At 48.6% G+C, this 61951-nt stretch overlaps 3 protein-coding genes across 8 annotated transcripts; 1 reads left to right on the forward strand and 2 right to left on the reverse strand.

Moving 5' to 3' along the window:
* Window positions 1-13348: 13348 nt before the first annotated feature.
* Window positions 13349-28149, forward strand: PICK1 (protein interacting with PRKCA 1). Of its 3 annotated transcripts, none has more exons than XM_067559470.1 (13): window positions 13349-13486; window positions 14521-14614; window positions 15832-15943; window positions 17146-17274; window positions 17400-17466; window positions 18815-18904; window positions 20547-20600; window positions 20710-20772; window positions 21206-21339; window positions 21908-22000; window positions 23390-23440; window positions 25800-25944; window positions 26316-28149. In XM_067559470.1, the coding sequence occupies exons 2-13, from the start codon at window positions 14574-14576 to the stop codon at window positions 26558-26560; spliced, it is 1224 nt and encodes a 407-aa protein (XP_067415571.1). In that variant the 5' UTR covers window positions 13349-13486; window positions 14521-14573; the 3' UTR covers window positions 26561-28149. The 3 variants fall into 3 exon arrangements, with proteins under 3 accessions (XP_067415571.1, XP_067415574.1, XP_067415572.1); XM_067559473.1 differs by having other exon boundaries at window positions 26321-26622; XM_067559471.1 differs by lacking the exon at window positions 13349-13486 and adding an exon at window positions 14016-14032.
* A 3136-nt stretch (window positions 28150-31285) lies between these two features.
* On the reverse strand, window positions 31286-41315 carry SLC16A8 (solute carrier family 16 member 8). 2 transcript variants are annotated; one of them, XM_067559023.1, is made up of 5 exons: window positions 41107-41315; window positions 39526-39838; window positions 38727-38870; window positions 36434-37303; window positions 31286-31783 (listed from the first exon to the last, which is right to left on the reverse strand). In XM_067559023.1, the coding sequence occupies exons 2-5, from the start codon at window positions 39752-39754 to the stop codon at window positions 31392-31394; spliced, it is 1635 nt and encodes a 544-aa protein (XP_067415124.1). In that variant the 5' UTR covers window positions 39755-39838; window positions 41107-41315; the 3' UTR covers window positions 31286-31391. The 2 variants fall into 2 exon arrangements, with proteins under 2 accessions (XP_067415124.1, XP_067415123.1); XM_067559022.1 differs by lacking the exon at window positions 41107-41315 and having other exon boundaries at window positions 39526-39957.
* Window positions 41316-47132: 5817 nt separating this feature from the next.
* Window positions 47133-60382, reverse strand: BAIAP2L2 (BAR/IMD domain containing adaptor protein 2 like 2). 3 transcript variants are annotated; one of them, XM_067559024.1, is made up of 14 exons: window positions 60279-60382; window positions 58428-58503; window positions 58097-58183; window positions 56570-56631; window positions 55918-55989; window positions 55302-55418; window positions 54703-54849; window positions 54183-54335; window positions 53647-53788; window positions 53044-53257; window positions 52128-52199; window positions 51492-51675; window positions 49542-49582; window positions 47133-48167 (listed from the first exon to the last, which is right to left on the reverse strand). In XM_067559024.1, exons 1-14 carry the CDS (start codon window positions 60315-60317, stop codon window positions 48092-48094), a joined length of 1482 nt encoding a protein of 493 aa, XP_067415125.1. In that variant the 5' UTR covers window positions 60318-60382; the 3' UTR covers window positions 47133-48091. The 3 variants fall into 3 exon arrangements, with proteins under 3 accessions (XP_067415125.1, XP_067415126.1, XP_067415128.1); XM_067559025.1 differs by lacking the exons at window positions 58428-58503; window positions 60279-60382 and adding an exon at window positions 57510-57618 and having other exon boundaries at window positions 58097-58116; XM_067559027.1 differs by lacking the exons at window positions 56570-56631; window positions 58097-58183; window positions 58428-58503; window positions 60279-60382 and adding an exon at window positions 56632-56680.
* Between the last annotated feature and the right edge of the window lie 1569 nt (window positions 60383-61951).

Here is a 61951-nt window from a genome sequence, read left to right on the forward strand (position 1 = left end):
TAGAGGCAAGGCAAATGGGCAGAAGGACTGGTGGGACAGGGTTAGAAATGAGGGCAGGGTCCAAACTAATGAGGAATTGAGTGGTTAGGAATGGAGAGAAGAAGGGATGGGGAGGCTGGAGGCACAGAAATAAAGGGCAGGAGGAGATAGGATATAGGGATGAAGCACTGGCGGGGTAAGGTGAAGCAGATGTGGAACTGTAGGAACAGGAACAGGCTGTTTGTTATTCCTTTCTCTCCATTAGCACTGCAGCATGTAATTGAAATCTGCAAGAGAATAATTTTGCCTCCCCCCTTCAGGGCTGCTGAAGCCTGGTATAATTATGGAGACCAGGACTTATTATTACCCTAGGGGGGGTTAACATTGTCCTGACGGGTGGTGGGCATGCAGGTTCCATTCCCACTTACATAATCCCTCTCTGGCTGGCAGGAACTGTCTGAGGCTGCATGAGGCACAAACAACTGTGGTGTATCACTAGTGAACACCTTCCCCCACCACTAGTCCTCTCTTCCCTCCCCCCCCCCCCCCCATGACTGTCTCCTTCCTTGCTCTTGCACTGCGAGAATGGGAAATGGAGCTGGGTAGAGTGAGCAAGAGGTGCTCTGGCTCCACTGCTTCCTGCCATCTTTGCCAGTTCCCATCTGGGAATCTGCCCTGCAGCAGAATTCATCCCGCACAGTGAACAATCACAGCACAGCCTGTGCATTTCATCCCGCAGAGCTGCATCAGTGCTCAAGGACGCCTCATCATGAGGCTCCTTGGGGACTGTTTCTTTGTCCCCAGAGCTGAGGTTGGCTGTGCACAGGAATCGACCCAAAAAAACCTGAGAACGTCCTACGGATTGTGGGGCAGGAGTGAGCCTAGCTCAGCAGGTAACGATGGCTGAAAGGAAATGAGGTAGGGCCCAGCATGCCCAAGAGGAGCGTCCCCACCTCAGCCCAAACTGGCATGGGGCACATACACAGGTACCCCATCCTTCGAAGTCGCCGTTGGCCAGGTCTTGGACATAGAATCATAGAATATTAGAGTTGGAAGGGACCTCAGGAGGTCATCTAGTCCAACCCCCTGCTCAAAGCAGGACTAACCTCAGCTATATCATCCCAGCCAGGGCTTTGTCAAGCCTCAGCTTAAAAACCTCTAAAGATGGAGATTCCACCACCTCTCTAGGTAACCCATTCCAGTGCTTCACCACCCCCCTGGTGAAAAACTTTTTCCTAATGTCCAACCTAGACCTCCCCCCCTGCAACTTGAGACCGTCATTTCTGTTGCGGACAGAGGTGTAGGGGGGAGGAATTACTTCTCAAAAATGAAACTCCCATCAGGGATGAAATCCCTGAGCCTCTGCAGTCGTGACCTATTAAGGGAATTCATTACACTGCAGCTCCCTCCCCTGCTGCATGGCAGCTAATAGGTGACCCACTGACAGGCTCTGTCCATCACTCAACTCTGCGCACAATGGGGTAATTAAACCCTGACCCTTTGCTCTTTTTATCCGCTTCCTCTGTGCAGTTACTCCCCTATAACGGAGAAGGAGAGGGGCCGGGGGCTCACTCTAAACCCACCACCTATAACGAGGATGTAAAGCTCAGGAAGGAATTGCTTTAAAATGAGAAAAAAGGAAAGCAAGGAAGAGACTGGCGGCATTGACTGGAATGAGGCAGAGCACAGGTTTCCCACACACGCATCCAGGGGTTTACAGTTTGGTTCAATGACTCTCAGCACCCCCTACTATACAAATTGTTCCCCCACTCCTCCACCCTCACCCGCGCCGCAGCTCTGCTGATGCACCCCCAGTTCCAGCCCTTAACAGTCCCTGCTATTGCAGCCCTGGGCTCCCCACCCACACCTTTGCCAATGCTCCTCAATCCTGGTCTATAAGCGCCCCTGGCTATTGTAATCTTAGGCCCCCCCCCATGCAGTTCTGCCAATGTAGATCATTCTTGGCCTGTCACCTTTCACAGCTTTGCCAATGCACCTCAGTCCTGACCTCAGTATCCCTTGTTCTTCCTCACGAAACTTGGAAAAAGGGAGGGATGACTGTTCCCTTCCATGATGCTGGGGTGTGTGTGGACATTTTGACTTGTCTCCACTGAGAAGTCTTGGGAAGTTGGGGTGGGGGGAGGATGCTTGAGATGACAGGAAGTGAGGTCCTGGGCACCCTCTGAAATTTACTAGAAATGTACTAGAAACCGCCATAGCTTGACAAATGTGCTGAAACGACATCGAAAAAAAGAGACTGGTTTCCTTCTTACCCTCAGTGGAGAAGCCACCTCCTTCCCACGCATGAGCCTGAATGGTCGGGGCCACCAGGAGAAGGGCATGATGGGTAGAGCAGTGCCCCTGAACAATTGTGCACTGTCCCCAAGCGCTGCACACCCGAGCCCTCTGAACAAAAGGCTCACACACAAGAGACCTGACTGTGAAGCTTCCATCCGCTTTCATCACTGACCCCCGGGGCAGCCAGGTCATGGGGTCAACCCACTTAAACTCCAAACTCAGCCAGAAATAGAGTCGGGAAGTGGGCAGGGGTGGCCAAGTGCAGGGGACTCAAGCATTTGAGGGGTTCTTTGACTAAGCCATTTAATTTGCTTTTTGTCAAAGACCCATTTCCTCTGTAATGAAAATGGAGGGGGTCGCCATGAATTACGACCCGCACTCAACAAGAGTCTTTTACATTCTGGAGGTGAAAAAGGGCTGGAGTAATTGGACAAGTTAGAACTGTACACAAGAAGGGCAAATGCTCTTCCTGCTTCCCACCCCCCAGCTTCACCAGAGCACAAGTCCTGACCTGGAGCATCCCTCACTATTCCAATTCTGGGAGCCACACACAACTCTGCCAATGCAACTCAACCCCAACCTGCAGATCTCCCTGCTCTCCCAGTCCTGGACTTCCACACAGCCCTGCCGATGCACCTCAGTCTTGATCAGCAGCTGCCTTCTCCTGAGCCTTCTCCTGAACTGTGGCTGCCAGCCATGCCATACAGTGTGGTAGTTTTGTGATATACAAACATGGTGACTATGTTGAGACTCACCAAATTATTTCTGGGACTCGAGCAATGGCCCAGATTTTCCACCTGCAGGATTTGAGTAACTCCAATTCCATTTGGGCCCCTGGTTTCTCAAGGCGATGGGTCAATGTACTAACTTGCTTCATCACTCCTGTTCTTCCTACACCACCTTTTCCTTCTCCCCTCTGCCAACACCTCCCCCCCCAAAAAAATAGCTTTAGAATAATTTATAATACAAAAATCCTTGCCATTCATGAAAAAGACAAGTGAAGGAAAACTCCAGTGGCTTGGCATGATCAATTAGGTAGCTTCCTTACTGGTAGATGAGTGTGTAGATATCTGTATCTATTGACACTACTTATGTGGATGTGCTTTCCAGGCGATAAACTGAGATGTAGATAATATACATCTATCATGCACCTTGTTCACATCACCTGCACTCTGCCCATTAATCCATCTCCTCTGGAAAAGCTTCTGACATTTGAAACCCCATATACTGCTACCAAAACACTCACTTTTTCTCCGCAAATGTGAAATTTGCCCCTCCCCTCCAAATTACAGTGGGGTCTGAAGCCCAGGACAGCAATATTAAGTTTTGACTGATCTTGTGACTACGCAGGGATAGAAATCGGAGCATCATATTGTTGGAAAGAGGGAATTCCTAGCTTGCCACTGGGACACACTGAACTTGCTTCTAACCTTGGGAGGCCTTGAAAGAGCAGTCTTTGAAGTCACAAGATGTATATGTTTAGGAAAGATTGTTTAGATCATTTTTAGACATGGTTTAAATGTATTTGTTTTTCTTCTTTCTGAGTCCCATAGAGGTGAACTCATAAGCCTACATTGTACACCTGTGAGTGATCCCCTCTATGTGTATGGATGTGCCATATTCTACACTGAACAGCTGAGGGCCACCTTCTCACTGGCCCATTCTTCTCTACACCCTGTAGAGGCTTCTCCGTGCAACTGGGGCCTACTGGAGGGGAGATGGGCCAGCCAGCTGGAGAAGTGGGTGCGTTAGGGCAAAAGATGATGTTCATCATCCCCCCTCCAGCACCAGAGAAAATCCCCCAAGAGGATAATAGAGCATCAGAGTTGAATTCAGGCACATACATTAGCTCAGTTTTGGCCTTACTGACTTTGAGCTGACAGCCATCCATCCAAGACTGCTGTATCAGAAAGAATGTGAGACCCTACGGTGGGGGATGGATCCAGTACAGAGATTGAGATTTGGGGGGCATCAGGATAACTAGTCTAAGGACATGATTTGTTTGCAGAACCTTTATTACTGGTGATTAAGTGCAAGCAGAAAAGAAGCAAGTTTGTCTCTCAGAACCCGGCGTGAGTTTGCTGACAGATTAGGGGTGTATGGAAATTGCTCTACTTGTAACCTAACCTGAGCCCACTTGATCTGGAAGCTATTGAAAGATGATAAAAATGGAGCAGAACTGCATGTCAAGTCTAGGTCCTTACAGTTAATAATCAGGCCCTGCCTTAAGCACAAGCAAAACAAATGGCCATTTGGGACTCATTATCACATGCAAGTTCTACAACTTGTCTTTTCTCTTAGTAGCAGGACAGAGTAAGAGGAGGGAACACCTCAAGGCTGCTCTTCCGATGCCCTACTCCAGCAGTGGAACCAGGGTGGAAGGAAATTTGTTCTTCCTTTCTGTCAGCCTGGTGCCTCACCAGTCATAAGGCCTGCTGTGTTAATCACCCAGCAATGCCTCACAAAATGATTCTCACCAATGTGTTGTGCAAGAGATATTATTCCTCCTCTTGCAATAAAATAGTCATAAACCCACACTCAACAAACCATTTTTCTTTGATATTACTCGTTTGACTTCATGGCAACAGGAGTTCTCAGCAACGTCCACAAGGTGGAACTGTTCCCCCAGAAATGAAACACCAATATACACAGGGGAGCTGGCCTAACAGTCGCACTTTTCTTTCTGTTGTTTGGCACCATTTCATAGAGCAAGAACTGCTAGGGATATTGTGTATGTAATAACTTCCCAGTTCACTTCTCTGTAAACCGGGAAGTGTCAGGAAAAGTTCCGAACCATCTTTTTTGAATGCCATACTTTTTTTATTTTTGCAAAGGTTGCAATTCAGATCCCTTCCAGCCTTCCTCATAGCCCTAAATTTACCTCTAGCCTTCAGATGCCAAAAAAGTTCCCTGAAGTGGGCCTACTGACTAAGTAAAATGGTCTTTAAAAAACAGTTTTGTTTTACTAGAAACTAATCCCACACCCTTGCAAGCTGCCTGCTCTATTATTTTATTACTAAGAAAAATTAAACTGTCATTTCTGTAGCTCGGTATCCTTGTATCTCAAAGTACTTCAAAAACATGGTTCAGTTAACCCTCCCACTGCCTCTGTCAGGTAAGGAAGTTCTATTTGCCCTGTTGTACAGGAGTGAAAATAAACAGACAAAGAGAGGGTGAAGTGATTTGCTTAACCCAGGTCATTGATTTAAGATTGAATAGCAATTTGGTGATAGAGCTGGTAATAGTACCCAAATCTCCTGACTGTGTTGTAATAGTTGTGATCTTACTACTGTGCTAGGCAGCCACTTCCCTGGGAAAGGTACGATTCAGTGTGCTCAAGGGGGACTGGGGAACTACATGGTTCTAATGGTCTCATGAAAGACAGAATGGTCCAATGGATCAGGCACTGGATTGGGATTCAGGAGATCTGGATTCTATTCCTTCTCTGCCAATGAATTGCTGTGTGACCTTGCACAAGTCATTTCACCTTTCTGTTTCCCTTCCATTTTCCTGTCTATTTAACTGTAACTCTTAGGGTTAGGTGATGTCCCTTCTTATGTATTTCTGCAGTGCCCAGCCAGTGAAATCCCAGTCTCAGATGGGGTCTCTCCTTGTTACTGTAATATAAATAATGACAATAATACAATTAACACCACTTGTCTTTACTGGGATTACTCTCAAGTTAAAAAAAATCAAGTATATTGTTAAACTTCATTAAATGTGATCAGTTATTTTAACCCAAGAACTGAAAGGAATTTGAGAGGTGAGTTTAAAAAAGAAAACACTTTTCCAAGTAGAATTCGTCTCATAGGGGCTGTATTTTCAGCTGGACAGCATTGAAATCTGTGGAGATATGCAGCTTCACATCAATTGAGGATTTGGCCTTTAGACTCCGGGGTGAAAGCTTGGGCTCATTTAGGTCAATGGTAAAACTCCCATTGATTTCAGTAGTATCAGGATTTCACCTTGGTTATTTCTGAGAGGAGAGGAAGTTCTGATTACAAGTGTTGAGCATTTGCTCATTCTGGTTAACTTGGAAACCAAATCACTTCTCTTACATCTGGGACTGCAAACTCATTCTTAACCTCCACATATTGTCACACACTTACTGTAGCAATGTGGATGGCTTCACCGTCAAATGTTTTGATCAGTATGGCTACCAGGCTCAAGTAACTGCAAGAAAAACATTATATACTCAGGGAAAGAGAGGTAATTGTTATCAAGTCCTTGTTCCTGGTCAGAGAGGAGTTTCCAGATCAAAGACTGTGTTTCTTCTTTGCTTTGCATCACAAAGTCAGGTTTGGTGGCAGAGCCTTCTAGTTCTTCAGAAGTTGGTCAATGGCTGGAAGAAACGACATATGATGCCACAAGCTACTGTATTCTACAAAATCAAAGCATTCTTTCAGTTACTGAACCCCCTCTGCAGAGGTAGACAAATCACTGAAACAGTTGACTGTTAAATTCTTCTCCAATCCTAGACAAGAACTTTGCATGAAAGCTTGACAATTGCCATTCTATGCATGACAGTTCCAGGAATTTTGCATGCAGCTGTGCTCCCTGGCTTTCAAAACATTTCTCTCCATAGGTCACTGTTGCACTGTCAGCAGCAGACACAGTTGTATTAACCAGTTTCAAAGACATCTCTCCCAGTTTTGACTGATTGTAGAGAGACAGACTGCACTTTCATCTGCATCATCAATCCAGATCTTTTTGCACAATCTCTATCATCTTTTGAAAAGTACCTCAGTCCCTTTTAAAGGGAACCATTTTAAATTTCCTTTATTTAACAAGCCTTACAACTGAAAATGACTTGTTCTCCAGGTATTAAAGACCACATCAGAAGTCTGAGAAATCATTTGCCACAATGTTCTCACAGTTTGTGTATCCCCAATTAATTTCGGATTCCTCAGACACTTTGGCTGAAAGCATTATGCTGAGGTCCATTGATAAATAACTGTGGTGGCAAAACACAAAGTGGTGGTAGTATGCAACATTGGCTGCTGCTATTTTTCCCTCTTTTGTGGAATCTTTAATAGAGTTAGGAATATTTGTTTTGATTTTTATTTAATGGCAGTTCACTGCTTATGTTTATCTGATTCCACTGGATTTTTTTAATTAAAAAAGCTCCCCACACACCTCTGAAAACACTACTAGACATGCCAATACCATCACATCGAGTGATTCATGATTTGAATTCTGATTCCAACATCCATTCCTCTCTGAACATACTAATAATCCTTGTCACTGCCTTCTTTTGAGACAGCAAAATAAAACTTTTAGGGTCACTTTTCCATTTACTTGAGCTTCCAGCAATCCCTTATGCAAATGCCTTCTACAGCTTAATAAAGACTGAACACCAATCAATGGAATTCTATAGCAGCTTTTCTAAGTAATTTCCATAGAAATCCATTGAATTTCTAAATAATTTTATTTCAGTAGAATGTCCTGTCACAGTAGCCAAAAAAATTGGAGTCACTTTCTTCTAACACTGAACAAGAAAGTGCATTAGAAATAAGGAAAGCAGTATTATGCCTACAGCTACTGTAGACTTCACTGTAGACCTTTTGCCTAGATTAGAACCTTTTTAGCACCTTCTTGCCTGCTACAGAAAAGAAACAGAACACATACCCACATGTAAAACCCTTTATTGAATTTAATCCTATTAAATTCTATAGCAGCGGTTTTCAACCTTTTTTTCCCAAGTACCACTCGGGTCAGGTACAGTCAGGTCAAGTACCACTTAACCTGACTGTACCTGACCCGAGTACTATGACCCGAGTAGCATGTTGTCAGAAGGGAGTGCAGTTGGGACACCAGTAAACATGGTCACTAAATGCTTGTGTTGAGTAGGAAGAGGCCAGTCCCCAAATCTGCCCTCCACATTCTCATAATGGAAGGAGAAGGGCAAGGGTAGAACCAGGTTAAGGATGGGCTCAAGCACTACCTCCTCCCCTTCTTTGAGTGAGGAGCAGCAAGACTGAGAACTAGCTTCCTTGAGCTCTCAGCAGCCATGCTTGCAGGCTCTCCTGCTGCACTGAGATTAAACCCTTAAGTACTACCTGTGCTATGTGCGAGAAGGGGGCAGAATAGGGCCAACTGATCAAATTCACCCAGATCAATCTGTCATTGACATACTTGGAAGTATATTTTACTGCATGTAGAGACATAGTGCAATTGATATTAATTCTGTTATCTTTTAAAGGAGTGGGAGAGCGGGGGTGGAAGTAAATTCTCATGCACAAGGGACATTTTGGCATCCCACCAAGATCAGTTAGGGACAATGGACATTGTCCTAGAATTTGAGACAATGACAATTCTGCAAAATTTGCGATGGTTGGCAACTCTAGTTTGTATAAAATACAGTGACAATGTTCCTTCAACTAACTGGAATTGCTAAGACAGACATAGGGAGGAACTAGTTTCACTTATTAGATGGTAGAGCAATGTTTTCCAAACTTCTGAAAGCTGCCCCTCCCTTCAGGAAAGAGAAAACCCTCCTCCACTCTGCAGTCCCACCATCTATTGTTAAAAGTCTACATATCTTCATTTATACATTTTCTATTCCACTGCAGCTAGTCTTTTGTTCTCCCACTCCACACACATGCTCTAAGAAATGCTAATGTAGATATTTATGATACTACTACTTCTTTCTTACATGCTTTGCTGAGCAGTGGAACAGGGTGGATTGTTTTAAATCATTATTTAAATCACTATGTGGAAAGCCTCGATTAAAATCATCAATTTGAATCAACTTTTCCATTTGTATTTCAATTATTTTCTAAAGAAAGGTGCATTCTCACTAGTTGATATAGCCATTAAAATGTTGATTTACATCAACACATAAATAGAGCCTTTACACTAGACTTGGTACATCTTTTTGCTATCTATGAGGGTACACTATATACATTTATTTAAACAATTGTATAGCTTAATATTTTTGGATTCTTACTAGCTGCACTTTCTTAGTACGTTAGAAAATGATGAATGATATATTGCTTATTTACTAGATAATTAAATTTTTGCTCATGATTTGCATCTAGATGCATTACAATGGTAACTGTAATGTAATTAAACACAAAAAAGTATATACAATTTATTTGTATTAAACAAAACAATCTTAGATGTTTTGACTACATAAACTATTATCAAAACAGTTTCACGTTTACAACTAAATGATTTATTAAAGCAACAGAGGGATTAACTGTAGTCTGTGAATTAAACTGATTATTTCAGGTCAGCCTGAGAAATTTTTCAAATATCCCTAAATGAAAGTGACTGGACCTTAAGTTCCTACTCACCTAAGTCTTGAAAATGAGACGACAGTCTCCTAAGTTATTTAGGCTGTCCTTCAAACTTTTAAAACTAGTAGATCCCATGCCATCCCTTCTCATTTTTATCCATAGACTGGAAGAGAAAGACAGGTTTTCCTGCTTTTTCAACTCTCAATTGATTTCTCAACTTTGAATGAATTAGTCCAAATGAAGAAAATATTCTTTCTGTGCCTGCAGAAGAGGCTACTGCTGTCAAAAGTTGGTTTAGCACTTCAACAAACTCTGGTTCCAGGTGCTTAGCTAGTGACTTTCACCAGTTCAGTGGTGTGACTTTCTTTAAAACGTCATTAGCAAATAAGTTTGAATGGTTCGCTGCCAGCCCTCAAATTTATTATGGTTGGCTTGACTGATATGTGATTTTTAGTACCCGTGTCATAGCATCTTCTTTTTCAGCAGTTAGACATCTACCTCGGTACTTTGGGTTGCGAACACAGACAAGAAAATGAGGTAGAGTAAATGTTTGATCCATCTGATTCTTTACTGCTTGCAGTTTAACTTTGTTGCTGGATATTTCTTTCTTCAATGTCTCTTGAAGTTCTTTCCAAATTTCAACAGTATCACCAATACAGCAGCGATCTTTCTGCAGTTTGTCGAAGGCTATGGAAATAGGTTTATGTATATTCAGCATATCTTCTACATTTTTCTTTAGTCCAGTGCTGACTATTTTATCATTTACTAGCACAGTAAGACATGGCAGGCAGTCCGTAAGAATCAGCACCAGAGGACGCACTCTGAAGAATACTGTCTTCTTCACACAGTGTCCTGCTTTGACACTAGTCTTGCTCCTTTCTGGTTGCACACTCTGCTCCTTCTCCCTTGTTCCATAACTCCCCACCCTGACTCTTAGAAAAAAATGAACAACCATCCAAGACTTCTGCTCATGTAACTCACATGCCTTTTGCACTGCAGTATTTTATTTTAGAGAGAGACAGACAGAGGAAGTTGAGAAATTAATGAATTTGTGTTTGTTTTGTATCTATCTGTGTACACATGCAAGGAGACAGAGCAAAGCCATTTATCTGAAGTGCTCAGAACCATCCAGAAGCAAGGGCTGGCCTGGTAGATACTGGACAGATCAGTGTTTTTCCATGAGCTGGAGAGTAAATTTCCATGATGATGAAATCATAAATATTCATAATTTGATAACTGAGCCAGAGCTCAGGCAGGAAAAAGTTACAAAACAGGAGGGAGGTTCAGTGGATTACCTTGATGAGATCTATCCGTTTTTCCCAAACTTTTTTCCACCAAGGACCACATTGGCACCTGATTAAATGTCCCAGGTCCCTTTTGTTTTTTATACATAGATGTCATGTTATTATTTTAGGGCTTATACACTTCACTTTATCTATAGTTCTGTTTCCCTTAAATGAAGGTATTACTTTCCTACCTTGTAGAAGTGTTGCAAGTCTTGACATATGTGGCAGAAAAAGTTCTTCTAAGCCCTCAAAGAGAGGGTGTAGTTCTGAATTGGCAAGTAATGGTACTAACAGAACACCCCACCAATGTGGGAACACCCTCATCAGCATGACCTCGCATGCTGTGCAGAGAATGTCATTTTGAGAACAAAATAGGCGTCCTTTCATGTGGCAAAAGTGCTGTAAAGCTATTCCAGCATTTTCCAGCCCTAGCTCAAGGGACAGACCCTTCCATAATGTACAGTGGAACCCCAGAAGTCTGGGGACCCCACTTTGGGAACAGCTGAGAAACACAGTGGTGTCTCCTAGAGACAGAGGCCAGGACCCAATGCTTCTGATGCCTTTGCCAGTTTTGTGCACCCCATAGCACAACCCCTGGACCTCCCACAGATTCAAGCCCTTAATACAGGACATGACCTATTTGTGCCATATTTATAAAGCTTGGCCCCAAAAGTTAGAATCAGGGGGAAAACATCTTTCTTTACATAGAAAAGCAGCCTTTAACTCAAAATTTGTTAATATAGGTTCATGGATTCAGCATTTTTTTATTTAAAAGTTTTAAGAGAGAAGTTTGGTATAAATTCAGATTTCATTTTAAACAGGTTTATTTTTCAAAAGAAAAATTATTATAATTTAAATAACAATAAAATACAATTAAAAACAGCTTCTTTTTTTTAAAATAATCAATTTTTATCCATCCTACAGTGGAAGAGTTGAAATAGTCAGTGTTGAAATTAACAATATCATCACAGGCATCTGAGTTAGCATCATTGTAATGGATAGGCCAGTTCCCATTTCAAAGCTATTGTTTCAGGACCTCTGAAAACTCAGGTAGACATCTCTGCACTTGTTACCCTTGCATCACATTTTGAAGTTTTTCTTTGCATATGTAACAGCTAGAATCTTTCTCTTTTTCTAAAATGAAAGCTAAGATTCTAGAGACCTATCTGTGCCCCCCTGTCATGTCAGATAGTCCTTTGCACACTGCACATTTTGGGAAAATACTGCAATAGACTAAGCGCACTGTATGTTTCTAGAACAGGACAGCAAGGCCCAGAGTTTGTCAATGGCATTTTGGTGACTAACTTCAGTTGATTTCAATGGGAGTTAGGTGCCTAAATACCTTTGAGGAGCTAGGCCTAAATGTCCATGAAACTTTCAACACTGCCTCAAGGAAATATTTTGGGTCTCATTAACCTGAGCAGGTAACTTTGGTAACTGACCAAAACTCATTTAAGCACCATAAAATGTATCCAGTAGGGGAATGCTATATTTCACCCTCAGTGTTGAACTGGGTTCACCGAAGTATAGAACAGGGGGGTTGTATTCTGCCAGAGAGGAGAGTTTTGGAAATATATCTTCTTTTCTTGAGTTTTGTTGAATATCAGTTTATGTCATCAACTTGAGTAAAGCATTCCACCTGAAAGTTTACCAAGGACCAGCAAAGCCACATGGTCAGGAAGTCTCCGGAGATCCAATAGAAACTTGAAGTCTACAAGAAGCTACCAATGACTTCAGCAAAAGCAGCAGATTGCGAGGAAAACCAATCCAAACCACCACAACTCAGCTAACCTGTCTACTGTGTACAGCTTCACATAGTCCAAGACTGAGATTCAGGCCACAGATTCTTTATTTTGCATGAATCAAGCTACTGTATGAAGGAGATTGTTTATCTTAGACATTTCTGATGAGGCTAAGTGTGGATCCTGCTTAAGGCAGGGGCTGATGTTTCTGCTGTTACCAATACCAAGCTTTAATCTCATCTAGAGATGCTGGTACATGGCTTGGCCACCCTCCATCTTTGTTATTTAATCTGAGGCATTTCTACGGTTCTCATCAATGCGGGAGCTGGGAGCTTTGCAGCTTCGCTTTGCAGCAGGCACGAGGAGGTGGGGAAGGGTCGCCCCATGTCACAGCTGGAGATCTGAGGAACGTGGCTGACCGAGTGACTTGCCCATGGTCGCACCCGTCCGTGGCAGGGCCGGCAAATGAGCTCAGATCTCCTCAGGGCAAGTCCGGAGCCTGCGCCACCATGCCCCCAGCAGAACACAACATGACTCATGCGCCGCACAGGGCCAACTCCAATAGACCGTCCCCTGCCTCCCCCAACATGGCGACGGCAGGAGAGGGGGGCGGGCGGGCGGGCGAACCCAGATCGAGGCCCCGCCCCCTTCCTCCAGGGGTTGTTCCGAAAGCAGCCCGGGCCCTCTCTGTCTCCATGGCAACCCGCTCTCCCTTCCCTGTCTCCCCGGAAACCCGGCCACTGTTCTCGCGAGAGGAGCGCGCGGGGCAGCTCCCGACACCCGCTCGCCTCCGTCCCATGCTGGAAGCGGGTTGGGGATGGGAGTTCACGTCAGGGAGGTGGCGTCATTCACGCCCGGAAGTGACGTGGAGGAGGGGGATGTTCTGACAGGTAGCGACGGCAGGTGGATGCAGGTGCCTGGCCCGAGCCAGCCGCTTCCGGTGAGCGACCAACACCCCCCTCCCCATTCCAGTCTTGCCCGCCTCAAGGGGGGGCCATATTCCTCCGGGGGGTAGCGGCTGAGGGGCTCCCATTAGCCCCCTGCTGCCCTGCCCCCCCCCCACCCCGTGCGCGAGCGAAGCCTGAGCCCGCTGTCCCCGGGGCTGCTCCCTACGCCCTCCCCCCCCCCCGTGCTAGCCTGGGCCCTGCCCCTCGTCTGCTGCTGCTGTCACCTCCCCTCGAGCAGCAGCGAGGGGATCCCCAGCCCCCCACCCCCAGGCCTCCCCCATTTGGCCCCCGGCAGCATCGAAGGTGGTGGGCACCTTCTCACAGACCCACGGGCGCAGGCAGGCTCCCTGCGCGAATTGCCAGCTGCCCCCACGGAGCGAGGGGACCTGGGAGGCTCCGAGCATGCCAGCGAGGAACCACGGGGCAGCTGCTGTGACAGAGAAGAGGGGGAAGAGGTTTGCTCCCCTCCATTCTGAAATAAGGAGAAAGATACTTCCTCCAATGGTCCAAAATGAGAAGACTGTCCATGAAAAAGCACGGTGAGGGGCAACTGTGTGAGGCCCCAGGAGGAAGGAGGCAGAGGATAGTGAGATGCCTGTCAACTTGCCACAGAATCAAGGAAAAACTGAAATACTAAATGGATGCAGGGTTTAAGACCCCCAGATACCAATGAAAAGTATTGTACTAAGCAGATACACCACACACAGAATCAGCTTCCAAAATGGATTGTGTTCTTTTGTCCCAAGCATTGCCAGTACTTATGTAGCTTGGGAAACAATCAAAATGTCTGAATTTGAAAAGAGACAAAAACAGCATCATTCTCCCCATCCCCTGCCCAAAGTGGGGAATCTTCCTTCCCCAAGGCAGGAGAGAGACTGACAGCTCCATCCCCAGTTGGAAGAGAGAGAGAGAAAGGGTCTGACAGAGGGCACAGGTTGATTCTTCAGTTTTAGCTGCCAAGTATAGATGAATCCACTAATTGAGATAATTAGATTTACTGAGTTTTGTTCTTTTTTTCTCTTCCCAGGCACTTTGGTGTAAACGGAGTCTCACGCCAAAAGACTCCAGACAGCCAGAGCGATGTTTGGAGACTTGGACTATGACATTGAGGAGGATAAACTGTAAGTGCTTCACTTCCCTTTCCCAACAACTGAATATCACTAAGAATATGTCCACACAACAATGGGAGAGCTGCAGTGCTGTCATGTAGACACATATTACAGTGATGGAAGGGTTTTTTCGTCACTGTAGTAAATCCACCCCTTCGAGAGGCGGTAGCTAAGGTTGATGGAAGAATTCTTTTGTCAACCTCACTGTGTCTACAGTGGGGATTAGGTTGACCTAACTGTATTGCCTGGGATTTGAAATTTTTCACAGTCCTGAGCAATGTAGCTAGGTCAACCTAAGTTTTAGGTATAGACCAGGCCTAAGGAGCTGTAACCAGGATGTGCTCAAAGCAAGCAGCTGGAAGGGTAGGGAGGGAAGTATTTTGAAGTGGGAAGAAATGGTGGGGGAGTGTATAATCGTTATGTCTATGACAGGCACGTGGAGATTCCCCAGCATTACAGCATTAGAATTTTATTTTCAAATTAAAGGGTTGGGGGTGGGGAGTGTAAATTGAGGGATTCCATTGACTGGCGTATTTATATTTTGTATTTATTACCCTAACTCTTGCACAGAGATTTGAAAAAAAAGCCTCCAAAATATTTGAGGGTCTTAAGTATGCTTCTCAGTGAATTATGGGGTGTCTTTTCTATCTTTACTCCTCACAAACTCTGAAAAAGATACTGTGGGAATACTCTCTGCCCATTCCCAATGACAGAAGACAGAGGGGCTAAGTTTTGACAGCAGCACTGAATTTGCTCAGTAGGCTACTTCCGTTATCATATACATAATCATTAGCCTCTCATTCAACTTAGCGAGAGTCCTGTGGCACCTTAGAGACTATCAAGTTTATTTGGGCATACGCTTTCGTGGGCAGGAACTCACTTCATTGGATGCATCCGACAAAGTGGGTTCCTGCCCACAAAAGCTTATGCCCAAATAAATGTATTAGTCTTTAAAGTGCCACAGGACTCTCACTGTTATGCTAAGATCAGACTAATACGGCTACCCCTGTGGAACTTATTTAACTTAGTGATTTCAAATAAACATATCTAAATCATGTTTTGGCAAGGTCCTGCCAATCTGGGCTGTAAGGCTAAACAGCAGCTGTAATATGATTAATTCAGATGAGAAGTATCTGGCATATTTTCAGATTATACATTTTAGCTGTTGCATGCAGATACAGTTATACCAACCTGTGTCATTTATCATTTCTCTCTATGTATTGTTTTAGTGGGATCCCCACTGTTCCTGGGACAGTAACCTTGAAGAAGGACTCTCAGAATCTGATTGGGATCAGTATTGGGGGAGGAGCACAGTACTGTCCCTGTCTCTATATTGTTCAGGTGGGCACTCATGGAAGAGGAGGGTATTGTCCTTGTGATGCAATGTTAAGCTTGACAGACGGAAGCTGATGGGGGCATGGAGAATCTTCCCTTTTCTGCTTTTGTCAGAGTGCGAAGCATCTTCTCTCTTTTCCAGCAAGCATAAGTTTATCATGCTAGCTGGAAATAGTTCTGAAAGGACAAAGATTAAGGTTCCTGAATTCACACATGCACCTGAGAATCAGCAGTGTTGGGAACATATTAAAATTCAAAGGGGTAGGAGAGTGGAGTGCCATATGTGATGTATTAGACTTCAAGAAATCCTGCCCTAGATCAGCAGTTCTCAACCAGGGGTCCGCAGCCCCCTGGGGAGCCACAAGCCAGTTTCAGGGGGCTGCAGGGCCCTGCAGCTAAAGCCCAGTATCCTGAGCCCCCGTGATGCTGAAACCGGGAGTGGAGCTGCGGTGAGTCCTGAGCCCCGGCACTCCCCTGGAGACTAAAGTCCCGAGCCCTCGCACCCCCCATAGGGCTGAAGCTGGAGCCATGGGACTGATGCCTTTGTGCTCCATGCGGGGCTAAAGCCCCAAGCCTCAGCACTCCCCATGGGGCTAAAACCCTGAGTTCTGGTGCCCTTATGGGCCTCAAGCCAGGAGCAGTGCCGTGAGGCTGAAGCCTGGCACCTTCTGCGCAACTGAAACTGGGAGCAGAGCCACAGGGAACCCCAAGCCTCAGTGCTCCCTGCAGGACTAAAGTCCTGAGCTCTGGCATCCCAGCAGGGAGCGGAGCCTTGGGGCTGAAGCCCGAGCTCCAGTGACCCCGCAGGTCTAAAGCCTCCCACTCCCCACAGAGCCCTGGTGCCCTGCAGGGCAGAAGCCCTGAGCTCCGGCTTCCCATGGCTGGAGCCCCGCAGGGCTAAAGTCTCAAGGCTCTCCTCCCACCCGTTGGCTGAAGCCAGGAGTCCCAAGGGCCCCCCTCCCTTCTGGGTGCTGGAGTTTTTATAGTATGTTGGGAAGGGCCTCAGAAAGAAAAAGGGTGAGAACCCCTGCCCTAGATGAAGCACAGAGTAAAGTTAGAAAGAACTGGTCCTCAGCTCTCCTCAGATTCTTGTGGAGTGTCTGTGGATTATGGGTTGGGAAGGGAAGAGAAATAGAGGATGCCCCATAAATAAGGCTAATTGCGCTACTTTCTAGCTCCCCATTTCCTTTAATCTTCTTCTCTCTTAGGTGTTTGATAACACTCCGGCAGCCGTAGATGGAACTGTGGCAGCTGGTGATGAAATCACAGGAGTGAATGGAAAGTCAGTCAAAGGGAAAACCAAAGTGGAGGTGGCCAAAATGATACAGGTCGTAAAGGTAAGAAGTAGGAGGGGTCCAGTGGAACAGGTTGGGTCACAGATTATAAACTGTTGTCCTTCAGTAGAGGAGGCCCTTACTGCTCAGTTCCAGAACAACAGTTCTGGTTTCGCTATTCCACCCAGGGAGAAGTGACGATTCACTACAACAAACTCCAAGCTGACCCGAAGCAGGGCAAGTCCTTGGATATCGGTAAGACATGCTGGTTTCTTACTCTCCCTTGATATGCAGGGTAGGGGGAGGATGGTGAAGAGTTCCCATCCAAAATCAAAATCAAACTTGTTTCAGTATGTGCTGTTATGTTGTCTCTTTTAAATGAACACAAGATAGAACTTGGGTTGTTTGTTTTTTTAAAGTTCTTCCCTGTGTTACTAATAATACTTGACTATTCAAAATTCATTTAGGTTTATCACTTTTGCTGTTTGCTTGCTTTCTTCATCGTGTTCAGTTTGGACAGTAAAACTCAACTAGTCAGTTTCACATACTGTCTTTCATCCACTCTCCTGTTTGCTGGTGTATTTGGATTTCTGACCGTGCATGGAAAGATTTCAATCCAAAACCCCTGTCTTTAGTTAATCTTATTTTAGAGAATCATTATGACATTTCTCTCCATGTTGGGTTTTGTAAAATGTGTTTTTTTAAACCAAACCTTTATTTTGAGTTTAACCTACCTGAGTTTCCCCTTTAAACATGACCACATTCCCACCACTCTGGAAAAGCTGAGCAAGGCATAGAGTAAAGGGCAGCCTCTCTTATTTGTATTTCCTTTTGTTTTCATTCTCCTTTGTCAGTGAAGATGCTGACAAACTGAAGGGAACTCAGACAAGAGCAACCAAAAATGCACAGAGGCTGGGCGATGGATTTCTGGGGAAAAATAAGAGCAAATAATGAAGTGCCGAGTATCCGCAACTTCAGCTGACATCACTGGGAACCGCAGATACTCTGCATCTCTGAAAATCAGGTCCTAAATATAAGCAGCGTAGACATAGGATTACAAAAAGAGCATAATTATCTTCAAGAATTTTAGGGGGGTGATCACCAAATAGGGAGAGGAATTGTTAAGGACAGTACAAGGACTTTTAACTAAGTGTCATGAGAGAAAATGAAGCAAAAGCAAATTTTGGCTGAGCACTAAATCCTACTTGCCTTACTTACACATTGTTCTGTTAACTTCATTGGAAGGAATCACGTGAGTAAAGTAAGCAAGAAGTGGTCTTGAATGTCAGGATGTATTTCCTATGATGAGCTCTAGTAGGCAGTGTCTTCCAAAGGCAGTTGTAGAAGCCCCATTTCCCGGGGTATATAGGACTTGAATAAAGAACATATTGTAGGGAACACGCCTCATTAGCCCAAGTTCAGATCTTTTCTGCATGTAATTTCTGTGACATTCTCTTTCTGTTCTCAGTCTCCTCTAAGCACTGCTGAATTAGGCTCAATCTGCCAGTTCGGTAGCTGATGCTTGAGAGTTTTGTTAAGTGTGTTCTTTGTGACTGGAAATTATCCTGATCCTGGGTTTTGACTCTTTTTGGGGGGGGGTTAGTGTTGAAGAAAGTGAAGCATCGATTGGTGGAGAACATGAGCTCGGGTACAGCAGATGCCCTGGGACTGAGCCGAGCTATCCTCTGCAACGGTAAGCAGCTATACAGAAAGGCACCTTCCTGTTGGCTATTGGCAATGTCAGTTAAGCTGTATTCAATAATGTTACGGGGGCGCAGGCGCAGTGTTTGTTAAGGTGGTGCCCAGTAGTGCCATGGTGGCAAGGGTCTGACTAGGGCAGGAACTCCTCCTGATACTTGCACGAGACAGTCTCATGTCCTTAGATCACAGGACAGTGAGAGATTCCTAAATGTTTTTTGTAGTGCAGCATTGCAGTGTTATGACTGCATGGCGATGCTGTGTTGTTGAATCAAAAAGCTGTGAGGTTGCAATCATTCTGCAAGATCAGAATAATTATACCAATAAGCAACAGTTCTCATGTCTGCTAGTATCATTCCTATCGTTTTTTAAAGTGTATTCAGACTACAGGCATTTGTTTCAGTTTTGTTGTGTCATGTCACACCTTATAGTCACCTTGTCTGAAACACACTACAGAACTGCCTGCAAATGTCTCATGGGCATAATAAGCCTGAATGCAAAAAAGTCTCCCTGACTGAATGGATATGTCCCTCATAATGGTGTCAGTCACACCCTGAAAATGCAAACCTAAAGTTCCCTCTGCAGTCACAAATGGATATGACAGTTCTGTACTTCCTGTGCTAAACTGCAGCGTAATGTACAGTTATACAGCTGCCACTCTCCAGTCCAGATGTAGCGGCATTTCAGTGGTAAATGAAGTGATTCTCTTTTAATAGAGCCACCCTTTCATGTGTTTTAAAAATTCCTAAATTATTGTGAGATTGGGGCTGCAGGTCAAATTTTAAATTTTAAAGTATAGGGAAAACAACTTTTCCAGTTACATATGGCCTAGATTTCAACTTCTAATAGTGTAGGACAGGGGAGGGTATTGCATGACCCCTGTGAAGTGCAGTTTATGCAAATATGGCCCGTCACCATCAGCGAGTTTGACACCCCTGGTCTAGGAGTTCATTACTGTCCTATATGTTTAATCCCAAACCCCAAATAATAAATGAATGTGTCAGGCACTGTGAGATGTCTAGATAAAAGATGCTGTGTTAATGTCTGTCAGGCATTTTTTCATGTACAACCTTTTCTGTCTTAGTTTAGTGGTAGGGTATGGCTGAACTTGGGCATTTCTGGTGAAATTCATTCAGCTTTCTCATCTGAGGGGTGTAGTAATTATCCAGCAGTTACCCTCTCCCTCCTTCTTATTTGTCATAGTTACTTAAACACAAGCTTTACTTTATTCACTCAAGATTCTGCCTTCTTGTCATTTATTACTGTTGTAAATAGGGATGCCCCTCTGTAGGAAATATGCTGTGCCACTATATATCACGATTGTATCCACAGCCCATGCCATAATGTTGATGGGGCTCTTTAACTGCTAGCTAAGTTCATAGGACACAACTGAACAGTGAAAATCAGTGAATTTCAAATAGGTGGTGAGCTGAATTATAAAACTCTGAATCCAGTCTGAATTTATTTTTTAAAGGTTTACCTGTTGGGTAAGGAGCCAGGCTTTTGAGAAGGGGTTGGGGTGTTTTCAACCATTCATATAAAATAAATGCCCTCTCCTTTCAGCCAGTCATATCCCTATGTTCCCCTGGACTTTTAACATCATAACCACTATTCTCTGGTTTTTTATTCCCCTCTAGATGGATTGGTGAAGAGGCTGGAGGAGCTGGAGAGGACCGCAGAACTGTACAAAGGTAAATTATCCTCCTCTGTCAGACATCTGGATTGGGATTGAGGGGAGGGAGTACATTCTTTGTGTTAATGGGATGATTAGTATATTCTCTCTCTCTTCCCCCATCACAGGCATGACAGAGCACACCAAGAGTCTCCTTAGAGCTTTCTTTGAACTCTCCCAGACACACAGAGGTAAACAGACTGGAAAGAATTCAATCTTCAGACTTGCAGCAGGTTGACCACCCTAGAATCGGGGAGTGGATGTCTATGATATCATCAGATCTCACAAACATCAGGCCTAATCAGTAGTTGAACTACAACACCCAACGAAAACTAGATACTGTAGGAATAAGTGAGGAAGTGGTGCACTTCCTTCTGAGTCAGTGCAGAAACAATTCCCCAGCATGGTGTTAATGGACATAGGTACCATCTTTCACATGAGACATAAAAGCGAGGCCCTGACTACTCGTGGTCTTTAAAGAACCTATGACATCCTGCAAGAATAGGATTGTTACCCTGCTCCGGCCAAATTCTAGCTTTGGGAATGGTTTTTCATATCAGGCATGGAGGCTTTTCTCTGGATAAACCCCTTCTCCATCTGTATGTATTTTTTTTCTTTGTTCAGCATTTGGAGATGTTTTCTCAGTCATTGGTGTACGGGAACCACAGCCAGCTGCAAGTGAAGCCTTTGTGAAATTTGCAGATGCCCATCGCAGCATCGAGAAATTTGGAATCTGCCTACTGAAAACTATCAAACCGGTAAAGTGATCAGTGTTAGTATACAGGAGAAAGGGAGGAAGGGTAGGAGAGGAGACCAGGAAATGGAGGAGTCTGTCTTTGAGGGTATGGTCTTAAAAATTGTGATGGGAAGAATTAGAAATAACATTGAAACTTTCTTTAAAGGAACTGTCTAGACAGTTGAGACAGAGTAGAAGTTGTAAATGTATCTATAATTTGCAACGTTATTTGAACATGGTTGTTCAAACTTCTCCCTCTGGCCACCCCACACCTTGACTGTCACACTTGCACGCACTCTCTCCAGTATGCCTATTCTCCTCTTGGAGGGTCCACTTCTGTTGATAATGTCTGTACGGCCCATTCAGTCCTTGAGCTCTCTGCTGAGACTGTCAACAAAAGGGAACAAATAGTACCAATCATGCTGGTGACTTCTGGGACATGGACATCTGTCCTGCTGTGAACAAGACTGAGTGTGCCCTTGCTTATTGCATGTAGACCATCAAGTCCTTTTAGATCCCTTCTAATGCTCCTCTTCCCTCTGAGCCCTGTCACTTTACTATCTTCTTTCACTAACATGTTTTCCCTGCAGATGCTCACGGACCTGAACACATACCTGAACAAAGCCATTCCGGACACAAGACTGACCATCAAAAAATACCTGGATGTCAAGTTTGAGTACTTGGTGAGCTGTTCTCTCTCTCTTTTTTTTTTTTAAACATCTGGGGGAGATTATGTTTCAGAGAATCATAGCCAGTGGCGTACCGAGGGTGGTGGCGGGGGGGAGAGAGACGTGCCCCTGGTGCTGGCCTGGGGAGGGGCGCTGGCCAGGCCCTCCTCAGAGGAGCTGCCCCACCCCCTGTTGCAGGCAGCCAGGGCATCCTTTCAGCTCCTCCGCCCCTGCACTGGGTGCAAAGAGGGAGCCTCGGGGACCAGAGCCCATCACGGCTCCTCCTTACTGCCCCCACAGTGGGGGAGAGCGGGAAACGGACCCCGAGAAACACATACCCACCGTTTGGGGCGCTGCTGCCGCCAATAGGGGTGGGAAGTGGGGGAGAGTGGGACATGGGCTCACAGACACACACCCTCCCCCGCGGGGCACTGCTGCTGACGGGTGAGGAGTAGGGGAGAGTGGGACACAGGCCCGCAGGCCCCACCACCGTGGGGTGCTGCCGATGGGGGTGGCACCAATGATAAGTATGGCCCCCGGGTGCCGGAGACTCACGGTGCGCCACTGATCATAGCACATGGACACAGGAAACATCTATTCATTCATATGTACTCCATTTCCTGGTCAAGTGTATTCCATACATTAACTTTGCTAGTACTTTCTCCGGTCTCAAGGACTCAAGAAACATGCTTCAACTACTTCCCTTGAGAAACTATTCTGCAGCCTAATAGACCTCACCATTAAGATACATTTCCTGATATTCACATGACACATTGCTTAGTTAAATTTAATGTTCTTATTTGTGAGGGTGCTCCTAAACAATTTACCCTTTGGAATCTCCTAAACACTTTCTCTCTCTCCCCAGCATTGTTACCCTTCAGATACTTGTAGTTGACCATTAGCCAAGCTAGACAATTGACCATCTTTCCTCTTAAATCAATCCTTCCAGCCCTTTAATCATTTCATTGCTTTCTTATTTATTCCCTCCTGATGTCTTTCTGCTACTGTGGTGTCCCAAACTTTACGTAACACAGGACTTTTTATAGATTGTAAGTTCTTTAGGGAGGGACAGAGTCTTCCTATATAATTATCCAGGGCCCAGCATGTTTTGGGTGCTACTGTAGTATAAATAACAACTCCTTCCTCCCTGCCTGCTTTCCAGGAGGGGCACACTTGCCCTTCTTCACCTTTCTCCAAATGGGTTCATTCTTCAACTGAGATATTGCATCTGGTCCAGCTGTGCTTCTCCCAGTGTCCATGGCCATTCCATTTGAGAAGAGCTTGAGAAGCTGGGGCTTCCCCTGGCACTTCTGATTGCTTAGTAACTGGATAACACGCTACTCTGTGTGGTGATGACATTTTTTTAACCCTTGGTATTTCCTGTTCTTAACCCTTCCTTTGTAGTCTTACTGCCTGAAAGTGAAGGAGATGGATGACGAGGAATACAGCTGCATTGTGAGTATCGAGGCTGCAACAATAAGGATTGCAGGTGGTATTTCTGTAGCATTTTGTCCTCTCACATGCAACCACAGAAAAACACATATGCCTGCATAAAGCAATACATGTTCCTAGGCCCTGGTAATAATACATTCTAATTGTTAGTGTTCAAATCTGAAGGTCTTTGAGTGCTACACAGAAAATATAAATGATAACTTTTATGAAACACACCTCATCACAAACCTTTGGGACCAATCATCATCTCTGTTGCATTCTCACTGAACTGTTGTATGTCCTACTCTTCTAGTAACACTAGTATGTGTTAGGATAATACTGTACAGTAATCCTCAACGGTTTCTGCTTGAGTATAACATGCAGTTTATCCTAGGTCCTATATTAGATACTCTGCATCCTCCACTTATGGGAATTTGTTTGTAAGTTGCGTATGTAATTGTTTTTAAGGAAAATTGATTTCAGGAGAATCTCTCCTAGTGACAATGTACTTCAAAAATATATATAATTATAATTGCAAGACTTCCAAAAATCCAGTAAAATCCTCAAACTGGCATAGAAAATAATTCCTTGCATTTAAAATAGCCTTGTGAATCTTCAAAGTGCTGTACAAATCTTAATCCTTACCAGTACCTTATAAAATAAATAAAGCTGCCCTGTGTGTGTCTGAGTTTCCCTAACTTTAAAAGGGGCATGTGACTTGACCAAGGTCAGAGATGGAGTCAGTATCAGAGTTGAGATTAGCACTCTGGAGTCCTTGGTTCGCAGTGCTGTGCTCATCGGACCAGACAATGCTGACTCTATAGTAACCGTAAAACTTGAGTAATCCAACATCCAATGATGATCTACATCAGTGGTTCCCAACCTTTTTGGCTTGAGGGCCACAAATATGATTTTTACAACCCTGAAGGGCCACCAGCATGCTGGCAGTGCCCCCTCCCCCCACAGACAGAAGAAGTTCAGCGAGGAGGATCTCCCATCCCCCTGGCTGCAGCAGGGAACCCTGCGCTCCACCTGGGTCCCTAGACAGTGGCTCCCTTCTGCAGTCAGGGGGACAGAGGATCATTGCTCCCCTCCCTCTGACTCTAGCAGGGACCCAGCGCCTAGGGACCCTGGCGGAGCGCTTTGCCGTGTTCTCTGCTACAGCCAGGGGGAGGAGAGCGCTGACCTCCATCCCACTGCCTGCAGCAAGGAGCCTGCACTGGTTTTATAGCCCTGTGGCAACGTGCTCCGCCTGGGTCCTAAGGCAGCAGCAGCTCCGTACTGCAGCCAGACCCTATTGCTTTCCTCTCAAAAATATGCTGTGGGACTATCAATATTTCCATCCTTATTGACTTTCAGTGCCATGACTGGAGGTAGGTGACACACGGGCCCCTGGGTAGGCTTGCCCTATATTATTCTTGGGTTTTGTATATTTGAAAAGAATCCCTGAAGCTCAGGTGTGAGGCAACATGAAGGTGATGGAGCTTTCAGGATGGCAGCTGTCACAAACTGGCATGAGTTTACCTATCTCACCTGCATTTTCTCAAGCACCTGCTTGCACGTACAATCATTAGGCCCCTGACACTAGCCTTGTTGGGTACTGGTGCCTATCAATAACTCAGCTAAGAAATCCAGTTCCAGCTAGCTACCTGTTCTCACTTTCTCGGGCTGAAGGGACTAAAGTCCCATTCCCTTGTTTTATGGTAACACTCGTTCTCTCTTCAAGTGATTGCTCATATCCATTCCAATATAGGTGTGTGCGCGCCCCGTGCACAGATTCCTGGAACTTTTTTTCCTTAGCACTCCCTGTAGGGTCGGCTCACGTGCCCCCTGGAGTGCCGCGCTCATGTTCCCACGGGCCCTCAGTTCCTTCTTTCCACCTGTGACGGTTGCTGGAACGTTTGTCTCTTGCATGCCGCAAGTAGCCTCCCTTAGCATTTAGTGTGTTCTTTGTTACAGTTGATTGTGATAGATTAGTGTTAAGTTAGACAAGTTAAGTAATTAGTTAGCAGTCCTCAGGGGCTATAGCTGAGCCATGCCTGGCTCCACTGGCTTTAAAGCCTGCACCGTGTGTGCAAAACGCTTTGCTGTAAGTGATCCTCACGATCGCTGCCTCCGATGCCTCATCCCCACTATCGGGTTTGGCCTTTGAAGTAGCCATTTTAACAATATGTTTGGATGCCCAGAGCTCTGGGCTCCAGCTCGTTGCTTGCCTAGGACTAGCTCAGTGTTCCTCATTATCAGTGGTTCCTGTACTGAGTTTCATCAGGATCACACGGTGACCCAAGGTTCATGGGATCATATCAGTAAAGAAGCTGTGTATGAGCCCTCTGGCACTGTGCACTTTTTGGAAGTCTCTAAAATGATGTGGTGTTCTCGGCAGGCACTGGGCGAGCCCCTCTACAGAGTCAGCACTGGGAACTATGAGTACCGCCTGATCCTACGCTGCCGCCAGGAGGCACGCACACGCTTTGCCAGGATGAGGAAGGATGTGCTGGAGAAGATTGAACTGCTGGACCAGAAACATGGTGAGTGTCACTGCCTTCTTGCATGGCCCCTATGGGCTTGATCCAAGCAGAGGTTCTTTGTCCTTGTGGTCCCTCCTCATCTTAGCCCAGAAATATTTGCTGCCAGCATCTCGCTGACCTCATCCAGTCTGGTTCCCTCAACCTCCTGGACCCTTCTGTTACTGTGCATGAATGTGACTGCTGCATAGGAATATTTGGCTAAATTTGGGGAGGGAGGCTTGGTCACAGTCTGTGGAGGGGGTGTGGGGGGAGGGGCGGGCGGGCGGGCGGGCATGGTGGCAGGTCACTGAACAAGCAAGTGTGTGTGTGAGAGGGAGAACACCATCTGCTATATTCTACATTGATACATTCCCAACCCATCCCCTCTGCAGTGCAGGACATTGTGTTCCAGCTCCAGCGGTTTGTCTCCGGCATGTCCAAGTACTATGATGACTGCTATGCTGTGCTCCGGGACGCAGATGTGTTTCCCATCGAGGTGGATCTAGCACGCACCACCCTGAGCTATGGTCAGAAGGATGTCTTCTCAGATGGGACAGAGGAGGAGGAGGAAGTAGGAGAGCAGGAGGCCAGCAGGAAGGAGGAAGCAAATGGTGAAAAGCTCATTGACGATGCCTGAATATGCTGACACGGTGGGAGGGAAAGACATTAGAGATTGATAAAATGTGTTTCACATGGTGATTCGTCCTCAGTGATTTTCTGTATAAGCTCAGCCAAGGATTCCTCCTCTGCTTCGGATGTAGGCAGCTGTGATGACTTGGGCCCAAAGTGCGCTTTCTTTCCAGCCTCCCCTTTTTCCTTTCCTCCCACTTTGCCCGAACAGCTTTCCCCAGCATTCCATTGCCCAACTCAGAGGTTGAGGTGGGAGGATTACTGTGGGGAGCCCCTTGAGGAATTCCCTTCCCCCCGATTCCACCTGCGGAGGGGATCCTGCTAAGTCTGAAGGGCACATCCCTCCTTTCCTGCTACCTGCATCAGCTAACAAAAGCACCTGGAAAGGGATGACTATGGACAGCGAGAACAGCACCTCCTGATCTGCACTCGCTTGATGGAAAAATGCTGAAGTCCGCATGACCACTCGCTCCACTGCTGATTACCCTCGGGTCAGAAAGTTTTGCCTCTCTACTGTCCCGCTTCAAATGTTGTCTTCAGTTCTACTGCCCCTGCTGACTCTAGGTAGAAGTGAGGATGCTAGAAGAATCTGCCTCTTCTCCACCTCCTCTGGTTACTCTTTCCTATGGAACAGAAAGAAGCAAAGCAAGCGGGTGTGTAGAACTAGTGGTAGATGTAAACAGGTCATCAGTCAACAAGGGTTGGCTGAAATCCTTTAAGGAAAGGGCTGCGCAGAGCCCCTACCATGTGTCCTGTAGCATCATCTTCCCCAATGAAAGAGAAGGGAATTGGCCTTTATCAGAGAGGAACCATCTTCATCAGTACAGGGGCAAAAGGTGAATCTGCTCATGGGAGAAGGTTTGTGAAATTTACCCCTGCTCAGGGGACACATTTTTCTCCTGGTTGGCCTTAACCAGATTTGCTCCTTGAAGATGCAGTCTGCCATGTGCACCCCTCCTGTGCATAAGTGCCAAGAGGTGCGATCGGTATAAAACTGGGGAAGAGATGTTGTAGCTGTTTATCAGAGAAGGGGCTGGACACAGAAAGTCTTACAGGGAGGGGAAAACAGTGTCTGCAGATGGAGTTTTTTTAGACACATGATGTAAGGAGTGTGGAGAATTAAATTACCAACGCCACAGCTCTCCCTGTTGCTACATGGCCATTCAGTTTCCCATTTTGTGCTGCCTTTGGGCCAGAATGCCCAGTTGGAATCGTAGCCAAGGCCCTCCCAACACAAGGCAAGGGGAAAAGGAAAAATCAGGGGAAGTAAGGATTCCTCCTGACTCATCCCTCCCCTTTCTCTCTCCTCTTGTGGAGTCCTAGTTCCATATAGTGGCTTTCTGTTTGTGGCAGTGATCTGTTGGTGGTAAAGGCTTTGACTTTTCATGAGTCCATAAGGATGGCATGTACCAGTTGGCAGTGAGAGACGCTATTAAGGGCATTAATTTATTATTTGTTTTCTACTTGTTTTGTTTCTGGACTCTGTTGTCATCTCTGTGGGTGCCGCAAGAAGGCCAGCTGGAGCTAAGCTCCTCTGGAAGACTCGAGAGGGCTTTAATGTGCTGATGGATGCCTCTAATAAAGAAAAACACAACATTTCTATTTTTCTTCCCTTTGTCACTGGGCTTTTTCATGATCTGTTCAGTTCTTCTCATCCCTCTATTTTGGACCCAAGATGGGACATGAAGGTTATGCATAGGCTAAGTTCCTTTTGTCCTAAGGCAGACATTAGCTCCTTGAACAGAATCATGGTGGCCATCACTGCAGCCTGAAGAGTGTGGTGTCCATGCTACATAAGGATATATACACAGGGGTGTCTTAGCTGTGCTGTGACTTAGCTTGGAGGGCGAACGCATCTCTGTGGAACACAGTACTGCATCTCAGTCCTGTCCTGCAGCATCCCTTGCTGTTCCTGTGCCAGCTTCTAGCCACATGCTTACGTGCCACATCTCAAGCCTGAGCTGATGTTAAGTTCTGGTCTTCTTGTGAGCAGAGGCTGCCAGCTGTGTCAGGTGCTTATAGCAATAAAAAATAATGTCAGTAGTGGAGCTTGATGGAGATCCAGCAACACATTTCACTAGCTGGGGCTACACCCTTTTCCCCTAAGCTCTGTTTGGAGCCTGACTGGCAGAGATCCCAGGGTAAACTGCTTAGCGTCACATTTGGAATGTTATAGTGCAATGCAATGGCACCAACTTTTCTTTTAAAAAGCACTCCTCATGCTTTGTCCTTGCTGAGTCCAGCGTGTCACTCGTGGAATGGGAGTTGGACAACAGCAACCACAGTAATTAAGGAACTGGTGGGACCAAATGTATGTAGCAAAACTCTCCGGGAGAAGGAGTATTGAGTGGAGTCTGGGTCCTGAGCTATGGAAAGCTGTGTTCAGTGCAACTTGGAAGGGGAGTGGTGAAGGTGGCTCTGTACCATCTCCGTAGTAACCCCTGGATTCTAGGAGCTGGGGGAAACCAGTCTGCTCCTGGGAGTTAGAGCAGCCTGAGGCTGGGGCTGTTACAGCGAGCTGCCCATATCCCCAGAGATGCTCTAGCTGCAGCCTCTTTCCCTGGCCAGGCCCCTATGCAAAGACCAGTGTAGAATAGTTCTTTCTCCTACTGAGTTTCCTTTACAAAAGAAGAATTCCCAGCTACTGCTTTATGCCGCCTATGTAGGCGGACACAATCTGGCCATGGGGTTGTATAACTAGAATCAATGGGCTGAAACTGAATAAAGGAAAATGTTGGCTGGATAGCGGGAATCATTTGCTGCCAGCGAGGTCTATTTAAACTGGATTCATCTCCCAAGAGATGTGGTGGAGGCTCCTTCTCATGAGTCATTTTAAAGTGTGAGATTGGACAAAGCCACAGAGAATATATTCTAAAGAACTAACTGTCTTATATAGGCAGGAAAATGGAAATTGAGGAGACCTTCTATTAACTAGTCTGATTCCTTTTCTATTGCAAGTCTAATAGCATTTTAAATCTGGATGCTCCAAAAATGGTCAGATTTCTCTGAGGGTTTTTAGATAAATTTTAATGTGAATATAGTGCTGATTGAAAGTTACTGACTTGATAGGCCTGCAGACTGAGCCTACTAAACAGAAAGAAGAGGTAGCTACAGTGCATTCTGCCCCCCCAGTTTGTCTCCGTTGAGTCCTAAATGGAGGGGGCCGGGACCACATCTTGGTTGCAGGCCTTCTGGCTCATTCAAGTCTTGTCTCTCTTTTAAAACTGTCCTTACTGCAGCAAATTAATACCACTTGTGATTTGGTGGCTTCTGCAGTAGCAGCTAGAGTGAGACCTTCTCCCTCTCCCCACCAAATTTGATTTAGATGGGCTATCAGTTTGTAATGTCTCTAATCACTACCCCCTAGTTCATATTTGAGCCAGGGACTTGAAGTGAAATGCCCTGTTCTGCAGCCCTTGAGATCCCTGCCGTACAGCCCTCTGTTTGGCTTCTGATCCCTTGGTGTTGTAATAGGTCCCTTGAGGTGCTGCCATGGGGTGTTTGAGGTGAAGTAATTCAGGAAACTGGAAGGAAGGGCTTTGGCTAGGAGTGGCATAGTAGACCGAGTTCTAAAGCGGATTAAGTGTGGTTTAAGCATGCGAGGGAAGGTTGTTCTCTTGGAATCCAGAAATCCATCTCTTAATCCTGGGGGGGCCCCCAAGCCTGATTTACTACTTGCTCAAACACCCTCATTCATTGCATCCTCTGGCTGCTGCTTGTTCTTCTGCCTGAACATTGATTCCTTTATGTAAGGGGTTTTCTTTTAGTTAAAAAAACACCCCTCCAACCCGCTTGTACCATTGCTGCCACATGGATAATCCCTCGAGACATGGTGTGTTTTTTACCTGGGCCCTGAAGAGAGAAACTCCCTGCTCAAAGTTGTTCCCCTCACATGTCAACTACTCTCGCCTTAGCCCAACTCACTTGCAGATGCAGCCTATGGGGAAAGGAATTACTCACAAGGCTCCATCTGTAAGACTCAGCGGCAGGGTGGCCATCAGCTAATGGCATTTAGTTTGTCTCTCCTTGCTTTGTGCCTTTAACTAGATAGAGCCTTTTCTCCCTTTCTCCCTCCTTACCCAGGAAACATGACAGCCCACTTGCTTTGGGCCTGCCATCCCATCAGATAATCTTGAGCTGGGGTCAGAATGAAGTTCCTCCTCATCGCTTTTAGTAGTGTCGAAGAAGGAGAAGGCTATGCTTATCTCTGAGGCGTGAGTTATGGCTGGAGGCAAAGTCAGAGAGATTATTGACCTGAATTATGGCAATTCCTATAGCTGCTCTCTAGCTGTTTTTTCCTACCCCATCAGCTGCTTCCACCCCAGTCTAAACCAAACTCCCTTCTTGTGGTAGAGGCAAATTCAGGAATACTGCATATTGGCCTCTTCTGCAGTCTATGAAGCTGGGTCTGTCCTGACAGCAGAGGGAGATTAGAAGAAGCATAGAAGACAGTAAATAGTAGCTGCTATGTTCGTAAAGAACCCTAATTCTGTCTTAGTGTGATATTACAGGGGGAAATTGAAAGTTTGCTGGCTGCCTCGGCAGCCGTTTAAAAATATTTTTCAGGGTCAATTTGTAAGTGAATCTGGTTTTCAATTTATCTGTGCTTGTGTTGAATACATCCAGTGTGTTTGCAGTACACACACATACACACACACACACAAATATTTTGTTGTTCTTGGAGTCTGTCTCTTGTTCCTCACAACTCCCCCCACCCAGCTTCTTCCCCAAGACAATCTCCCCTCTAGCTCATATTCCCTTCCCCCATACACTTTTGTCTCCAAGCCAGACTAGTCACACATTTTAGCATTGTCTCTTCCTCCTGGCCTTTAACTTGTTTAAAAACTCTCACTCTCCACTCTCTGGCCAGAGTTGCATTCACCTGGTGCTGGCACTGCCCCCTCACCCTCAGGCTGCCCAACCCCATCTGCACTGTGGTCTTCTGCTACGTGGTTCCCTGCATCGCTGTCCATGATGACAGCAGTGTTAGTGCTGTGGGATAGGTGGTTGTTGTCACCACCATGATCCTCTACTTCCTGCGTGTCTGACTCTGCCTCTTCGGTGTCACTGCCGCCCCCTGCCGAAGAAGTCTTCTCTGGCTGGGATGTTTTCTTCCCCTGATTCATGCAGCAGTAGGTGGCTATGCCCAGGAAGAGGGAAGAGAGTACAACCTCTGAGCCAGCCAGGTAGAAGATGACTGCGTAGTTCTTGAATGCATCCACCAAGCGTCCTGGTAGTCGAATGAGAAATAATCAGTGTTAGACTGTCAGCAAGTCTTTTTTCCAATGACAAGGAAGTAGTTGAGAGCATCACCTCAATGAGCTCTCATTGGCTGGGGAATAATTTCCTAAGGAAAGAGACTGAAGCTTTATTCAGTGAGATATTCAAAATTACACTTGACAAAGCCCTAGACAATATACAACAAAAAGCCATTCTGTGCTGGCTGAGAAGAACAGATGGGTTGTGATACAAGAGGTGACACTGCTTGTAGCTACTAATTTGCCTTTGTTCTGTAGGGGTTAAGTAATCATGACACCATGCTGATGTGGTCTGGCACTGTTTCAATCCATCTTCTAGCATCACAGTAGGATGACTCAGAAGAGGCAGTGCAGTCACATGCAGTGCTGCAGCATATTGCTTAAAGCCAATATTGGGGTTCTTTGAATTGTCCCACAAGGTAGGGCTCATGGGATAACTGAAAGTCAGGATTGTCCTCTGTGTGTGTGGTGGAACCCTATATGTGACTCCGGGCTGGCTAAAGAGTAGGGAAGAGCAGGAAGCAATCGTAACACACAGCAAATCCTGTCAGGCCTTCAACCCTGCAGATGAGGGATCCTAGTTTTCTGTGAGAAAACTCTGATAAATTCTCTGATAAAAAACCCACAAAAATCCATGTTTTCCTGTGATTAAAATGAAACACTGAACTTTAGTTTCCCTAGCCCCAATATGCAGTGGAACCCCATTTATCTGACCTAAGGGGAACCGCTGCCAGATAGCAAATCTGAAATTCAGATCACCTAGAGAATGGGCAAAGAGCTTCAGCTGTGGGGCTGTCAGCCCTGGTTTGTTTAATATGGAGAGCTGGAGAATGGAAGCGCGGGTAAATGGGGCTTTATTGTATATGGCTTTATTTTTTCACAAAATGCAAAAACTAAAGATTCTCTGTAAAAATGAAAATTCTGCATTTTTCTGTGGCAAATGGATTTAGAATCATAGAATATTAGAGTTGGAAGGAACCTCAGGAGGTCATCTAGTCCAACCCCCTGCTCAAAGCAGGACTAACCTCAGCTATATCATCCCAACCAGGGCTTTGTCAAGCCTCAGCTTAAAAACCTCTAAAGATGGAGATTCTACCATCTCCCTAGGTAACCCATTCCAGTGCTTCACCACCCTCCTAGTAAAAAACTTTTTCCTAATGTCCAACCTAGACCTCCCGCCCTGCAACTTGAGACCGTTGCTCCTTGTTCTATCATCTGCCACCACCGAGAACAGCCTAGCCCCATCCTCCCTGGAACCCCCTTTCAGGTAGTTAAAGGCTGCTATCAAATCCCCCCTCACTCTTCTCTTTTGCAGACTAAACAAGCCCAGTTCCCTCAGCCTCTCCTCATAAGTCCTGTGCTCCAGCCCCCTAATCATTTTGGTTGCCCTCCGCTGGACTCTCTCCAACTTCTCCACATCCTTTTTGTAGTGGGGAGCCCAAAACTGGACACAATATTCTAAATGCAGCCTCACCAATGCCGAATAGAGGGGAATAATCACTTCCCGTGACCTGCTGGCAATGCCCCTCCTAATGCAGCCCAATATGCTATTAGCCTTCTTCACAACCAGGGCACACTGCTGACTCATATCCAGCTTTTTATCCACTGTTACCCCCAGGTCCTTTTCTGCAGAGCTGCTGCCCAGCTCGTCGGTCCCCAGTCTATAGCTGTGCATGGGATTCTTCCTTCCTAAGTGGAGGACTCTGCACTTATCTTTGTTGAACCTCATTAGATTTCTTTTGGCCCAATCCTCCAGTTTGTTTAGGTCACTCTGTATCCTATCCCTACCTTGCAGGGTATCTACCACTCCCCCAGTTTAGTGTCGTCCGCAGACTTGCTGAGGGTGCAATCTACTCCATCCTCCAGATCATTAATAATCCTCCAGATCATTAATAAATTTGTAGGATCCTGCTGCAGCCTAGCAGCTGCCAGGTAAGGTTATGCCAAGCAAAGTGACCCTGTTAAAAACCGTTCTTCCTTCCCACTCAATTTCTGCTTCCTTGAGTCAGATCGACTGTGTTTACCAACTGATGCAAGCTTCCCCCACCATCGGGCTCCTACAGTTGCCAGACATAGTGGGCTAGATTCTGTTCAGCTTGGCATAGGCTGAACACACAAGCTTAGCCACAGCTCCATTTTGCCAAGGTTACTGTGACGGCTACTCTCTGGTTATCTTAGTTCACAAACTGCTCTCAGCATATAAAGATGGTCCTGCTTTCATGGCTGTAGCAACCTAGTCCCCTCTCCCACCAGCCCACTATCCTTGTCCCTCACCACCATTAGGAATCGACTTAATAACCAGACCCCCTCTCCAAATCACAACTGGATGCCTTCCTGGAAGATGTGTTTGACTAACGCATATGTTCTTGGGCTCAATGCAGGGGTACCTGAGTGAGGCTCAACGGCCTGTGTTATACAGGTCAGACTAGACCTGTCCTTTCTGGCCTTAAACTCTGTGTATCAGTGGAGAAGAGATCAAGCATTTCTCCAGGCTGCTCAGATCCCCTCATGGTCTCTGCCCTCCCTTTTCTCCCATATTCTGTTGCCATTTCTCCCATATTCCTTCCTGCTGAGTAGCTGCTCCAGAGCTGCATACAGGATGCAACATTTAATAAAGGCCTGTTTCCCCAACCTTTGCATTTTTGGCTGTCAGGTCACCACGTGCTGAATACTGACAGGCCCACCAGCAATGCTGAGCTAATGTCCCCTTCTCCTGGTTCCATGGCTGTTATATTAAGACCTATGAATAACTACCTCGCTCTCACAGTCTAGTTCAGACATCTCCCTGCAGTGGGCCAGTGTCCTCCTGGTTGGGGCTGCTATTCCCACTCGGAACTAAGCTTGTTCCTGTTGGGATCAGAGCAGACGAGCTGGTGCTATTGTTGTTAGTGAGGGTTCTCATGGTGACCCAAATTAAGACTGAGATATCATAGAAGTGTAGGACTAGAAAGGAACACGAAAGGTCTTCTAGTCAGGACTAAGTATGATCTTTCTAGACCATCCCTGCCAGGTGTTTGTTTAAAAACCTCCAATGACCGAGATTCTACAACCTCCCTAGGTAACTTGTTCCAGTGTTTAACTGCCCTGACAGTTAGGACGTTTTCCTAATATCTAACCTAAAATCTCCCTCGCTGCAATCATTTGCCTTCAAAGGCTCTAACGCAGTGATGTGCAAACCTATTCCCCCAAGGACCCCTTTGGCATCTTACTAACTGTGCAAGTGGAGGGTTTGATTTAGCATGGCCGAGGGATGGCTAGCGCAGCGTGTGGAAGGAGCTCATTCATACAGTGTGTTTCATGCACTGTCGTGTCAGGGCTGGAGATGTGGGTTCAAATTTTAGCTTAAGGAAAGGAGCAGAGGGGGTGTCACAGTCTGGGTACTGATAGGCATTGCCTATGACACACCAGAGAAACCTCAGCGACCTGTTCACAGCAAATAATGTATTCAGTACATTTGCCCTTGTTTTCCAGTTATCCACTAACAGACTTTGCTGAATGTGCTCAGGCCTTGTCAAACACTTTATGCAGATCACCATCAGCCTGCCGGGTGGGAGCACACTACTCCCTCCCAAGGGAACAAACCAATCGCGATCAACTCATCTTAGTCATGGTATTGTTGTCACTCCCTTATTGGAGGACAGGCTTTGAATCGTCTCTTTGAGATGGCCCTGTGCACAACTCTGGCAGGAATTCATTGCCACGAACACTCATGAGACTTGTGCTTCCTGTAAACAAAAATAGTCACGCTCATGAATATGCACAGCAACAAAGCCAAAGGGCTCTGAATGTGAATGAGAATCTGCTGGTTTTAGTCACATTAAGGTTCACGGATGCTTTTTGCAGTATTTGCTGGACTTTAACCACAACATAGCTTTCTCTTCTTACTCAGGTAAAGTTCCAGCTGTGCAATAGGAGGCAGTGCTACATGGGGTCTGGGCGGAACTGTGTATGGGACCTAGGTCAGGATTAAGGGATGTTGAGGGTGGATCCCACTAGAGGGAGCCCTAACTAACGTAGCTGCTAATTTTTTATTAGCAAAACTAATAGAATTCACAAAAAGAATATCTCACGCCCACACCGGTTTTGTTGTGCATTGGGTTGGATTCAGAGTCGTCATTTCAGATGGTCTGTTTTTTAAAAGAGAGAATTGAAATGCAAAACCAAGCTCAGGGTGTTACTACTGATGTATTGCTTTATGAAAAATGGATTTTTTTAAAGGGTGTATTTACCCACACATCATAAAGCAGGGGCATCTGCTTTCCCCACTTGTGCCAACAGAGGCAATGAAATAATCCCTTGTTCATTCCACTCTAAAAATAGAATTTGAACTGTTCAACTCCCTTCAGTTCCTCAGTAATCTGCTTAGATGTCCTCTCCCTACAGGAATTAAAGAGGTGCCGCTGCGTGAACCCTTCAGATGCCAGGTTCTGAAGGCATTGGATGATTACAGATACCATTTCACCCATCAATAATTAGGGCTAGAAATATGCAGTTAAAATGTCTGGATGCCTCCAAAGTCTTGAGAGGACCTATCCCTTAGTGTTGCCCTATTGATCAAGAGTCTCAGTATCAGGCGGAGAGGGCAGCTGGGTGACCAACAGCTCTCTAAAGCACCAACATACCTGCTGTAGGTGGCCCAATGAGCACTGCAAAGGCTTCGATGAGCAGGACCAGCCCAATGGCACTGGAGAACTTCTGGGATCCAACAATGGCCATGAGCACCTCGAACTGCAATGCACCCACCATGCCATAGGAGATGCCAAAGAAGATACAGAAGAGGATCATCCCTGTGTAGCTGCTAGCCCTGGCACTGCAGATGTCCGTCAGCCCATTGAAGAGCATAGCAAAACTGAAGAAGTAAGCGACATGGGGACGCACCCACTTCAACCCGGCCACCATCCCACAGGATGGGCGAGCAAAGATGTCTATGAAGCCGATGATGGACAGCAGGAAGGCAGCCTCCGTGTCTGGCACTCCTGTGTCTTTGGCATAGTTGACCAGCAATATGGGGGGCACAAAGAGACCCAAGACCATGATGAATTTAGCAATGGTGTAAATGACAAATCCCCGGTTGGAGAAGATAGAAAAATCCAACAGCTTCTTCCCTTTCTTGGTCTGCTGCTGCTTCTTGGTTTTCTTTGACTTCTTGGCTCCATCAGTGGTGCTTATGGCCTCCTCTGCCCTTTCCCCAATGGGCAGCATCTCCTTGGCTTCATATTTGTCCTGAACTCTCTCCATCTTCTGCTTCATGCCTGCCTTGAGGGGTCTCATGAGAGCTCCACAGGTGCAGCAATTGAGCAGCAAACCCCCCATGATAAGGAATCCCCCTCGCCAGCCAAACTTCTCGAGCAAGACCTGCCCCAGCGGAGAGAGGGCAGAGAGGAAGACAGGGCTCCCAGCTGCAGCAAGCCCATTGGCCAGAGGTCTGCGTTTGTCAAAGTAGGTGCCCAGCATGATCAGGGAGGGCTGGAAGTTCAGAGCCATTCCTAGACCTGTGTGCAAGGTTAAGGGAAGGAGGAGATGGAGAGACTAATGGGGGTTAGACAATGGAGACAAGAGGATTGCAACCAATGCAAACCTCTCTGAGATTCCGCATGCACACACCTAGCCCAAAGGTCCCAGCATGTAGTTTACATTCTCTTCCCGACTCTAGACTTTCGCACATGACTTACTGTATGAAACACATAGGCAGAGGCAGAGACCGGGTCCCAAAGAGCTTACACTGCACTGGGAACAGCCCACTGTCACCTGCCTTTGGCTACCCCATTCTAACTGGCAGGCCTTTCCCTCAGTGCCTGCATCAGGACTGCTCCACCATTACCTTACTTGGACTATTATCTTTTATACTCTTGATCAGTTCCACTGTGTCCCCCCACCTCAGGCTGTTCCATTGCAAGGTTGCATCCAGAAGAGACAAATATTAATGGACCTGCATGTTTTTTTCCTGTTACCGTGGGTTCTTCCGCCTCCTGGTGTGTGTCTCTCTTCCCAAGAAAGACTCAGAGTCTCAGAAGTTTCTCACCCCTCTGCCAGACCACAATGACTTCTCTATGAAGAAGGTGTGTGGAGTTCCCAAACCCGTCAAATCTTGCTAAATCAATTAATGAGCCACACTTAAGGTGTTTCTCCCACCAACCCTTGAGTGCTGAGCAGATCGTCCCCACAGCGCTCTCAGCCTTTGCCAGCCAGGGAGCCAGGGTCTTGGACAGTGAGGTCCCAGGGCCATCTCTGAGTCCGGTGTTTTACCATCCATCTGTCTGCAGTTCCAGATGGAGGCAGGCAGGAGTCTCAGACCCCTCTTCTTGCCCTCCTCCAGCTTCAAGAGCCAGTGCCATAAAGCTGGTGATCTACGCTGCTGACATGGCAAGCTATCGTTACAACAGCCACGTCAGCTCCATGAGCACATCCACAGCAAGGAGAAAATCCTCTAGCAACCAAACTCTGTTTCTCCAGAGGAAATGGAGGGGGGGAGCGGGGGAATCATGTCATGAAGCTGTGTGTTTCTCACTCAGTCTCCACTTCGCTCCCCTATGACCATGTAATCCTTCCATGGACTCAGACCCCATCACCCCCTCCAGTGTTCCCCACAACTCTTTTCTCTCCCTGCTATGCCTTGTCTCCCTCAGGGAAACCGTGGTAGCAGCTTGCCAGCCTGAACTGCATTTAAGCATGTTTCTTGCTCACATTGATCCAGTGCAAGCATAGACAGGGCCTCTCCGTCACCCCGATCTCTCCTTCCCCTCTCTGCCTTTACATATTTATATATCTCCAGTCACCATGGTAGCTAGACATCATCTAGGTCCCTTCTGTCTCTATCCCTCCCTACATCATCCGCCCATCCTCAGTCCCTACCTGCTTGGCTCTGACAGGGGCACCTCCACAGATGCTGTGCTTTGCCCTCCGTGGGGATCTTACCTGTCAGCACGCCAGCCGTCAGGTACAGTTCAATGATGTTGGTGGTGAAGGAGGCTAGGATCATACCAGAGGATGCCAGGAGCCCACCAACAAGCATCACCGGCCGACACCCAAATTGGTTCACCATGATGCTGCTCACAGGCCCTGAAGGGAGGCAGAGCAGCCAGAGTGAGGACCAGAGGAAACAAGGAGCTAAGGCAGGTAGGCCTGAGCGACTTCTCCACCCCCCCTGCAGCAAGTCAACACAGGATGCCAAGGCTAAAGGAAATCTCCCTCCCTCACCCTTCAGTTCTCCTTCGGAGATAGAGCGTCAGCACTAGGATATGGACAGAGTAGCTCTGGCTCTGCATGGCCACAAGGGAGACCTGGCTTTATTCCCCCCTTTCCACGGAGCAAGAAGAGACTTGATGTAATGTGGAGACAGCTACACCCAAATGCAGTGAGGGGAGCAAAAGGGAAGCGAGGGACCCCTCTGGCTGACCAAGGAATGGAGCTGATGAACAGTCAATGAGATCTTTCAGGCTCCAATGGAGACATAGGTGGTAACTGGGGCATGGGAGGTGGGCGAGGCATATATCAGCAACATAGCATGCTCATCCCCCTTCTGGAAAGCTGTTGGGGACCGAGGTCCTCTGTCACCCTGGCCCCCTCCCCATTTGTTTTGAAGTGGAGAGGAGAGTTCAGAAGCATGACGAGAAAGTTCAAGACCCAAGGTAGAAGCCAGCGCAGAGCTGTATGTGTACTCGAACAGGGCTGAGGTAGGGGGATGGTCGGACGAGGCTCATACTAGCATTCTCACCGGTACCATACAGCATGGCCAGCATGATAGACGAGATCCACGCTGTGTCGCTGTAGCCCACGTGGAAGTCGTGCATCAGCTCCTTGAAGTAGACGCTCACTGCCTTAGGGAAGGCATAGGAGAAGCCGGTGATCACAAAGCAGCCCAGTAGCACTATCCAGCCCCAGCCACCATCTGGGGGCTTCACTGAAGCTGGCGACTGGCCCTCCTCTGAGTCAGACGTCCCCATTTTCTGATTTGGGGGAGGAGCCCCAATGCCAAGCGGGGGTCAAGAGCGGGGAGAGAGCAAGCAGCAGAGACAGATCTCCAAGAGCTGCAGGAAGAGAACAGCATACAGGACACATGTTTACAATGGCAGAGTCACCCTTCTCCCTGGAGCTCCACCGCCCCTTTTCTACAGGGAAGCCTGCTGTGCACTTGTCCATTTGTGCCCGTGTTTGCTCCCACCTTCTCTGACCTCTGCCCCTCGTCACGTGGAGATGGAGTGTGGTCTAGTGGCTAGGGCACTGGAGTGGGAGGCAGGAGACCTGGGCTCTAGTCCCAGCTCTTTGTTGCTGGTTGACCTTGGGCAAGTCACCTCACCTCTCTGTGCCTGCTGGTTCCCCTCCCACTTTCGGTCTGCCGTCTCGCATTAGACCGGGAGCTCTTCAGGGACTGCCGCTCAAGCTGTGTTTGTGCAGTGCCTGGCACACCGGAGCTCTGGCGTGGGTTGGGGCCTCCAGCGGCGCCCGTAATAGTTCTGCTATAGAACAACACCTGGTCTCCCAAGAGGCCCAAGCACACTGCAGACAGGCCATCTCCCTTCCACACACACCACCCTCTTTCTGAGCTGCCGAGGAGACTGATTTTTGAAAGGGGGGTGTGTGCGCAAGCTGGAGCTGTGGGGTATTTGCATGCCAGAGAGATTAGGGCTCTGTACCTCTATGGAGTGGCCAGAACAAAGGCAGGGGGAATTTGGGGGGGAGTGTCTTGTGAGTTGCTCTCAGGAGCCTTAAGCTGACCAAGAATTTTGGTCCCACTGGCCAGTCTGGGTTTGTTATTCTCACTTCTGCAGTCTGTGCCAGGTCGCCTGTCGTGCCCTTCCCGTTGAACACACAACATCAGCAAGGGGAGGCCATAGCCTCTCTCCTTGTCACCCAATAGCTTTTCCATGTTGCTGGAGGAACAAACTCTTTGCTTTGTAAATAAGCCACGAACACATAGCATTCTCTCATGCCTGGCCAGGGCGTGGCTAGCACCTGCTATGACAGGTTCCAGAGAACAGGTGGCTTTCCCCAGGCTTAGCTCAGAGTTGCCATGCCACTTTCCCCATTTCAGTTGCCTGGCTTTCCTCTCTTGGTGATGCAGCCTCAACAAATCTCCAAATGCCTCCGTTGGCTGCGGTACTTTGAGCTGACAGGTCACTCTTTGATGATGGCCACATTCCCTGCCGCAGTCACCCCTGGGACGTCCCAGCCTTCACTCTGATCTGGGACTGCCATGAGCCAAGGAGGCTCTCACAGACCAGGATCAGGACAGGGAAGCAGGAGATCTAAGATCTATACCCAGCTCTGCCTCAGGCTCTCTGTGTGTGTCAGAGACCTTGAGCTAGTCACCTCCCCTCTCTGTGCCACTCCGGTAACAGAGACAGTCTATTTCAGACCCCAAAGCACAGCATTCCTGTTGATAAAACCCTTTGAGATCCTCAGGGGGGAGGATAGAGTGGTTTAGCATAAACCATATTCACTGGGTGAATCCAATTTGGAGAGCAGCCCCTAATTCCCCCATTCCGGCACCAGCATGCCTCAGTAGTTCTGTGAGGTTACCAACTCTCCCAGGGATGGGTATTTCACATCCAAACTGGTTATGGAGCAGGGCTATCAGCGGGTCAACACAGCACAGCTACAAATAAAAATAGGGCTGGGTGTTTCCAGGTGGTGTTTGCAATCACCACTTGAGCAGGTGCTTGAGCAGGGAGTGGAACTATGTGGCACCTGCCAAAATGGCGAGATTGCCTGTGGGCCTATAGTAAGGGATACTGCTGTACCCACAATGCACTGCAAGGCTGATTTGCATGAGAAGGCGACATTGGCTTTGGGCCAATTGTCACTAATCAGGTTTCTGAGCCAGGCTCAGCTCATACAAGTAGGGGCAGCAGAGTCTCCCTTCCCCCACCAGGAGGAACCTTGCTCCTGAAAAGGCAGGAAAGAGCATTCTGCTGTCCTACCACAACACCCTAATATCGGCAAGTGCCTTAGGCCAAGCTCTGTCGAAGGGAATCTGGAAAGACTATTTCTGGCACCTCTCCCACAAGGCCTAGTCCAGTGTCCCCGAGTCACCAGTCTTTGGGAACCTGTCACGCAGGGAATGAATGGCCAGTGGGATCTTGCTGTGAGGGTGGATTTAAGCAGTGTTTCCTTGTTAAATCCAAATGATCCTCATGTGCAGAACCAGCATGCACTGTGAGCTTCTGAAATCAGGCAGGCAAGGAGCCAGCAAGCTCTGTCTGGTGTTTCAGCCCATCTAGAAGGGGCCCCAGCTACCACCCCTCAAGCTCTACCATTCTTTACCTGCAGTCTAATGAAAGACTTTCCAGACATAATACTTGGCGCTCACACAGTACCTTAAGTGTTCAAAGTGCCGCATGTACACAGCTCATTAATATTCACTCCCCCTCACAAACATGTGTTTTACAGATGGGGAAACTGAGGCACGGCGCTGTTAAATTGCTTGCCCAGGGCTACACAGTGAGCCAGTGGCAGAGTCAGGATTAGAACTCAGGACACTTGATTCCCCCATTGCTGTGTTTATTTATCTAAACCATACTGCCAAAAAGAATCAAAGAAGTTCCTTCCAATCTGAGCCTTGCACCCAAGTCCCCCTGACTCAGTGCAAATGAGTAACAGACAGTAGCAGGAACTAGCTGTTGGAAAGGCATGTCCATGCTAAGTATTCACTGCCCAGGGTGAGAGGTAAATCCAGATTCTGCTGTCAACCACCAACAGTTCTAACCCTTTCACTGCGCCAAATGATCACCTCAAACAGCAGCACCACGGCATGTTGATTTAGATACACACCACTCTTCACTGCATCCAAAAACCCCTCCAACTTACTGGCAAGCAAGTTACCATTGTACGAGAGGGGATGTGTTCTCATGGGACAAAGATTCCCAGACCAATTGTGGACCTGGACCACTGGCATCATCTGATGCATGCAGCTGCCTCAGAAGAGCATCTGCTGATAAACAAACACACACACACAAAGATGCTGACACCTGGACACTGGCCCCAGATTCTTGCTGTTCGTTTCCTCCGCCCAGCCTTATGTTTCTCAGTCAGCTTTAAACTTCTGGGCTCCAGCACCAGGTTCAGGGATTTATTGGGAAGCGGGGAAGCAGTGCTCATAAACAACATGTCTCTTCCCCTCTGAACAATCAACAGCTTCTTCTCCAGGGCATGGATTTGACCCTCTGACTCCTCATTTGCAAAACCTGGTCTAATGTGCTGTTTACTGCAGCAAGTGGCTCTGAGACTGGTGCGGGGGCATGTAGGTTTCCCGTTCAGAAGTTCACAACAAAAAGTGGCTGTTCTGATCATTGCTATGAGGGGTGTATGCACTGATGTGCTATATGTCCCGCCCTTGCACACCACTGCTCACTCCTATTTTCTCCAGTGCTGGGGAGGTTTGTTTGGATATTAAAGAAAAATAAATCAATCAATTCCCAGTTTAAATGCACATTACAGTAGATGGATCACTGGCACGCGGAGACTCGTCCCCGAACACTAACGCCCAACGCGTCACACGTGCATTCTCAGGTGTTCCCGTAGCACCCACCAACACTGTAACTCAGTGCTGACTCCTCACTTATGCCAGGGTGAGATTCACCACTAGTGCCATAGAAGCCACATGCAAGGGCAGCGTACTAATGATGAGAGTCACACCCTCAGCTTCTGTGTGCAGGGTGGGCTAGCACTGAGATGCACCCTCCACACGCAGCAGGATCCCACCACTAGGGAGCTAGCCAGCCATAGCCAGCCTCTGAACTTAGTGGAATCCACAACTCGCGCAGACTGGCACCAGGAGTCAATAGCTCAGTGGGGTCCCTACTCCAGGCAGTGGTGCCAGGCTTCACACTCCCAGCCTCCAAGAGCAGCAGATCCGTGTCACAGAGGGCGAGAGCACCCAGAAGAGAATTAGCTTAGCTTTCCCTGGCACAGGCTGACCTCTTAATAGGCTATGCTCTGAGACCAGCACTACCCTGAGATACAATCCTGCACATACCACTAACCTGCAAAAGGAATCAACGATCATCCAAGTGCAGCTGGTGGATACAAACCTGGCAGGACGGCGGCGGCTGCTTATTCACCCACCGATTTCCAGGGAGCCAATCTGTGGTGGTGCCTCTTGGGTCCTGGAGGGGCACGTTAGCTTAGACCGTGGCTTTCGGGGTTAGCTCCATGACAGGTGTGCAGCTGCACAGCAGAGGCTGATGTCGGGCAGCAGCCTCTTTCCTCTTCCTGGACAGCAAAATCCCCACGGAGGCTTTTCCCCCCCTTCAACCTGGATTGCAAAAACCCTGCACTGCTTCCTGTCCTCTCCTGGCCCACCTACTGCTGGTGGGGTCATGCAGTGATCTCCAGCTGCTGCAGAGACACCCCCCAGCAACTCCTCTCCCCTGGGAGTCCCTGGGTGCAGCCCAGCTTGCCGCTTGAGCCCCAAGGTGTTTACACTGTGGATGTGGGTCAGTGGCTGCTTATGTTTTAAAGTCGGCAAAGAATCCGAGGTGCTGATCTAGCAGAAACCACCTCTCCATTTTTAAGAAGCTTTCCCAGCCAATGGGAAGGAACAGCCTGCATGCCTGGGCCAGAATCCCCCAGTAATCCCACTGCTCAGCACAGAGAGATGGCTGGGAACCTGCCCAAACGTTCCTCGTGGCTTCTCCTCTGCACTTACTTTCTTTAGCCGGGAGACACTTAACACTTGTCTCTTGGCTCATCCGAATGGAGCAGACTCTAGGCAACAACCACAAGGAGCTTTACCAAGCTGGAGCGTGAATAAGCGGCGCAACCGGTGGGCTGCACTGAGGAGGCAGGGCAGTGAAGGGGCAGCCATGGAGCAGGGGGGGCAGAGGGCCGAGGGAGGGGGTGCAGTGGTGAAAGAGGAGGACTGAGTGTGTTGATGGCGCAGGGGATGCAGTGACAGGACGCAGGATGCGGGGGTGCCATGATGGAGCAGGGTATTGGGGTGGAATGGGGGTGCAGTGACAGCAGCAGGGTCCAGTGATGCAGCATGGACATGCCGGGATAGAGACAGGCAGGGTGCGATGATGGAGCAAGAGAAACAGAGAGGAGAGTGGCCGTGCAGGGAATGCTGTGACGCAGAAAGCAGGCGCTTGGCTTCAGTGTTAATGAGGGCCACATATGCCAACAGGTAGATTAAACTGAAAGATGAGGAATGTGGAGGCCTTCCTGAAAACCCTCCTGACCCCCGTGCCTGGGGTAAATTCTCCTTCTAAGCAGTGTGCAAAATCTCATGAGTTATTCCCTTCTCCTCTTGGCATAAGGATGGAGGAGGGTGCTAAGATTTCGCAGTGCTTTAGCCAGGGCTCCTGTCTGCTGCAGGCTCCACGAACAAGCCAAGTGAATACAGGGCAGGGCTGGTGGTCTAGGACAGCGGCTCTCAACCTTTCCAGACTGCTGTACCCCTTCCAGGAGTCTGATAGGTCTTGAGTACCTGCAAGTTTCACTTCACTTAAAAACTACTTGCTTACAAAATCAGACATAAAAATGCAGACGTGTCACAGCACAGTATTACTGAAAAATGGCTGACTTCCTCATTTTTACCCTATCATTCTAAAACAAATTAATTGGAATGTAAATATTGTACTTACATTTCAGTGTATAGCATTTAGAGCCTGATAAACAAGTCACTGTCTGTATGAAATGTTAGTTTGTACTGACTTGGCTAGTGCTTTTTATGGAACCTGTTGTAAAACTAGGCTAATATCTAGATGAGTTGATGTATCCTCCCGGAAGACCTCTGCGTACCCCTGGTTGAGAACCACTGGTCTAGGACACTCCAAACAGCATTCATCCAGAGCAGGCAGAGCCTTTGGTGTTAGGATGGTGGGGGCCACTCTGTAGACATCAGTGCACTTATAAAGCCAGTATACAGTCACCAACCATTAAAAATCTCCCGGGGGGGGGGGGAGGGTGTGCATAATTCAGGCAGCCTCCGCAGCTGATTGGAGAGGCAGTAGGATTGCTAGGGTGGGAGTGGGGGGCGGGTAAGCCACCAAAACCAGAAGTCTGCTTTCTACCTGAAATCAGTGCTGAGAACGGCAAGACTCATTCCAGGTGTGGCTAGGGGATTTAAGACATGCACACCCTGGTCCCAGAAGTGAAAGGCATGAGGTTTAATCCGCTAAGCTTCTTAGCTTCCTTCCCCCTCCTCTGTCTCTAAATTCCTGCAGGGGGGCAGGGGTAACAGAGCAGGGAGGGAGAGGAGTGTGAGGGGCTTTGGCAAATGCAGCGGGGGCTGGGGGGGGGAGTTAATGTCTATTAATAAGGCTAATTGGCTAAAGCAGCCACAGCATGTCTCCCCCCTCCCACAGGAGAACTCGAATCAACAATGCTGTGTTTGTCTGGAGGCCTCGTGAAGCACAGAGCATGAGGAGGAAAACACACACCCTCCCCTACACTCTACTACAGTGATCCAGCCGGAGACAGGGAGGCCAGGAGTATTTTCATTAAAGCAGGTTTAAAAGGTGACTCTCAAACTCAACACCTGAGCAAGGGGCTGGTGTAGTCTGGCGCCACCAACTTCCCCAGGGGAACCCAACATGCCACATTCCAGTGCTGAGAGGAGAGGGGGTTAGCTGGAGACCCGTTCCTTCAGATGGAGAGATTCCCCCGCTGCCAATGGGCTCTATGGGGAGAGGGAAGGGAGAGCTCACCCCCTCCCTGCCATTCCCTGGACACCATTCGCCTCTTACTCTTCTCTTGAAGGCCTGCATGCATGGAAGAAGAAGCAGAAACTCAAGGCTAAGTGAGCAAGGACGGGGCACAAGTTAAGAACGCAGCTCTAACACATTTGCAGTCCTGTCCCCCCTTCTGTCCGTCCCCCCACATTACAGCTAACACACAACAGAGTTTGGTGCTGCTGTGAAGCTGAATTAAAACTAAGGAAGGGGGAAATTAATGAGGTAGCAGCACAAGGGAAGAGAGAGATTTTTAAATGAGATGGGGAGTTGGTGAGGCCAAGAGAAACAGGCAAGCGGTTCCAGGTAGCAAGACCCTTTCCACCATGCTAGCTCTCATACCTAGCACTAAGGGGCCATGGCAAGGAACAACCCCCCTAGTCCCTTAGGCTGGTGGAGGCAGAAGACTCAGACATTTGTATACATGGTCTAGCTGCTAGAAGGGAACAAAGAACCCCATGTCTGAGCAAGGGTTACGCACCATAGGGTCTGTCTACACAGCCCGCAGCAGCAAGTCTCAGAGCCTTGCAACAGCCTTGGGCTCTTGCTATGGCGCTAAAACCAGCCGTGTAAATGCTGCACCTCAGCGTCTGAAGCTGGCCCCCATTACTAGGCTTCCACACCAAGCCCGAACATGTACACAGCTATTTCTAGTGCCGGAGCACGAGCCCTGTGAGCCCACGTCTGTAGACTTGGGCTCTGAGTCTGGCTTCTGCGGGCTGCCCCTTGTAGTGTAGACGTACCCAAGGCCTAGTACCCAGGTCTTCATTTCCCTGGTGGACACCTGCCCCCAGCGTCCCCACAGCGAGACGTACAAGAAGGATGGTCAGAGGAACCGTGACACACAGGGAAGTTGTGTTTTCCATTTTATTTTAAAAATATATTATTGTTATTATGTACAGACTCAAACGCAAAGCGGCTCAGCTGGGTTTTCCCTCCCATCTGTTAATCCAGCCCTGGGCTATCAAGCCAGAAGGTGGAGAAGAGGGGGTGGAGAAGGGGCAGGCATCAACACCACAAAGCGCTTGGAAACTCAACGGCCTGTTGGCCAAGGCCCTGGGGCGAGGCGCTGAGAGGAGAAGGCCTCTGCCGTGCAGTTATCACAAAGGAGTTCTGCTGATCCATCTAGCAGGGACCTTACCTCAAAAGTAGGTCAAGAATCTGGTCAGTGGCTTTACAACAAAGAGAGTAGTGGCTGGCTAGGGTTCTCCTTTGTACCCTGCCAATATCACCACGTGCAGCTCAGGCACCCAGGCCAATGAGAGACGTACCCTCCTCCGGCTCCCCATGCTTAGGCCCCCCTTCCTATGCCACCAGCACCAGTATCCTAGGGACTCCTTCCACTCAGCGTGACCCACATCACACGTGTGTCAAACCAAAGAGAACGCCAAAGAAAACCAGAGGATCTATTTACTGCTGGAGTGCACCAGACACAGAGTGAGACAGAGACGCCCCGCCCACCGCTCGGGTGTGCCATGAGAAACTGTACTATGTTAGTGCCAACCTGAGGTCACAGCAGCCCAGGAATGGGCCAGGACTGTGCGTTTCTACCACCTCTGCTTCTGTCAATGCCCCCCCCAAGAATCCGCTGCTCTCCACGGCCCTCTTTCACCGGATGACGGGTGCCGACCGGTCGTTGGTGAAGGTGGGGCGCAGCTTTACTGTGGCAAACGGGTTGGTGCCTCTGGAAGGAGAAAGGAAAGAGGAGAAACAAAAGTTCAGGAAAGGCTGTTTCGGTACCCGCCCAGCGGCAGGGCCCTCGCAGGGACCCCCGTCACAGAGAATGCTGCGGGGAGACGCTGCAGGGACAGCGGAGAGCTGCCCTGCTGAGAGCGGGCACCATTCTCATTCAGATGGGGACCAGAGGGTGCAAGTTATCAATGCAATTAATAATCATACATCCTCATACTCTCCCCACCCTCTCTTTGGATGGGACTCTTCTCCTCACACCCCCTGAGAGGGCCATGCCCACCCCCCCCAGCAGCACCCTCCTCCTCCTCCCCCTCTCCTGACAGGGCCACTCCCCACCCCACCCGCGGATGGGACCCTCCTCTTCACCCTCTCCTTGTAGTGCCACCCCCACCCTCTCCCTGGGGAGGAACCCCATCCACCCTCTCCTGGCAGGGCCATTCCCCACTAGCCTTGGCACAGTTCATAAGATGAGCAACTAGCCCATTAAGGAGGAGGAGTTGGGGAGGGGGGCAGCAGCATGGGTTCAGATGAGAGAGAGCAGAGATGAGGAGCACAGCTTCCCCCTCCCGCCCCTCCCACCCTGGCTAAAAGCAAAGGGGCTTGCCCCCTCCTCTCCCTGGCTTGGGTATGCAGCACGGCCCCTCTGCACCCTCTGCCCTTAGGCTGGGGCAGTGAGAGCTCCCCCTTCTGCTTCAATCTCCCATGACCATTGGGCAGTGTTTCTGAGAGTCACCTCCTGCCCTGCCCGTCGCCCGTCCCATCCCACACTAGAGATCTCACCCCACTTTTGTATTCTCAGAAAGATTCAGACAGGAGATGGAAAAAGCCTATCAGATCCTCCCCGTCATCTCCCTGGGGCTGGTGCAGCTTGCAAGTGCTTGTCTAGAATAGTTTTAAATGTCCCACATGATGGGGCTTCCACCGCTTCCCTTGGGAGACTAAATGACAACCAGCATCTCTCACTAGTCTGACTTTCCTATCTTAATTTCATCCCATTGCTCTTGGTTACAGTCCCTTGTACCACCCTCCCCTGGGGCCCTTCCAAATGGGCAGCTCTGAGGGGCTCAATTCATCATCTCCTCAACCTGGGAGCTCTTGCTCCAGTTCCTCCAGGAGAGGACAGAGGATCCTGGGGACCTTGCTAGAGGCTGAATGTTTTTCTCTCCTCTGCTTCATTGTTCTATTATTTTACCAGTGATAGGAGTCAGCCTACAGGGCAGTAATGGTCAGGATCACCCATATTCCTCTTTTGGAAGACTGGTATCACCTTGCTTTTCTCCAAGTGCCTCCCCAGTTCTCCAGGACTTTCCAAACTATAAGAGAAAACCAGCAGAGATGCCAGACTTCAACTCGGAGCCCAACTTACCGGGGGAAGAGCTCTGGGGGTTGCTCTTGCATAGCTGATTTCTGCAACGAAACAAGAGAGAGGGGTGAAAGCTAAGAGCAAGCACATTGTGCTGGTTAGAAAAAGAGGAACAAAGAGAGGGGGAGGGAAAGACACACACACACACACACACACACACACACAACACTGGGATTTTCAAAAGCACCTAAACAATTAAGGGGCCCATGAAGTCCCACTAATGGGATGACAGATTCTGTATCCCATTCTCCAATCCCCATTAATTAGACTTAGGCTCCTAGATAACTTAGATGCTTTTGAGAAATCCCACTAAAACAGAATTGCAGAGAACAAATATCCCCCTTTCCATGTGAGGAGAAGAGGGAATTTTGTCCCCCGACAGAGGCTCCCAGTCCCCCTCTCTTTCTCAGGGAGGAGGATGCATTTCTAGTCATGGGAGTTTAGCATCTGCAGAGCACAGCAAAGAGCAAACAACCAACTTTGGAACTAGAATTCGCGGGCCGGCATGGTCAGAGATGCCCCCTCTGATCACAGGAGGGCCTGGAATATCATCCCCTGGCCCCTGCATGTTTACTACAGCCTCATATAATCTACAGATACAGCTTTACAGCAAGTTCCCAGCATACACTGACCCAAATGGTGCCTCCGGGCTGCCCTAGAGGGACCAACCCTAGGGAGGAGAAAAGAGTTCAATTGCTACAGCCCATTTCATTGACTGCTGACCTGCGGCTGGGTCAGAGCCAGAGGAGAAAGGCTCCACATCACATTCCTCGATCCCCTGAGCTGTCTAGTTTCCCAGCAAAGTGCTGGATTGAGACCAGTGACCTAAAGGGTATAGGTTACAAGTCCTCATCTCAGTCCTCAGAACCGGGCAGACTGGGTCTTCACTGGAACCACAGACCCAGAGGTGAAAAGCTACATATTCCATTTCTCAATTCTTTGAATCATACAGAGCCCTCCCGCCTGGGACTGAATTGGAACCAATGACCTAGAAAGGATGGGCTCCATATCCCATCCCCCAATCCCCTGTGGCATCCAAACACTTCTGCCCGTCACCCTGCCTTCCTACCCTGCTCTGAGTCCAAGCTGGAACCTATGATCTTGAGTGAAAGCCTCTGTGCTCTATCCCCAGCCTTGCTGACACCATAATGCAAGGCCCTCTGCTCCCATGGCTTTTATTCAGCCTTCCCCATCCTCAGTTGCCTTTAGAAGAGGCACGCAGAAGAGCTATCTCTAGCCTTTGCAGGGAAAGGAGGACGGCATCTCTGTTAGCCGGTCCTCAGCCCAGCTCCATCACTCGTGGTCCTACTGTTAGCAGAAAGAGCTGCCGCCCCGGAGCCACCAGAAATCAGGCTGGGATGTCATGCAGAAGAGGAGGGAACTGAAGGGCCCCTGCTGAGTCAGAAAGGGAAGAAGTGAGAGGGGCACCGCGACCAGGGCTTTCCCACTGCGATAGGGAGAGGGGCACAGAGTCTGCTAGGGGCGGATGGACAGGAGCTGTGCTGAAGATGACTTCATCCTGCAGGGAGGTGCAAACGGATGGATTGGAGCCACTGTAAAGCAGCCTGTGCCCAGCAAGGTAGGTGAGATGCATCAGGGTGGATCCATGGATGGAGAGGAGCAGAACTAAAGCAGCTAATGATGTGTGTGGATGACACGTCCCTTCCCACTAAGCCTGGATGGAGGAGGTGTGTATCATAGCATCACAGATCTGTAAGGCTGGAAGGGACCTCGAGAGGTCACCAAGTCCAGCACCCTGCATTGAGGCAGGACCAAGTAAACCTAGACTATCCCTGACAGGTGTTTGTCCAACCTGTTCTTAAAAACCAACAATAACGGAGATTCCACAACCTCCCTTGGTAACCTGTTAACTATCCTCGTCATTAGAAAGTGTTGGGTGAGGGACCCTCTCCCTGCCGTAGATCAGGCTAATATATTACCATGCACACTCACCTTGGAATTGGAAGCAACGGAAGTGCTAGCCGCACTGCTCCAGTGGCTGCCAGCACCCAGGGTCACTGGAGAAGGGTTTGGTGACTGGGGCCGGGAATCGTTGTGTCGGTAATTTCCTGCTGACGGGACACTGGGGCAATCCAGGAGGCCATCCATGCTATGACTGCTTTGCAGTGCGAAGGACCTGAGCAAGAGGGGAAAGGTGATGGGGTGAGAATCCAAGAAGAAAAGGAATAAGAAAAGAGCAGAATCCAGATCTGGGAAAGACTGCTCTGGGATCCCTCCATAGAGCACATGTGCTCTGGGACCCCCTCCCCAGGATCTCTCCCGAGGGAATATGTCCCCTGGGAATCCCTTCCATAGGGAATATGTACCCCTAGGATTTACTTAATTAGAGATTTAAAGGCCCCTGCAAACATTTTGCCCATATTGGGAGAGCCATAATGGGAGAACATGTCACCATTTCAGCAAGAAAAGTCATGTACAAGGGTGCCAATGGCCCTCAGACAAAGTCTTAAAGCATGCACAAGAGCCGTCACTCCACACAGGACATTGCGTCTCGGAGGCACACACTCGCATGAAAGACATAAAACATGCACTTCAGCGACTGCAGAGACAAGTCCAGCTCCCATTTACCTGGTGGCCGGTTCCTCCGGGTCTCTTATTTCCCTCAAGGGCTTTACGAAAGCTTCGGGGAACCAGCCGCTCCTAAGGCCCCAGAGACAGAGGGGACAATGAGCCCAGGCAGCAACACATTTCTTAGCCTTCAGTTACCCGTCATGGAGTCTGGCCAGGACCCTGGGGTGAACACGCTTATTGTGCAGAGGGCCATGATGAGATCTTTAAATGGCCACAAGTCAGCAAGATCTCCGTCCGGCATCTGAGCTGAAGGAACAGCACTTCCAGCAGCACGTGGACCCCACCAGCACCACGTCAGGGCTTTCGTTCAGTGCCAACTTAGAGGAAAGAGCACCGTCTACTAAGCCACCAGCGCCGCCATCCTGCAGCAGCTGGGTGTTCGTGGGAGCATGCCCCACATGTTGGGAGTGGGCTTATATCGGACACTTATATTGACAGCGACAAGGTCTACCCCAGAAATTAAGGACAGTTATGGGGAATCCACTGGGACTCTCTCCTGGAAACTCCCCTCCTCCAAAGGAAGACACAGCTGGGACTGAAGAACCTCAAATAGAAAGGCAGCATCTGGGTCAGAACTATCTGGAGAGCAGGCACCCCACAAATTCCAACCCACATCCCGTCCCGTGTTGTCAGGGATCCAGGCATCCTATTGAATACCTGGCCAGTGATGGCACCAGGGAGGCCATTCCGTGAGTGTTCCTTGTGGTGCCAAGCACTGTGTGCCACAGCTGCTGCTGCCTGTGTAAACGAGAAACCCCTATGGCTAGACTGAGATGGGCGTTGCTTTTCTAAGTGGAAAGGCTTGAGGGGAGGGCAGTAACCCGTGGAGCACAGCTCTTCAGAGCTGGCTTGCTGCCTTTGCCAAGATCCCCCCTCCAGCCCAGCGCCATGGAGCCAGGCCGGGCACACGTACGTGGATGATCCCTCTAGCTTGCCGTACAGCCAGCCGTTCTGTGCGTCTGGTATCAGCACTGCGATGACGTCCCCAAGGTTGAACCGTAGCAGGGTGCGGTTGGCACCCGTAGAGTGGGGCACGATGGCCTGGACTCTCAACATGCGGCCACCTCCTCCACTCCGCTCCCCGAAGGAGCTGGAGCGCGAACACGGGCCGGCGGAGACCGAACCTGCTAGGAGCAGCCAAGGCGTGAAAGGATTCAGAGGGCTTCTTTCAATTCTAGACTCCCCCCTGCGAGACCCCAGCCTGGCTGGGCGGGACCCACTGCTGATGGAGTGAGAAGCCTCCATTGTCCATTCAGCCTCGAGCGTCCCTATCTCATTCACACGCCCTGACCTTGTCTGTTTGGACTCCCCGTCAGTGGGCTCCCTGTTCATTCACTCGTGGGCTTCACCCACACCCCCATGTGCCCTGCCCCCTTGCCCTGGCATAGAACAGGTGCCCAAGTACACCCTGGGACAAATGCATTACGGGCAGCTGTGTCCCTCCCAGATCCAGCCTGTGCCTGCTCACATGAGGTACAACCACCCCCACGCCGCTGCCCCATGGACCCAGTCTTACTAGTAGATGAAGTCTTCTGCAGGCCTCTCCTGGGTGGCTCCGGCTGAGGAGAGGGTCCAAGTTCTGCAGGCTCCGGGGGGAAGGGGCTTGAACTACGTCCAGTCATCACAGCTGAGCCAAAATCTCCCAGAACTCTCTGGGGCTGTTGGAAGGAAATGAAGGTGAGTGTGAGCACTACACAGAGGAGATCCCACAGCAGGAGACTCTTCGAGAGACACCTGGTCCCTAAAGGACTGTATCCCTTCCCATCCCCAACACTCCTCCACACACATGCACACACACACACACCCCTCTCCCTGCCCGCCCCCCACACCCATGTCCTCATCTTGGATAGCAGATGCGACCAAGGAAGGACAATCAGGTGAGGCCCGGGAGGTACAAATTAATGATATTCACATGTGATTCCCCACCCCCAAAAAAACAGCAGGGCCTGGGAAGAGCTGGGCTGACCCTCTGTTCTGGGATCTCGGCCCTGGGAGGGGCCATCCCAGGCATCCTCTGTTACTGGAGAAATCATTTGTTGACATTTTTCTCACCATGTTGAGGTGGCTGGGGGTCAGGCGGCCTGATGGGTACCCATGGCCAGGGGAGGCACTGACCAGGCTCGGGGAGTGGCTGCTAGTTGGATTGCGGCTGGCCTCCAACTGCTCCTTCCACTTTGGCACCTTGCTCTGGATGATGCCCCAGGCCTGGGGAGGAGATGGAGAGGAGAGGTCAGGAGGGAGAATGGGAGCAGACCAGCTATAAGGGGGGAAGAGGGAATTAAAGAGTAGGGACCCAAAACAAGCTACGACCTGTACACAAGTCCATTGCCCTCAATGCCTCCAGCAGGGTGAGGCAGCCCCCAGATGAGATGCCCTCGCGGCTCTAAGAGCCCCTCAATGCTGATTGGCAGAGGGCCCACTGTTCTGTAACTTCCATCAGGCCTGACACACTCACTACACCTACCCACTAACCTGACTTGCTGTCACAGTATTTATCTATGAACAGTGTTGTGTGAAGTATCAACTGAAAGCCAGGGACACACTGGTCATTAATATAATGTCCCTTCCTTACCTTGCTGTAAACCTGGAGGAAGGTGTCGGAGAGCAACTGGTGTTTTTCAGCCAGGAAGCGGTAGCGACGCTTCTCCTCCAGCTCTGCAGCCCTTTGGCTCTCAGAGACAAATGCCTGCATCTCCGAGTGCAAGCGCTTCACGTTCTCCTGGGGAGAAGAGGACAGGACGGATCGGTGGCAATCCAGCACCCTGAGTCTGCACAAAGTGTGTTTAGGGGAATACACCCAGGGTTCCTCTCCACTGGCTGGGTCATCAGCCTTTATAACCCCTTTGTTGTGCTGAAGCAGCACATGGGGTTTATAGCAGGAGCTGGGATCTGGCCCTTAATCTTATTTTAATCTTTCCACCCAGTTTGCCTCAGAAACATCCTGCAGGAGGGAGTTCCACAGATTGACGGTACTCTGTGTGGAAAAAGTATGTCCTCCTCTCTGTGTGTAAGCTTGCTGTCTTTTGAATTTCAGGGAGCACCCCTTGTGTTCTAAGGAAGGGAGCGACAAGCTAGAAACCATCTCGGGTTCCAGAGGCACCATCAGCATTAGCTTGTGCTGACCCTTCGCCTCATTCCAGACTCTCCTGCACCTCCCCCTCATTTCCCCACCTTCAGTTCCCAGGAATTCTTGGCTCGAGTCCTCTCCATCCTCCACAGCTCCGACATGCACTTATCCAGGTTGGCAACTCTGTGCCGGTATTCCAGTTCGTACCGCTGGCGGCTCTCCTGCAGGGAGCACAGGAGGAGACCCGAGACAATCAGGAATGTATTCTAAAGCGCAGAGGGGACTTAGGAGCCTAAATCTCATTGAAAGTCAATGGGACCAAAGGGTCTAAATCCCTTTTACCAATGGGACTTTGAATCCTAACTACCGCAAAGGAGAGTTGGCCAAGTCAGCCCATGGGGACGTGCGTAGATAGGCAGAAGGAAAGTCCTTAATCTTTCTTTCTCCAGATGGTGAGAGACGCTGCCCATCCCGGCCCCAGGGCAAGCCTGGAATAACCTTGGAAACACCTCAGGGATGAAACAATTATATAAACCAGGGAGGGGGTGAAAGCCTGAACTGCTGTAAGGGACTTGAAGGAAGGAGGACTTGAAGGAAGGAAGGAAGGAAGGCACAGTGAGAGTGTGGGGAGAGGTCCAGCATCTTCTTTAGGAATGGGGGAGGGTGGAGAGGGAAGCCTGCAAAGCGCTCAGGAGGGATGGGGGAAGGGCAGGCGCTCACGTGGATGAACTGCACGTCCAGCTTGGTGTTTTCCTCCATGTGCCGCAGAAGGTCTACGTGGAACGTCTGAGCCTAGCCGAGGCAGAGGCGGCGTTAGAAACCACCCCTCAGTGCCACTGTGCTGCTTTAGCTATGCGCCTGTCAGAGCAGCTGGTGTCACTGGGCGTTGCTGACAGCCAGAGAGTCAGGGAGGGTCCAGGAGAAACCCCCCCTCCTGATGGACACACTTGGCCGGGCATCTGCAGAGAGAGCGGATACCGCCTTGCCCCTCACTTTTTGTCTTGTCTAATTAGCCTGGCTCTCAGCATCAGTTGGGACCTCTAGACCCGTCTGTCATATAAATAGAAGCAGCACAGCCGGGAAAGGGTTAACATCCTCGTTTTTCACCAGCCTTCCCCTTCTCTACCCCCAACAGCATTAATAGGGGAGAGGCCGGGGGCATATTGGCACTTCAGAACTGGCTGCTGCTTAGATTACACCCCACCCAACCCCAGTTCTGCTCACTGCAGACAGAGAGCAACCCATCCCAAACTCTTGATAAGGAAACATCAGCTGGCATCTGGACAGCACAGCTCCACCAAGCACAGCTGTTAGACCCAGCATGCAGTTATGGGCCGCTCCCAGTAGAGATAGGCAATGGCCAGAGACTCACCACCACTTCCAAGCCGGAGTTCATATGCCTGTGGGTGTCAGACATTTGCATCAAAATTTTACCTTCAAGAAAAGAGAGCAAAGGGGCATAGTCAGAGCCCCTCTTCCTTGCATGTATCCTTCTCTGCCAGAAAGTTAAAACAAAGGAGCCATTATCACCAATCGCCAATGTCACATGACCAGATGCAATGTTATCTTGGAGCAAAGGTCCAGCTGCTATCACTATGCATTAGCTGTCAGCTGAGGCTGGGTCCAAGGTGTGAGGCGAGGGTTTCAGCCAGTCACAGCTTCATTCAACTGCTCATATAACAGCCGCTTAATCCTTTGCTGTAGTTGAATTGATTACCATCAGAATATGCCTTTATAAACCACGCCAGAGGGCTGGTTGATTAGCGCTCTGTGGAGCAAGGTACTAGCTCCCGCTCTTTCAGTCTCTTGCATAGTGGAGTTAGCAAGGGGTTGAAAGGTTGAGATCTACGCCTTGGGTCAAGCCACTCTGTACTGCACATCAAGACACATCCACTGACATTCTATCCCCAAGGTCCCTGGATTCTGTACGGCCTTGAAGCAGGAGGCTGAAAATTCAGTGACAGCTTCATCGCTGTTAAATATCCCATTTGTAAAGAATCCAGAATGAAATACAATAGTGCACTCAGTGCCGTCTGCCCTGTGGGGCTTATTTTGATATTACATTCAATTTGGTTTACACTGCCCCCACATTTTCAGTTCTAGATGTGCCACAGATTTTTGTATGAATAAGTTGTGATGGGGACAGCTAGAGTGAGGGGCTGCTGCGTAGGAAGCAGGGGGTTCTGCAGACAAGGGAAGGCATTGGAGGCAGTTGGGGATGGTGAGATAAGCATGTTAGCTGGATCTTTTTGCTAAAATGATCAGCAGTGAAATAGTTAAATTGCCATCTTTAGGTTTCAGAGGTAACCCACTTAGGTGAATGGGGCTCTCCGAGTTCCCAATGCAGGCTGGCTGAAGACTCATGAAGTCAGTACAACGTCAGTTACGGTTGGTTCATATATTCAAGTTTTCCTCACTGCCCTGAGGGTGAGAAACATCCTTGGTTTGGAATGAAAGCCTGGATCAGAATTCTGCAGCCAGGGCTGGATTCTGTAGTGAATCCCATGGCTGTGGGATCCCCAAGGCCATGTGCTCTGCTCTACCACATACAGCAGAAGGCCTGGGCTTCCGTCTCTGAGACGGGTGGGATATAGGAGTGTTGGGCCCAGTGCTCTGAGAGGGGTGATGCTCTGCAAGGCCACGTACGAAGCCTGGCTTTCAGGCCTTGGGATCAGTGGGGGCTGGGAGTGCTGCACGGACTGGGCCTAGCACATCTAGGGGTTAGCAATGGGTGTTGCCAGGCAGGAGACTCAGGCTCCTTTCCCAGTGCAGGTCTTCGTTCCTCATGCCTCTTGGTGCAATGGTAGCACCGGGACAGGGAAGGGATAGGCTGGAGAGGAGGGCAATGTCTAAAACTGACCCCCACCGCCCCCAAACCGATCAGTAGGAGAATCCTTACCCAGCATTTGTGAAGTGGAGCTCTGCAGGGCTTGCTCGCCAATCTTCTGTATTGCCTTAAAATAGACTTCTGCAGCCTCAGACAGAGCTGCGAAAATACAAGGAGCGAGGGCAGCTGGATTAAAGCTTCCCTTGCCCTGCTCCAGTTTCATCCTCTGCCCCCTTTTTCTTCAACTCTTCCCTTCTTTGCCATCTCCCTTCTCCATCACCTATTCTCCTGCCTTCCCGCAACCTCAGAAAAGGCCCAGGAGCACAGACTGACCCCGCTCACCCTGCCAACAGCGGGAGATGCACATGGACCCAGTCACAGCGGGAGAAGAGATAGCACTCACCATGGAAAGCGCGTAAGTAGTTGTTGCCCAGGTAGACCAGGTTCACCAGGGCAGGGTTAAACTGCTCCAAGATGCTCTGTCACCCATCCAGGTTGGGGAGAGGGGTGAAAGAAAACAACAGGTTAATGCTATCCTCCTCCGTGCCCCGGATCTCTCTTCTCATTGGGGAGGTCTGGAGCTTGCCTCTTCTCATCCAGCTGAGAGCAAACGTTGGGGTGGGGTGATCAGGAGATAATGGCAACCTTCCCTCTGAACTTTCCCAGGTGCTACCACCTGACCCACAATCCAGTGGGTTTCTTTCCATCCTCAGGGGTGGGCATCACTTCCTGGCAAGCATGTGACATGAGCATCAGGGCCCCATAGCTTAATAAAAGTCAAGGAGTGGGGCAGTTTTAACCCAGCCTCATAGGTTTATTTACTGTATTTATTGACGGTATTTAGTGGGCACAACGCCCATTCTTGCACACCGCCCTGGGGCAGCAGGCTGGAAATTTGGCCATGGGAGTCTAAGCGCTGCACAAAATGAAGACGGCAAAGAGCCCTGCACAGAAAGGAAGCGCCCTCACTCTCACACTGCAGCCCAGCTGGGCACGGTTGTGTGCAGCGTTCTTTTATAAAGAGCTCCGATCCTGGGGGAGCCTTTATCAAAAAGGTGCATTGTATAATTTGATCCGTACATCGGAGCCCAGTGAGACTGGGCTGCTCACTTCGGCAAGGAGCTGCATAGCCACTCATCTACCCCCCAACTTGTTTTTAGAGAAACTAGTGTCTGGGCATGTTTGATTCGACAGAGATTTTTAACACTGTCTACAGTCACTGGAGCTCTTTGTATTTTGAAAGGGTTTTTTTTCTTCACCAAAAATTCACTGTAAGATGCCAATTATAAGCAAGTCCCATGCTGTGTGTGCATGGGCAGATGTACACCTCTAACTAGAAATACACCTGTAACAACATGCATTCACGGAGGGACACAGCCATTGGCCTGGACATACATCGGCACACCCTAATCCTTGGTGTCTCTTCAGACATACACAGATTTTCACACCAGTCGTGCAAAGCATGTACAGTGGAGCTCTCTGAAAATCTATCATATGCTTCTCCTAGACACTTTTAATTCAGCTGCCCCCTCCCCGCAGAGCATAGGTGTTAAAGATAGGCCTTTCCTATTAGGTAACACACAATTCACCCCTCCAATGCCAGGCCAGAATTGCTCCCCATGGCGTATTCTCCACAGCTTTGATCAGTCTAATTTTACAGGTCCCAAGCAATGGGGCTTCCTCCACTTCCCTTGGGACAATATTCCACAGTCCATTAGAGCCTCACTGTCCAGAAAGGATTCCTAAAATCAGCCAAAATGCTACTCAGTTTCAGCCTGTTTCTTTATTGCTTTAGCCTCTTGGATCACTCCAAACAATCACCCTCCCTCCTTTCTGGGACAGGCCCCAGACCAGCTGAGCTTCTCTAGCTCTCCCATAGCAGGGCTTCACTGGGAAAGGCTCTCCACATTAATACACCAGAATGCCCAGAGAAGGTTAGCCCCAGCGCTTTTGGGTTCTGCGCTCAATTACACCACACTCCCCTTCTACCCTCAGTCTATTCTCGCACCAGATCAGTATACAGAGGGCGTTGGAGCTACACCAGTTTATACCAGCTGAGAAGCTGGCCCACAGATTTTTTTTTCCAAAGCACATTAAATCATTGTTTTTCTTAATTTAACCCCCTTCCCCGTAGAGCACTGCATTTCTCTTGTGCTTTTAAATCCTTTATGAATGACCACCCAACCCCATGCTGCTCTCAGCCAATTGGGAACAGCCCTTTTACTCCATAGCCTCCATGGAGGTAACAGCTCACCTTGTAGATGGAGATTGTGGCTCTGTAGGACTGCTCCATCTCACCAGCCTTTTGCAGGGCGGAGAGAGGCTCCCAGAGATCAAGAAGCTGTGGGAGAGAACGAGTTGTCCTCAACCTCGCGTGAGAATTCAATTCCAAGGGCCCAGTTGGGTTGAGACTGTCTCTCCCTGGCACAGCAGGGCAGGAAGAAACATGGCCAGGGTGAAGGGATGCAAACGTCACAAGGAGGTTTAATAATTCACCAGTCAGGATATTAGAACTTGATCCCTGAATGTAACCAGGCACCTAGGAGAGAGGAATTTTGTGACAGCCCTGAGGGTCATGTGACCTTTGTCTTTCATTATTTATTGCAGGTTTCAGTATACAGCTTGCCCCCATACCATCACATGTTGGTCAAGCCCCCATCATTGTGCCTCACCACTGTGACACAGAGGCCCATTGGTGCCCACTGGGAAAGGGTGCGGTGTTCTTTATAAGCCACTCCTGTCTCAAACCTTACAAACTCACTACACCCAATACTCTGCTTTCATTGTATTTATCCATAAAAGGTAGCATGTGAGGTCTCTACTGAAAGACTTATCGATACTTATAATCATTGTGAGGTGTGTGTATGGATGGCATTTAAGGAATTATATAAGTATATTGAAAAAGCACACCCTTCTGGTGTTGGAGTGAAAGTGAGTCACCAGGAAATAGCGTCTCAGTAATCGCCCCTTCAAGTGTGAGGGAGTTGTCACCCCGTTGTCACAACCTATTGCTCAATTGTCCATCTTTGCATCAACTCAGAAAAGTCAGTGGAAAACCAGCGAACTATGAACACCGACACCACTTGGCAGCAAAAAGGATGGCAGGACAGCGAGGGGATTGACTCGCCTGTGAATAAAGACAAAAGACTGATTCAGGATATCACAGGGTGGAGAAAGACACTCCGCGCCCACTCACTGAGGAGATACCTCAATGACTAGGGGTGCTTCATGGAAGACTGGGTCCTAGCTCCTTGGGGCTAGCAAACACTGCAAAAGACTGAACTTTGGGGGTGAGAATCTACTTGACGAGATGGGAAAGGTAACTATGAGTAAGTGTCGGCCCTAGTTTGCATTTTATGATTTTGTTGTGTATGTAGCCATTTGTTTCCATCACACACGTCTGTTTGAATCTCTATTCATTCTTACATAATTTTCCTCGTTTTACTATAATTGAACACAATTGCTGCCTGAAATATGGGAGCAGTGGGCTAAGGACAAACTGCTAAACTGGGGCACACTCTTCCCTTGGGAACAGAGTGTGAGGAAGTGGAGATACTCTTGGGGTTTCCTCGGAGTGCTGTGTGTGTGTCCCAGGTTCCCCCATGTGTTACTCACAATTTCAGATATGGGACCCCGGTGTGTTATCTTTGCAGCGGCCACTAGAGGGCGGATGGGCCTCCCCCAGCCACACGTAGGCAGACAGTAGCCAGACCCCTCTGCCCTCCTAGGTCAACCAGCCACAACAGGTTGTAACAGGCTGCGGCAGGTGGAAACAAGAAGGAGTGGCCACTTTGCTGAGAAGGAGACAAAGGACTGGGGAGGGGCAAGGGGACAAGGCTGTGGGGTCGTCCCGTAAGGGGGCTCGGGAGTAGGGCCTGAGACTGGGCTCTGAGGCTCCCTAGTTGGTCACTGCTGTAACCTCTAATT

Source organism: Emydura macquarii, unplaced genomic scaffold (genome assembly GCF_026122565.2).
Source record: "Emydura macquarii macquarii isolate MOO-44397 ecotype Brisbane River unplaced genomic scaffold, CSIRO-AGI_Emac_v2 contig_2205, whole genome shotgun sequence".
NCBI lineage: Eukaryota > Metazoa > Chordata > Testudines > Chelidae > Emydura > Emydura macquarii.

Coding starts and splice junctions, on each gene's coding strand:
- SLC16A8 (XM_067559023.1), bottom strand. CDS start 39,754: ATGGGGACGTCTGACTCAGAGGAGGGCCAGTCGCCAGCTTCAGTGAAG. Junction 38,871..39,525: donor GGCCATGCTGTATGGTACCG/GTGAGAATGCTA, acceptor GCCTCCCTTCAG/GGCCTGTGAGCAGCATCATG. Junction 31,784..36,433: donor CATTGGGCCACCTACAGCAG/GTATGTTGGTGC, acceptor TTCGACTACCAG/GACGCTTGGTGGATGCATTC.
- BAIAP2L2 (XM_067559024.1), bottom strand. CDS start 60,317: ATGGAGCAGTCCTACAGAGCCACAATCTCCATCTACAAG. Junction 54,850..55,301: donor AGAATTCCTGGGAACTGAAG/GTGGGGAAATGA, acceptor TCTTCTCCCCAG/GAGAACGTGAAGCGCTTGCA. Junction 54,336..54,702: donor TCCTCCAGGTTTACAGCAAG/GTAAGGAAGGGA, acceptor TCTCCTCCCCAG/GCCTGGGGCATCATCCAGAG.
- PICK1 (XM_067559470.1), top strand. CDS start 14,574: ATGTTTGGAGACTTGGACTATGACATTGAGGAGGATAAACT. Junction 17,275..17,399: donor AAATGATACAGGTCGTAAAG/GTAAGAAGTAGG, acceptor TATTCCACCCAG/GGAGAAGTGACGATTCACTA. Junction 18,905..20,546: donor CCGAGCTATCCTCTGCAACG/GTAAGCAGCTAT, acceptor ATTCCCCTCTAG/ATGGATTGGTGAAGAGGCTG.